Source organism: Pinus tabuliformis, chromosome 6, assembly GCF_031772625.1.
Source record: "Pinus tabuliformis cultivar Carrire ecotype Pingquan chromosome 6, CPIR1, whole genome shotgun sequence".
NCBI classification, from domain to species: Eukaryota; Viridiplantae; Streptophyta; class Pinopsida; order Pinales; family Pinaceae; genus Pinus; species Pinus tabuliformis.
The window spans coordinates 1,102,186,732-1,102,258,820 of NC_142292.1; positions in this window are offsets into that span (position 1 = coordinate 1,102,186,732).

A 72,089-nucleotide genomic window follows, 5' to 3' on the forward strand; every position below is an offset into this window, starting at 1 on the left:
AGTTTTCTGCCTAGAAAGTGCGAGCTCATAAGTTTCCAGTTCTTTCCTGTGAGCTAGATCACACTTCTAGGCCCAAAAAGTGTGATTCGACTGTGAGCAAGAGAAGGGGTCTCTCAAGGAGCTGCCAGGTGCCAAAAATCAGGAAATAAACCACTAAAATTGAAGAGATGAGTAAGACCACCTAGCTAAAAGTCACAGATATTGATTCTAACAATCAGTTTGTCCACTACGATCTCCACAAGATTTAGGGCCTTTTCCTCCTCCCCAAATTCACCACAACTCACTTAGAAAATGAATCCAAATTGGAGGGAAAATTTCCTTTCATAGAAAAATCCAAATTTTTTTTGTCACCCAGTAACCAAACCATAGCTGAGTTTGATGAACCGTCAGCACAATTGGAAATCTCTCATTGACCTCTATAATGGGTCTTCCTCATTTTATGATGATTTGACACTACAGTAGGAAGTCATTTTTCCAAGAAGGGTTACTTCGTCGCCTCTCAAAATTGAATTTCTTTATAAAGTGACACTTGTACCTTGAGGTCCACCTCCTCTTAATACTTGTCATACCATGTGTCAATTTGTGTCATTAGTAACCATCATTTACTCATGTTTTGATGGTCCCCACTGGGCCTAGTCTATGTGGTAGCATGATCAAGTCACCCTTGTTCAAAGCATATGTGATAAGTCACCCTTTCATTCATGGAGTCTATTTCACATCCTGTTGGCTTATGGGGTCCTAAACTAGGTTCAAAGTTAGTTGTGCCAACCAACAAATCCCTACACTACTAGCCCTTTCAAGAAAAACCCGCATAGCACAGGCTGTAGTCTCACCCGAAGCAGTATGGGGGGATGAAAGAACCAAGTTTTTGCATCTAGAGACGAGTGTGATGTCTTTTAATGCCTTAGATCTTCCTTCACGTAGATCGATAAGCCCCCAGGTCTCTGTACTGCAACTCTACTGAAACAGCCTCTAGACCTTTAGGAAGGTCTATGATTGGCTCCTGTGTACCTTTATCAGTTTATTTACCCACTTACATGCATTGGAGAATAGTCTTAAGTTAGGGTTCGCGTAGATAAGCTTATGTTATTAATAAACATTAGATAATTCATCATATTCTTCACGGAATTACATAAACATTCTTGCGTACATCATCTAACAGTTATTCAATAGAATTACGCATTATAGGTCAATATTTCATAAACACGACATTCATTCACAGCATATATTGTAGTGAAAATAAATAGAGATAACAAATATACACAGAATTATTCAATAGTCTTTTTATTGATCTTCAGTTCAGGTTTACATACTCGACACTACCCTGCGCACTCAACTGCAGGGATCCATGCACTCAACTGCACAGCCTTTCTCTCCTATATGATCCACTTCTCTACTAAGACTTCTCTTCTATTGACCCTTTTTAACATCATTATGCCTTGGACTCTTAAGACACACTTATTTATAACATTTTACATACAATCCCATGGTCCACAGAAAATAGGTGGGTCTCAAAGCCGACTCAAACTTTACATAAACAAGGGGCTAAACCCCTTTGACTCCTAACCATCTACGCGCTCCACATCCACAAATCGTGGATACTTTACATCATTTACAAAAATTACATCAAAACTTTGGTTATCTTAACCCCAAAACTGACCTAGGGGACTCCATCCCAATAGGCCCCCAACACAAAGGTTGTGACTTGCCCTCGAGTCACTCTACTGGCGTGGCGATCTTACTGTGAATATCCCCCAGCTCCACCTGAATCATAGCAACTTTAGCAGTGCTATTTGTAGCCGCCTTCTTTACCTCTTTGACTAATTTTTCCGTAGCTGGTCCTTCTACGACCAACCTCATTATTTTTGTATTTACTACAAGCCCTTGAGCTTATCCTAAATGGTAGTTATTATCTAATAAGTTTCTTCTAACCAAGGCTCCAGCCTGGCCTTAAGCAAGGCCTCCTTCTTCTATGCTGCTTCTACTTGTGTGAGGAGTTGCTTCCCCTCCTGTAATTTGGATAGGCGTTGCATTGGTTCAATGGAGTGTGTTGTTTCCCTAACCTCATTATACAGTCACTGCAGCTCCCTAATCTCAGTATTCAATGTTTGTAGGTTTGGATCCTCCTGCAGATTTGTTACCAACTGCATGGCCTGCTTGAATACTGTTGTGCAGTTTGCAATGTGGCATCCAAGTCCTTCCTTGATTGTGGCTCCATGCTTCTCTCAGACCTCCGACAAAGTCATAGGTTGCATCTTCAATTGTAGCTTGATGATCTTCATGTTGAGTTCAAATTGAACTCGGTTAACCTCTGCCTTTTATTCGCACACAATAGCGGCTAACTTCCAGATCTTCACTTCTAGTTGTACATCTTCAGGAATATGAAGCTCAAGTATTGTTCTGCATGCTTCTACGACTGCTGACTCCAGTCATGAAATGTGTGCCCAGAGGACCTCCTTTTCCTACAAAACCTGCATCTTCTCATTGAATAACTATTGATTATTAACCTTGATTTCCCTGAGAGCACCGAGTGCTCATTGTTCCCAGATGCAAAGTTCCTCCATGATTCCCTATAATAGTGCATGCAATGAATCCAGTTGCATCACGGAAAGGTTCAAGCCCATATTTGGGACTCTATTAAGGAGTGTGCATTGTTCCTCTGTGTCTGTGCAGACTGAACTAGCAGGCAAGGGGAAGACTCGCACATCTTGCAATGGCCATGTAATTATCTTTGTGCTTGTACTTTGACCTCGGGCCGAACTGCCTGTTGCAACTCTCACTTTCCTGAGATCTGCTTGCAGATGCAACTCTCAAAGATCCTTTTGGACTCCTCCCAATGTTTGTATGTACTGTTGTTCCAACTGATGTAGTACTTATGTGGCAGTGTCGTGGACTTTGTCACCGATCTCATCAAGGTCGGTTTCTTTGAGCACCATGGGATCGACCTATGTTTTCTAAGCTTTCTGCTTCGTCCATGATCCCCCTACTTGTTCCAGCTCACGTCTTTTTAGAATGAAGGGGGTGCGTTACCCTTCCTTGCCTCTGTTGCCTTGTCCTATTTATGTTTGTGTTTCTGGTGAAGGTGACTTTTCACCTTTCAGGGTCTCACGCTGCTCCTATTCCACTTTTTCCTTGGCACCGCATTCCTTCTCAACTTAAGCCTTCTCTACAACATCCTTCTTTTTCTGCGCAGCCAAGTTCTACATAGTTTTCTTAACTACCTCCTTCCTTTTCTTCGCAGATGCACTTTCTGCACCTCTGCTTCTCCTAGTAGCTGGATCTCAATGGGCGTGCCACTCGGCTAGCCAATGTGCCACGACCTCCTGCACATCAGTCTCCATCACCAAGTATAAAAAATAATGCCACTTATGTGTTGGATCCTTTCATGCTCGGATATATACTCTGTGAAAGTCGGCCTTGAAGGTTGGATAGGCTAACAGTTGCATGTACAAGGTTTGGGACAACCTTGGGTGTTGGTTAATAACCATGCAAAGACTTGATTCCATCAGGACCAAAAATATTTTAGTTTTTGTGGTTCACGCGGTGTCCTTTGTAGCACAAAAAGAGGCGAACTACGTTGCCTCCGGTAATCCTTCTTCTAGCAGAGGAAACTGGCTAACCTCTGGTAGTTCCCATGCAACAGATACAATCAAGAGAAGTAACCAAGTGTAATGAAATGGCTTGGCCTAATCCTGGGCCTTGAAGCAATTCGCGGGGAATTCGTGGCAAAGGTATCTAGATTAGTTGAATAGGATGCCCTTTGCGCACTAAGCAGCTAGGGACACTACAGGCGCCAGAAATCCATCTGCGTGACACTTCCTCATTACCTTCCCCGCCAATATCTTTGCATCCAATTGAACTGTGGGGTCTGAGATAGACAAAATGGAATACCTACGTGAATTTTTCACCAATTCATAATCCTTATTTATTCACTCGGAAAGCTCCTTCTCCCCTATATTTCCACCAAACTCCTTGGTCGGGTTTTCAAATCTTCACGCGGTAGGTGTGTAATCCTGTGAATAAGCATATATGTGATAGGTGTAGGCCCTCTTAGCCATAGACACTCATCATGCACCAGAGTGAGCAACAAGCGTACGAAAATTGTTTTAATGGGGGTGCGGTGGTAATGTGGCACCCAAAGCAAGTTGACCAACCTAGATTTCTCAACACTGCAAACCCATTCCTCCATTTCCAGTGTTGACACACCTGTGTATTCATAATACACTCATTTCATGAAGTTATCCATCACTAAGTGTGGGAACTTAGCGTGATTTTCTAGGTCCCACTCCTCCATCTTCAATAATGCGACTCGCGTGAGCCACGAACCTTCAAAAAGCACCTGCTCAGGTAGCATGGGTGTGGAGATGGTGAATTTCTCTTATTTGGGGTCTTTAGTGATCTTTTCCTTCCCCTTTCTCAGAGGGATATACCCAGGGAGCTTTGTTATGGGCTTTGTGCCTTCAACATTGATATCCTCCATTCCTTGGCCTTCTTCTACCTCCAAGTCTACCACCTTATTCTTATCTTTTGCTGGTTGTTTATCTTTCTTTTGGGATGGTGTCGTAGTATGCTTCCTTAGGGAAGCACGGATCTGCATCGGCTTTTCCTGCTTCTCCTTTGTCACCTATTGCTTTTCTTTCGCCATGGCTATTTTTGGCCTTGGTGACCTCGGTGCCGTGGGAACCACAACCGTAGCTTCAACACTGGACACTTCAGGTCCTGGGGCATCAGATACAATTTCTTCTCAACTCAAATCCTCAGTGGGGTTTCTAGCAGTCGTCTTTTCCATAAATAGCTCACGGGCTTCCAAGGAAATGTCCATGTGGGCAAAGAGTTCCTCCCAAAATGCTTGGCTCATAAGCAACAAATAGAAAAGCTCCACAAAAACTGTAAGGGTGCAAAGTTTTTTCTGTTGGACTGGCACGCATAATTTATAGGGGTTTTTGAATTGACATCCGACCATTCCCCCTAAATTTTGACAATTAATGTTGTTTTGGTGGCAGATCTTGAAATATTTTTACCTTAAATGTCACCAGCCTGCTCCTCTTAACCGTCTTTTGGCTGTCAACTCATGAACATTGATTCCAACGGCCACTTTTATGTTGTGTTACGTGGCACCTCCCTCCATAGCGTAGCATCTGAGATTGTATCTTCATCATCTTCCATGCAACCTGCCTTCTACGTAGTCCTCTGACCCTAGCAGTGTAGTTTATCGTCCTGCGCTCCCTTGCAACGACCTACGGCACTAAGACTGTCCTGCCGCCATATAGTCATTGAACAGGATCCCCCGTGTACAACTTCAATTACCTTCCAATCACTCTTCTTGGAAAAGGTTCTCCATTCAACTTCGCGAGATGAACTGTGCCTCTATCTATAATTTCTTTGATAATATATGGCCCCATCCAATGGAGTTGAAATTTTCCCAGAAACTTTGTGAATTTACTATCATATAACAAGACCAAGTTGTTTACCTTGAACGTTTGAAGCTTGATGTATCAATCATGCCATGCTTTCTCGCATTCCTTCTACACTTGCTGATGGAATCTTGCCAAGAATCGGTCCTCTTCAATATCCATTAGCTACGTGAATTGTTCCTCCAGGGCTTTGCGATTTGCCATACTTGTGAGAGTTGTTATGCGCAGACTAGGCGCAATATATTCCATAGGCATTATAGCCTCTACACCATATACCAATCTAAATGGTGTTTGTCCTATCATCTTCCTGCATGTAGTCCTATACACCCATAGTACTGCAGGTATGCGCACATCCCAATCATTTCACTACGCAATGCAGATATTCATCAATGCATTCTCCAAAATCTTGTTGAAGGCCTCAATAGTTCCATTCACCTGAGGGTGATACGGTGTAGTCTACTGATGGTAGACATGGAATTCCTCTGTTAACGTGCTGATTGTTTCATTCAGAAATTGTGTTTCTCAGATGTTCATCAATACTTTCAAGCAGTCAAATCTGGTTAAGACATACTCAAACAAAAACTTTTCTTTTGTAGCCCTTGTACAATCCTTAACTGGTTGTGCCTCTGCCCATCTGGTTAGATACTTCGTCGCGATGATGATGTAGCACACACCTTTTCTTCTTTCCTGGGGGCTGAATTGGTGCAACAAAATCAATCGCCCATTTTTCAAATGCTTGTAATGAAACTTGAGATTATAATGGAAATTCATCCCTTCGCAATGGTCAACCCATTCTTTGACATGCATCACATGCCTTACAATACACTTTAGAATCCTTATGCATCATTGGCCACCATAGATCTACACACAAAATATTTTGTGCAGTCACCTTTCCTCCATAATGTCCTCCCGCAGCCCCTCCATGAGCTTCAGTGAGAATTTTATTTCTCTCAAAATTATCTCCACAATATCTCATTTGTGCCCATCTTATATAGATATCCTGCAATTACTAAAAGTTTTGTCACGCGCACTACTGGCTCTTTCTTTTGCTGACTTGTATACCCTTCTGGTGCCATCCCTGTAGTCAAGAAAGTAATGATATCTGCAAAATATTTATCCGCTACATGCACAACAAAGAGCTGCACATCCTGCAACCCTCCCTCCAAATTATTAGGCTCCTCTCCTGTTTTGATCCATGATAGATGGTCAGGTCCTTCATTCAACCTCCCTGGCTTCACAATGACCTCAAAGTCATACTCCTAGAATAACAACAACCTTCAGCAAATATTCCCCCCCAACACAAGCTTATTGACCAGGTATTTCAAGCCAGAATGATCCGTGTACATATTGGAATGCCCTCCTAACTGATAGTGCCTAAAATTTTGCAGCACGTACACCATGGCCAATCCTTCGTGCTCTGTTGTTGAGTAATCCTTCTCAGCCTTCGATAAATTCCTACTTGAGAAGGATATAGGGTGGTCCATTTCTCCTTCACCATCTTGCATTAACACCGCACCTAACGAAATGCAAGAGGCATCAATGTACATGTGAAATTCCTTCTTCCAATCTGGGAATACCAAGATCGGCGTAGTGACCATATTTTCTTTCAAAACATCTAAGTTGCGCTAGCATTCCTTGTCAGAATAGAATGTTGTGTCCTTCTTCAGCAGCTTTTCCATAGGCATGGTAATTTGAGCATATCCCTTTATAAATTTTCTGTAATATCTTGTATGTCCCAACGTTGCATGCAATTGCTTTATGTTCCTCGGGGCCCCTAGATTCACTATCACTACAATCTTGGCAGGGTCCACCACCATCCCTTGCTTTCACACCACATGACCCAGCAGGATTCCAAAGGGAACACAGAATATGCATTTCTTTAGATTCAATGCAATCTGGTATCTATGACATGTAGCCAACATTAAGTGCAGGCTTGCTACATTGCGCTTTACTAGTCCGAACACTGTCCAATCATCAAAGTACACTTCCAAGAACTTATGAATAAACTCCTTGAACGTCACGATGACTACACGGGAAAATATCGCAGGAACATTCTTGAGTCAAAATGGCATCACAATGTATTGAAAACAACCCCATTCTGTTGTGAAGGTCTCTTTCCTCCTACCCTCACGCACCATCTTAATCTAATGATACCCCGAAAACCCATAAGTGAATGAGTAGGCCTCCTTCCCTCCAACATTGTCTAATACTTCATCAGTGAACGATGTTGGGAATGGATCATGGAAACACACATCGTTAAGCTTTTGCAGATCCACGTAAATCCTTATTTTTCCCTTCTTCTCTTCTCCTGGACCACCATGGGGCTAACCCAATCATATTCTTCCATTGGTTTTATGATACCTACTTCCAACTCTTATCCAACTCCAAGAAAACTTTTTCCTATACTTAGGATTCAGGTGATATGACCTCTGCTTAACAAGCTTCATGTCCAGTTTCAAAGTGATTTTCATAATGCCTAAGATCTCCTATTGTGCCCTTCAAGTCCGGAACTTAGTAGGGAACAGATCTTGATATTTGCAAAGTAACTCAGAACCCTTATCCATAGTAGCAATGACCCTATAATCTCCAATATTTATAAACTCTGGTTCTTCTTTAGTCCTAAAGTTTACTTGCCTTGTTTTCAATGGCGGTGATGTCCAGGTTGTCTATTTGTGGGTCCTTGACTTCGTGATGCCCTTCCTCCTATGGAATGTTTATATTTCTTCGATCATCATCCTCCTCCTCAGTAGTTACATTATAGCATTCCAACGCATGGCACATCTAGGTGCCCCAATCTGGCTAGACCCATTCCAAAGGTTCTTGCAGCATTTTGAAGATCACTACCTTAATCTCCTATAAGGCTTCATTGATGCTTGTGAAGCCATATTCAAAACCGAATGTTAATAGGAATCCTTCCCTCAATATATCCCACTCTGCGATACCATGGCAGAGCTCTATTTCTAGATACTAGTTCATGGGAATTGTATCTATAGTATGGCAAAATAAGTGTACCCATTTCGGCTGCAACTCTGTTCCATAAGCTTTAGTCCATTTCGCTAGGTGATTGTGCAGATCATCCCTCCCATCATATTTCTCAGTCAAACGAGTGTTAGGTCGACCAAACCACAACCTCATCATCCTTCTATAATCCTTCCATCCATCAAAGCTATCCTTGTGCATACCCCACCATCATGTGAGCATAGCACGTAATGCAAAATCTAATGCTTGGAAGTGGTGATGCTTGAGGGCTTCATGCTCAAATGCATCCAAAAACTTTTCCACGTTAGTTAAACCATCATAATAAGGTAAATCCCTTACCTTCGATGAAACACAGCACATCGATTTAGTCATCATATTGTAGCACAGTGTAGATACTTCATGTAGTCGATTTTTCCAATGCTCCAATTCTTCATCTGAATCAGATGTGTAGGAACTCTCCTGATCCCATGAAATCCATCCATTTGTTGTCAGATTGATCCAATCTTGGTCTTGTGCTATTATTTTGTAGATCTGATCTAGCTCATCCTCACTTTCCTCATAATCGTGGATTGGTTTAGTGTAGTGTGCCCCTTATGTCGGGTCCAATGACACTACAACTCGAAGTGATTTAGTTTCAAACGACATCGTTCTCTTCTTCAAATCAATCACCCCGTTCATGTCAATGGCCCAGTCAATTATGAGGAGCACATGGTATGGATTATTGTCATCAACAATATATATCACTTGAAAATCACCCATCTCACTTGCACCTTCTATATCAACTCCACAAATTCATCCCATAGGAATGATCTTCTATTGGTTTGTCATTCTGACTTGGATCAGAGAGCACTGCAGCACTGGTCTCCCCATTCTTTCCCATGTTTGTTTAGGAAACACGTTCACATTGGACCCCAGATCCAAGAGGACCTGGTCCATATCATAATCTCCTATCTGCGCGATGAACCTCATCTTGCACCCTGTGTCTTTCCTTGAGTTTGCCAATTTTTCTAACTAGGTGGTGTCCATCAAGGACATTCTCTTCGCCAACGCATTTGTTTATTAACTCCTACAAGACTTTCACAGCTTTTCTATTGCGCAGAAGTTTCCAAGAACATGGTAAGCACACTGGAATCAACCTCTGTAGGCACACTGGTTTCTTTCACTTTGTTCTAGCTTCCTAAGGTGTAGGCCTCAATGAAGCTTTTCTCGGCTTCCATAAAAGTTTCCTTAGTGTGTGCCAAATCAAAACCAGCTTCCTTTTCTGGGGTCTTGCGGACCCATCCATCCTCTTTAAGTTGTTTTCCTTTATCATTGCCAGTGGTTATCCCACTTCTCGACACTATATTCACGCTCTGGTCCTCCTCGCAAGGCTCAACTCTCATGATCTGTAAGTTTTGCATAGGTTGCTAAGGCTGCGCCTTTTTCTCCTATATCTTAGCTATCAGCATTGGGCATTATTCTATAGTGTGATCAAACTGGCTGCAGTACTGACATGACGGGTGTGTCTGATTCTGACACTCTCATGTGTAGTGCCCTGGTGTTCCACAGTTGTAATAGATAACCTGTCCATGGCCTCTACCATGCCCTCCTGCTTAGCCTCATCCTCATCCTTGATAACCTTTGCGCGCTCCTCTGGCATCCTACTATGGAGGTCGAGTCTCTGCTTGAATTCAGTATGTAGGAATTCTTTCCATCATCTACTCATAGTTGCGACAATAGTGCTCATCGTGGATGACTGATTTGTAGAAGTTACAAAACAACTAGTGAGGTGTTTGGATGAAATTTTGAAGCAAATGGAAGTTATCTATCACATTTTGTCCACCAAAATGACAAATAGCGCACCATATTGCGGCCCTATGCTTGGCCCTGCTGGAGCTTCTGGCCTCAAGGGAATCAGTCCCCCTCCTGTGATATAATCTACAAGTACAGGGCAGTGGTCTTTATCGTGCCCCTGGCCCTTACACTTTAGACACCATACTTCCACATGCACCTTTAGTTTAGTCTCCTTGTCTTTCTTCAAACTCTACAATTCCATGCACAGACTCTGTAACTAAGAGTGAATTTGTTGTACACCGAAGGTCACATCCGGAATAGGAATCACATGCAACCTCATCGTGATTTCTAGGGCTTCTGCCTAAGTTCCTATCTTCTGTTGTGACAGATCAACCATTAGGTGGGGCAGAAGCAAAGCTATAAACCACTCACGGTGCTGACCATTTGTGAGCTGCATGTTAGCTTCACAGATCACACATTTCAACATTTATTCTAATTCCCAAGCTGTCTCATCAACCCTCATCGTTATTTCCTTAAATCCAACTATTAACTGTGAGCCAGAATTAGGCTTACTAAACTCTTTGTTTAAGGCAGTGTTAGTCTCTGCTAGTGTTGCTAGAGGATTAACAAAGTAGTAATTAATATACCAAGTCAGTGCGCAATCCCGTAGAGCAATGACCAAATGTTCCTTCTTTATATTATCATCAGTAATCTTTTGCGTTTTCCACACAACATTTGTAACAAACCAAGACTACTATGTGTCCTCACTCCCTATGCCATTGAAAATTGGCAACTTCATTGTGTTTGACATGTTGAACTGTGGTGGTGGTGGTGGAGGTGTGGGCGAAGGTGTATGCAGTAGAGGTGGAGGTGGAGGTGGAGTGGATGGATGATGTGCCCATGGGAAACCTTGTCTTATCAGCTAAACAACAATGTGTGGTCAGGCCTATACCACTCCCTCGTTGTCACTCGAAGGAGGTCCAATCAATGGGCTATATGAGGACCTGATCTCTCTTGATCTCTGAAGATTTTTCCACTTAGCATAGCTCTGAACAAAAAGGCAATGACATAACCCATTTTTCATATAACAACATCTTAATCCAGGTATTCAAATATCTTAGATACTTACCTCACGGTCCTTTGAAAAATCGTCACTCCGCTTCGCTCTAGCTGACTAAGGTATCAACTGCAAATTCTATAACAAATCCTCCTATAATTGATCAAGCCAGTGATCAATAGCCCGTGCGATCTTTAGAGGCTTCTAATCATCGTACCAGCTCTAGAGTCCACACTATTGGACCATCAAGCTTCCACCTCCCTTGACCATCTGCCAACTTAGCTAACCACTTGTATAATTTGATCAGAAAGGTGCAAAATAAAATTTTGTGTGTCTCCATATATAAATACTTATCCAATCACTGCTCCTTTGTCAGGCACAGATTCCTATTTTCCTACGTCACGAATTCATGAATTTTTCTATCCAGCCACTTTTCAATTTATTTCTTCATCGGGTTCCAATATGTGACATCACACATCTCCTTCAAGTAGATCCTGGTCCTGGCAACAAAACCATTTATTGGTTTAGGGGGTCCTAACCCAGGTTCAGAGTTAGTTGTACCAACCAACAAATCCATACACTAGTATCCCTTTCAGCAACAACCCACATAGCACAGGCTATAGTCTCACCCAAAAAAGTAAGGGGGGATGAAAGAACCATGTTTCTACATCTAGAGATGAGTGTGATGTCTTTTAATGCCTGAGATCTGCCTTTGTGTAGATCGATAAGCCCCTAGGAATTGGTACTACAACTCTACTGAAACAACCTCCATACCTTCACGAAGGTCTATGACTAGCTCTTGCGGACCTGTATCAGTTGATTTACCCACTTACGCGCATTGGAGAATAGTCCTAAGTTAGGGTTCATGTAGATAAGATTACGTTATTAATAAAAATTAGATAATTCTTCAGAGTCTCTGTAGAATCACATAAAGATGCTTGTGTACACCCTCTAATAGTTATTCAACAGAATCGCAATTATTTGGTCAATATTTCATAAACACAACATTCATTCACACCATATATTATAGCGGAAATAAATAGAGATAACAGGTATACAAAGATTTTTTCAATAGTCTTTTTTATTGATCTTTAGTTCAGGTTTATAGACTGGACACTACCCTGTGCACTCAGTTGCAGACTCTACCTATGCCTCCGTGCACTCAGCTGCAGAGCCTTTCTCTCCTATCTGATCCACTTCTCTACTAAGACTTCTCTTCTATCGATCCTTTTTTAACATCATTATGCCTTTGTCTATCTAAGACACACCTATTTATAGTATTTTACATACAATCGCATGGTCCGCGAACCATGGGTGGGTATCCGTTGGGATGGGATCCGCTAGGTCATTTTTGGGGTTAAAAACCCAAGTTTTTATCTAAATTTTGGTAAAATATGTAAAGTATCTGCAATTTGTGGATGCAGAGCACGTAGATAGTTAGGAGTCAAAAGGGGTTTTAACCCCTTGTTTATGTAAAGATGAATCAGTTTTGAGATCCACCCATGGTCCGCAGACCATGGGGTTGTATGTAAAAATCTATAAATAGGTGTGTTTGAGAGAGTCTAGGGTAGATGGAGATCTATGTCTACATCTGAGAAAGGGAAAGAGGGAAAGTAAGAAACAGGTAGATAGAAGGGAAAATGCTCCGTAGCTGAGTGTGCGGAGGCCTAGAGTAGAGTCCGCGGTTGAATGCGTGGACCACTGTAGCTGAGTGTGTAGGGAAGTTGGAGTCTGTAACCTCATATTGAAGACCAATAAATAAGATTGTTGAATAAATTCATGTGTTTACATGTTTACTTTTGTTATTTATGTTTGCGTATATGTTGTGATGGAATAATGTCTTTACGCAATATTGATCTATTAATGCGTGACTCTATTGGATAAGTCTTATTAACTAATGTTAAGTACTTTTGCGAAGATTGTAATAAATGTTGTTATGTTTATTAAATACTTAAGTAGATCTATGAGAACTCAAATCTAGGGTTATTTTATGGCACGCGTAACTGGCTGATTCATCTGTTAAGGGCTCGCAAAGACCTATCATAAACCTATGCGAAGGTCTAAGAGGTTTTTTAAATGAGGTTGTAGCACTGAGTGCTAGGGGCTTATAGATCTGCACAAAGGCAAATCTAGGGTAGTAAAAGACATCACATTAATCTATGGATGTAGAAACTTGGTTCCAGAATCCCCCCATACTGCTCTAAGTGAGACTTAAGTCTGTGCTACGTGGGTTGATGCCGAAAGGGCCAGTAGTGTAGGGTTTTATTTGGTGCAATTAATTCTAAACCTGGGTTAAGACCCACTAATCCAACAAATGGTTCTGTTGCTAGGACTGGGATCTTCTTAATGAGATGTGTGACGTTGCATCAATGGAATCCAACCAAGAAGGGAATTGAGAAGTGGTTGGATAGAAAGATTCACAAATTCATGGCACAAGAAAATAGGAATTCATGCCTGTCAAAGGAGAAGTGGTTGGATGGATATTTGTATACAGAAATACACAAAATTTTCTTCTGCACCTTCCCGATCGAACTATATGAGTGGATAGCTAAGTTGGCGGATAGCCAAGGAAGGTGGAGGCTTGGTAGTCCAATAGTGTGGACTGTGAAGCTAGTATGAAGGTTGGAAGCTTCTGAAGACAAGATCGTGCATGATGTTGACCACTGGCTTCATCGAATTATAGGAGGATTTGTTACAAAGTTCGTGGTTGATACCTCAGTCAGCTACAGCGAACAAGAGCAAAAATTCTTGAAGGGACCATGAGGTAAGGATCTAAGATCTTTGAATACCTGGATTAAGATGCCCTTGTGAGAGAAATGGGTTATGTCAATATCTTGATGTTCAGATCTACGCAAAGTAGATGGATCTTCAAAAATCGAGAAAAAACAAGCCTTGAATATAGCCCGTTGATTAGACCTCCTTCGAACGATGACAAGGGAACGACACAGGCCTCACTGCAGAGTGTTGTCTAGCTGATAAGATAGGGTTTTCTGTGAATACATCATCCATTCACTCCACCTCCACCCTCACCTCCACCACATACACCTTCACCCACACCGTCGCCACCACCACTGCCATTCAACATGTCGAACTCAATAAAGCTTCCAATTTTCAAGGGTATAGGGAGTGAAGATACAGATCAGTTCTGGTTTGTTATGAATGCTATGTGGATCACGTAGCAGATCACTAAGGACAACGTAAAGAAGGCGTAGTTAGTTACTTCTCTGTAGGATCGCACGCTGATGTGGTATATTAAATATTGTTCTGATCACTCTGTAGAAATGCTAGTAGAAAATAAGGATACTTTAAACAAATATTTTAGTAAGCCTAAATTTAACTCATAGTCAGTGGTTGGATTTAAGGAAATCTCGATGAGGGCTGGTGAGATGCCTTGGGAGTTAGATCAAAGACTGAAATGTGTGATCTGCGAAGCTAATATGCAGCTCATAGATGGTTAGCACTGCGAGTGGCTTATAGCATAGCTTCTACCCCAACTGAGGATTGCTTTATCACATAAAAATATAGGAACTTAGCCAAAATCCCTGGAAATCATGATGATATAGTAGGAGATGCCTATTCAGGACACAACTTTGGGAGTTCAACAAATTTACTCATAGTTGCAGAACCTCTACTTGGAATTGCAGAGCTTGAAAAAAGAGGAGGCTAGGCTAGAGGTGCGTGAGGAAGTCTAGTGCCTCAAGTGTAAGAGCCAAAGGCATGATAAAGACCACTGCCCTATCTTTTCAAATTATATTACATGGGGGACTGATTCCCCTGAGGCAGGAAGCTCCAATAGGACCGAGTGTGGGGACCACGATATGGTGCACTATTTGTTAGGTGGCTGGAAAACACATAACAGATAATTTTCATTTGCTGCAAAAGTTCGTTCAGACACCACAACAGTTTTTATGTGATTTCTAAAAATCAGCGGGCCACGATGAGTGCCACTATCGCAGCTATGAGTTGATTATGGAAAGAATTCCCACCTACGGAATGCAAGCAGAAACTCAGCCTCTAGGTCAGGGTGCATGAGGAGCGCGTGGAGGTTATCAAGGAAGAGGATGGGACCAAGGAGGATGAGGACCTGATAGAGGTCGCAGTCAGGTTATTTTCTATAACTGTGGGACACTAGGGCACTACATGTGGGAGTGTCAAAATCAAACAGGCCTGTCCTGTCAATACTGTAGTCAGTTTGACCACCCTATAGAAGAATGCGCTGTTATGGTAGCTAAGATGTGGGAGAAGAAGGTGTAGCCTCAAAAACCTACGCATAACTTACAAATTATGAGAGTTGAGCCGTGCAAGGAAGATCCAAATGTGAATATCGTGCTGAGAAGTGGCATAACAACTAGGGATGACAAGGGAAAACAACCTAAAGAGGATAGATGGGTCTACAAGGCTCTGAAGAAGGAATTTGGGTTCGAATTGGAGCACGTGAAGCAAACATTTATGGAATCCAAGAAAATCTTTATTGAGGCATCTACCTCAGCAAGCCAGAGCAAAGTATCAGAAACTAGCACACCTACAGAGGTTGACCCCTCTATACTTACCACGTTCCTCGAAACCTGCATGAAACTTCTGCGCGATACCAAGGCTGTGAAAGGCCTGTAGGAATTGATAAAAAAAATGTGTTGGTAAAGAAAATGCTCCTGATGGACACCACGTACTAACAAAGATTTGTTGGCATTATGATTATGGTATGGCTCTATGTTACAGATGTTGTACTTGATGGCAACACCCGTGGCAATGCTCTAATCAGGCTCTCAAAATGTTGAAAATTAAGAAGTACGCAGGAGAACAGTTCAGAAGATGCGTACATGTAGGTACACCGTGAAGGGACTGCGGCCAGACACGTAGGTCACCCGTTCAGGAGGTGCGTACCCCTAGTTTCACTTACTTCAAGGCAGAGAAGCGCGTTCACGTGGGGTTCCCTATGTTTGGCCTGTGGTATTTAGCCCGCCGCTCTTGATTCTATGGTTTTGGCCTGTGGTATTGTTTTATATAATTATTATTATCGAGCCCCATGTTTTTGGGCCCCTCGTATTGGTTATCTATGGTATTGATCCATGACTTTAGGAGGAGCTTGCCTATATAAAGCAAAGGAGATCACTTGGCTAAGTATATTTTTCAATTGAATATCTTAAGATCTGAAATATTGGGTTATTGTCTTAAAAGCTTGATCTATATGAAAGTGAAGTTGGAAGCGAATCTGTGAAGGGTGATCTCTCGAGCGCATGATCAAATCTGGGCATCCGACTAACTATGGCACACTGGTGATATGCCAATTCGGCCCTAATCAAAAGTACGCAGGTGATTAACGGTGCAAGTGCGTGGGTACGCAGAGCAGAAGAAGCAGAACTGCGTGGGTATGCAGAGGAGAAACAGGAGAGTTGCATGGGTACGCAGAGCAGAAGAAGCAGAACTGCGTGGGTACGCAGCGCGACAAAGGTTCAGGTGTGTACCCACAGTAAAAGTACGCGCGCGATAGTATCTATGAGTGCGTGGCTTCAGTAGCAGTATGCGGCGCGATAGTGTCTCTGGGTGCGTACCTACAGTAACAGTACGCAGCGCAATTGAAGAAGAAGTGCTTGGGTACACTGTGTAGCAGAAGGCTCTCTGCGGGTATACGCAGGGAAGCAGAAGTTGAAGTGCATAGCGACGCAGGCCAGAGAAAGAAAAACTGCGTATCTGTCTTAAGATCTTCTGTTGACTGAATTTTTCTGTTGATAAGGTGTTCTGGGTGTAGTTCTATTATTGATGATCTGGTTGCTGCATTTGACTGTGTAATTTACATGTACTTGCTGATCATTTGATACTTATGGATCTAGTTTGAAAATTTATGAAAAGTGGTCCTTGTAAGAAAAGAAGTAGGGGGTTGTAGCTCCCTTCCAGGAAAGACTAGAAAACGAGAGAGAGTTGTAGCTCTCTGCAGGTTGCAGCCTCTGTACTGGTAAAGGACTGCACCAGTACAAAATCATTGTAAAAGGAGTTTCTAATTTGAAAGAAGATAGAGACATATTGCAGTAGGTGGTTTTCACCCACATTGGGTTTCCACCTTATATCTGGTGTTCTTTGGTGTGACTATCTATTTTTCTTGTTCATGCTCATTATTTTATGGTACTGATATGCAAAAATAATTCAAAGTATAAATAAGGAAGATTTGTTAAAAGAACTTGATAATACTGATTCACCCCCCCTCTCAGTGTTATTTCCAACAAGATTGGCAAACATAAGGCAAGAACAGGGTGTGAGATGAGGCTTATCATGCAAATTGGAGATTATGAGATGGACTAGTTTATTTTGGATCTAGGGTCTGACGCAAACGTTTTTCCTAAACAGACATGGGAGAGAATGGGGAGACCTACACTGCAGTGGTCTCTGATCCAGCTAAGAATGGAAAACCAACAGAAGATCATCCCTATGGGATGACTACATGGAGTAACAATGGATATAGAAGGTGCGAGCGCACTAGCTCATTTGGAAGTAATATATATTGTTGAAGACAAAAACCCATACCTCGTGCTCCTTGGAATTGACTAGGCCGTTGACATGAATGGAGTCATCAACTTAAAGAAGAGGATGATGTCATTTGAGAGGAAATCACTACGGTTGTAGTACCATTGGACCCTACAGAAGGGTTGTGCTATAATGAACCAGTCCATGACTGAAGAGGGTGATGATGACTTGGATCAATGCGTGAGATCAAGACTCGATTAATCCAATAGCTAATGGATAGATTTCATGGGACCGGGAAAGTTCTTTTACCTCAGATTCAGATGAAGAATTGGGGCATTAGTAGAATAGGTTGCATGAAGTATCTACGCTGTGCTACAACATGATGACTAAATCATTCCCTATGTGTCATCGGAGGTAAGAAATTTACCTTGTTATGATGTTTTAACTGACATAGATAAGTTTTCAGATGTGTTTGGAGGAGAGGTCCCTGAGGATCACTGCCTCCAAGTGTTAGATTTGGTGTTGCACGCTACGCTTGCATGATGGTGGGGTATGCACAAAGATAGTTTTGATGAATGGTGAGAATATAGAAAGATGGTGAGGTTGTGATTTGGTCATCCTAAATTTCAACTGATTGATAAATACGACGAGAGAAATGATCCACATGATCATTTAGTGAAGTGGAATAAAGTTTATGGAATAGAGCCATAGCCGGAGTGGGTGCACTTATTCTATCATAATTTGGATACAATCCCTATGAATTGGTATCTACAAAACAGAGCTCTGACATGGCACCGCGAAGTGGGATATATTAAGGGAAGGATTATTAATGATCTTCAGTGTTGAAGGTGGGTTTGAATGCATTGATAAAGCTCTATAGGAGATTAAGGTAGTGATCTTCAAAATTCCATAGGATCCTTTGGAGTTTGTTCAACCGGACTAGAGCACCCAGCTACGCCATGCGCTGGAATGTGATAATGTCACCACTAAGGGGGAGGATGAAGATCCAAGAAATATTAATATTCTAGAGGGAGAAGGCCATCGCAAGGTTGAAGATCCACAAATAGAAAACTTGGACATCACTGCGTCATTGAAAACCAAGCAAGTAAACATTGGTACTGAAGTAGAGCCAAGATTTGTGAGGATTGGAGACTACTGGGATGATGTTGTTATTGGGAAGACTAGTGCCCATTCAGAGCTACTAGTCCCACTAAGACGGGTAGCTATCTTAGAAACAAACTAAATAAATTTACTTGTGTTTTCCTTTATGACAGATAGATGAGAGAGAAGCAGAGAGTACCAACCTCAGCCTTTCTCTAGTTTCCTTGCTTGTTTCCTCTCTCTCTTGATAGAGCTTTCGCCACTCCTTTCTCACTTGTCTTGCTTCAAAGAACACCTGTAGAGTCAAAGCAACAAAATACCATCAAAGCATAGAGATCTATAACCATAAAAATGTAGGATCAGATATACATTAACCATATAAATGCATATACAAATACAAGATTCAGAGATATACAAGCATATGGAGGAAAATCTAATAGCTTTATTGATAGAAGTAGTAGAAGAGAGGATTACAACCAAGCTGTTTGATCCAACATCATCCTCCCAGCATGAAATCCCTCTTCACCTCATATAAAGCAAGATCATCCAGCAATGTCTTCAAAGAGAAACCAATAACACTTCCTTGCAAATTACAAAATTCTAGCCTTTGGATATCTAGAATGAGGGATCCATATATAGATGTTTACAAGAGAGTGAGTCAGCTTCTGGTATTTTGATTAGTGTCATTTCACTGATAGTTCTTGGTTCCACTTGGAGATTTCATGATCTCTTGCTCATCCCTAGGCGAATTCAGAGAGTCAAGTGTCATATGAGTAGTTTCTAGAAGATTCTTTGAGTTTCCACCTAGCAAACTGCTTCTGCCATTTGTCTGCTCTTGCTCATCGCACCCTATAGAAGGGATTTTCAGTATGCATCGCACCCCCCATGTGTAACAGGTGAGATTCATCGCACCCTTAGCATGGAGCAATCTGTATGGTCTAGTTTTGACCAGTTCTGAGTAGCTTTTCAGGGAGAACTTCTGAGAAATGATGTAATCAGTTGACCTTGTTCCTTTAGGGTGTGAAACAACACTTTTAGGGGTTTAGAAGCCCTTGGTTTATGGACATATGTTATTGGGGTTGCAGTGCCCAAATATGTCTATAACAGTTTCCCCCTAAAGCATGAGGTCGTAAATCTTCTGATGTCGAGTGAAATGCTTTGTAAGAAGGATCTGAGGTTTTTCAAACTGGAAGGTGACCTGTAATAAGATAAAATAAAATACATTATCTTCATAATACTTTCATGATCTAGCTGAGGCAGGCATTCCCATGCTCAGCTTTATAAATTCATTTTCATGTACATAGGACAGACAATCATCTGTGTGGCAGACTGATGATTCTGGTAGAGCCATCATCCCTTAGTTTGGGTGATTATCTGTGCAGCTGTGATGTACATTTGATGTCTTTATTTTGCTAAATATATCACAGCTTGGATGGATGAAACTAGATCTAGGGTCTTCAAACTCGTTCAATCTTTGCCTGAAGTACAAGTCAATCCGTGTGAAAAGATGTTCTGATGTTGAACATGGAAAGACATCGCCTGATTACCAGCCAATGATGTAAGATGTTAACACGCATGAGAGGAATCACCGATAATGATAATGATCCTCAAGGTACTGCAGTACAATTCACGTGGTGTGAATACATGAGTTGACGTCGAACACCACGCAAAATCTTTCGGTCGAAGGCCATTGATGTAAACCTGTCACTAGAAGTGAGAAACTTTCCATTGAGGCATGCAAGCTTCAAAGTACTGAAAGGGTTGTTCCTAAGTCAGCTTCTTGGATAATGAGCTGATGTCGACAAGAAGTGACCCATCATTGGAGGGCCTTAATGAATCGCACATCTACGACATGGAACAGACCAAATGATTTCGTGGAGGTGAAAACGATCTGATGATACAAGGTTTAGGGTGGCAGTCATGAAAAATGGAGAGTGAAGGTATTGCAGCAGATGAGACATTAGCTAGGTTGGTGAATTATCTAAGTAACTTCTCTTGAACATATCGATGACACTAAAATCGATTGGTAGCGTTAACCCCAAAAATGGATGGTACGACGGACCAATGGTGATATGACCGGTGAACATAATAACCCAACTTGACTAAATCATGGTGACAGAGTGAAAGTGTCATGTTCAAGAGTGACCTGCTACCAATGAAGTTATTCAAGTTTTATTCCATTTTTCCCTAGTCATTACTGACCAGTACCTCTTTATTTTTGTCAAGCTTGAGGAGGATAACATATGCTTGTTCTATAATTTGCCCTTCGGGCAAACCTGTCGCTATGTTTTAACGAGCCTAGCGACAGTGAAACTCGCTCTTGTCTGCATGGACAAGTTTGTCGCTATTGTTTTAACGAGTTTAATGACAAAGGTAACTCGGTCCTTTTCAATTTTAGAGAGTCTAAAAAGAGACATAAAGGCAACTCCAGTAGTATTTTTTCATAATATAAACACTTAAGTCCAAAAAAGTATAAAATAATATGAAAGGGATGACTTTTCGATAGTTTTAACGAGCCGAACATGAAAAGCGCTTGATCTTTTTGTGTAATGATCCCTCAGGTCCAAAATGATTAAAATCTAGAGGAGGGATGACGCTTTTGATCAGTTTAACAAGTTGGAGAGGCCAATTTCTTGGCAATATTTTCATATTTCATGAGTCAGATGCAAAGAGCTTAAAGGAGACTCGTTTTTTGAGGAATGAGCGATGTTTTTGGATAGCAATTGGTTTTAGGTAAGGTTTGGAACTTTTCAATCATGGCAATGTAAAGAAGGTGGCTAATAGAATCACTTGTCGCAGTTGTTCCTTAAAAGGGTAAACAATCAAATGGAGGCGTATGATCAGCTAACAAAGAGTGGAGGTGATGGTAAGAACATGACCAAGGTTCAAAAGTTGATAGTCATGCGATTGCAATGGTTATTTACCGAAGGTGGGTTCATTTTTTTAATGAGCTTGAACTCTGGGGGAACATGTGCTCATTTCTAGGTTTATTTTTTAACGAGCTTGAACTTCACGTAAAACTGCTTGTGGCTAGGTTTATTTTTTAACGAGCTTGAACTTCACATAAAACAGCTTGCTGCTAGGTATATTTTTTAATGAGCTTGAACTTCACGTAAAACTGCTTGTTTCAGTCGTATAATAAGTATGTCTCATCGATAGGTTCATTTTTTAGGGAGATTGCACCATTTGAAACTTTGCTCTGAAGCCTTTTGTTATGCAAGCTAGGAACAACCAACCTACGAGTTTAAAGAATTGAGAGCCTAAAAACTAAGAAAATAAATGGTCGCTTTTCACTTGCATGAAAAAAGGCTTGCATGCCCCAAGGTATAACGAAATAGAGCTTCCAGGTAATCATACAGAAGTTCTTGCATTAGAAAAATTGTTCCATCTGTGTAGCGGATAAAATGCTCCCTCGGCTTTGTCCATCAAAATGGATGAAGGTGATTCAAGTTCCAATCACCTAACCTTCGACGGGGTAATCCTTTTCTAGTTTGTTCCATTTTCCTAATTGGACAGGATAGTCATACTAGTCATATTCCTACATGAAAACCTACCTTATATATGGGGTTTTCCTGCCGAAGCAGACCAAGGCGCATGCCTCCTAGGTTTCAGTCAAAATCACCGAATCACTCACGCTCATCAGGTGGATGGACTGGAGATTGATGAGACATTCCTTGTGCAAAAAGACCAGTTAGGGATGGAATTTGACTAATAGTCGTGTTTGAACCAGGGAATGAAAGATGGTCAACTAGGTGGACCACTCTGCCTTCATGCGAAAAACACATCACTTGAAAGAGTGAGGAAACAATAGCTCCCATGTTATAAATGTAGTCACGCCCAAGGAGTAGATTGTAATATAGAGGCCCTTGGACTACCAACACATTTAGATGAACGGTTTTCCTTCTCAAAGTTATAGGAAAATTTGGAAGGATCCCTAACGGTCGACTGGTTCCTTTGTTGAAGCCTGTAATATTTCGAATCTCAGGCAGAAGCGATGGCGAACCAAGTGCTTTCCAAGCATTTGAGGAAAGGATACTCACAGAAGCCCCTTCATCTATGATAGTACCAACCATGATCATTCTGTAAGCTTGTACTATGATTCGGAATGGTACATTAGATGGTAGGCGAGGTCTCCCTAGTAGATTCCAATTGAAGGAAATGACTAGATTTCTTGGAGGAGGGACCGAATAAATCGCCGGGTAAATATTTGGTGAACTTCCTTCCTGTGGTAAAGGAACGAGTAATTTTCCCCCATGTTCATCAGATTATGTGCTAACGAAAAGAATTTGAACGATGTCATTCTCATTCTCTTTGCTGATAGTATCATCTGAAGGTGGACCTTCTGAAGAAAAGGCTAGGTCGACTGCCGTCTCGACCTGTTGAATTTGTTCCAGTGTGGACTCAGAGGGTTTATCTTCAATCATAAGTGCTTCGAATGAAAACAAAGGTGTGTCAGTCGAATTTTCAACTAGCGATAGAATTAGCAAGAATTTCTTGTATCCAGGAGGAAGTCGCTGCGATGAAGTAGGATGGTTATCCAAGACTCTTTTAGCTTCGTCCAAGAAAGGACAACGGTGGAGGGCATGATCGCCTTCACATAGTCTACAAGGAAATTTAGATATTCCATTCTTTCCATTGGCTTCAATTTCACTAGTTGATGGTGTGCTCTCAACATGATCATCAAAGGTTGAAGACACTAGACTATGCAAGCGGGAAGACCAGTCCCTCAAGATCTGTGGGATGCAAGGAAAATCTCGATGATAGTGGTCTCCCTTGAAAATGACACATGGACATTTAGGTTTGGATGGTGTAGTGTGTGGATTTTTTCCAGACGATGCATGGTTGCCCCCTTTCACTGTTGGTTTCTTCTTCTTGTTCTCCTTCCCATTCTTCTTCTTCTCAGTTACTTGGTTTTTAGTATTACTAGCTTCACCAAGCGAAGAGGAAGAAGGAGATGGAGAAATAAACGAAGTAGAAGGTGGTGGAGAGATTCCAGGATTATATGGTAGCTGATTTGATTGCTGAGGAATTATGGTGTTTTAAATTACATAGGTTGAGAAAAGCCATACTGGCAGGCCAATTGTGAGTCCCAGAAGGGACAATGTAGCCATGTGTGGAGCACCAACATCCCCCCAAGAGGAGAAGGGACTAGGATTTCCCCCAAGAGGAGAAGGGACTAGGATTTCCCCCAAGGGGAAATCCTTGATTGGTAGACTCCATTTTCTCAACCTAAGACCAATGAGGGAATAGTGACGTTATTCCGATTAAAATAAATTATATGACGCTTTGACACAACTTGCTTTTTCAATTTTTAAGAGTCGAGAAAAAGTTAAAGATGACTCTAGTTGCCTTCGATTTTTAATAAGCCTGAAGGGACAAGTGCTCAGATGGACCTTTTCTTTTAAGGAGTCTGAAAAGGAACGAAAATGACTACTCTGGAAATCTAGATAGAGGGATTACCAACCCAATCGCAAAACTGTAGAATACTTTTTACGGTATGGCAGTCAATCTTCCCGAATGTTGTGTTCAACGCATTGTGATCGATAGGGCGTCAGACACGGCTTCCTAAGGATAAAGGATGTAGCCTATTGTGGTCTCGCAATATATACTCGACGGTAAGTGGGAGCACAAGTCTGTACTAGCACTTGTCGCCTCAAAGAGGAGGAATCACCCAACCTATGATGAAAGCGATAGTTACCAGGGTTTACGACGCCGGAATATGTCTATAGCCTAGACTTCTAGATGTTGTGCGTTAGGTTCCAAAGCATTTTTATGTTCATTGGGGTTTATTTTATAGTTGATCTTTCTTAAGAAGTTTGCCTTTAAGGTTCACCGCTTGATGTAGATATACAATTCCTAAATGTGCAATCTAATATGATAAAAAATCATTTACTTTCTTTTTTGCAATGAAAATCCTAACTATTAAAGAAAGAGAGATGAAATTCTTTCAACATAGATGCACTTTTCCTAAATCAATTTCAGCATGCAGTCTAAATAAAAATGCACATGCATATATTGTTTTTCAGTTTCCTTAATGTGAGAATGACAAAAAGAAAACTAAGTATAGATCTGAATTATTTTTTTCAAAGCGACACTACTAACAATTTTCTCTTCAAAAAACGAAAGGAAGACTAAGACAACACTTTGCGATTTCGCACTTAAAATTGCTTTCAACACTTGAAATACTGTTAATTCAAATCAAATACAATGGCAAAAGCGTAATCGACTATCTAAAAGAGGAATGCTTTACGACACTCTTTTTCTTGACTGAAAACGACACTTGCGACACTTTCAAATCAAAAGACGAAAGTTCGATTAAGCTACTATTTGTAGAGGAGAACTGTAAATGATGAAAAATACATAAAGAACATTCAAAATTCCTTCTGCTGGAGGCTGAAATAATGCAAATGAATATGGTTTCAACAGTGATGTACTGATCATAGACTGTAAAACTACTGAATAAAGCTGAAGACAATGAAGAAAAAACCAAAATCTGAAGGCATAAAAAATCTTATTCAATCATCACACCTGTAACACAGGGAAACAACATTGCATCTTACCTACAACACATGAGAGGTGCGATGCATCCAGATTGCCAATGAGAGATAGTGCGATGATCCAAGGATGAGACTAAGCTTGGTTTTCACTCACAATTTGCAGCTAAGTTCAGGGATTTAGGCTGAACTAATGATTGTCAGTAAACACAAAGTATAGGGGCTGATCTAATGAGGTTATTTGAGCTACCGCCAGGGCACTTAGGATGTTTGCAAGCTAGATGTTCAGTTCATAAAACAACCCCGAGATTGACTGAAGAAGCATTGATATAATTTGCAATTGCATAGCAAATACAGTTCGAAGGCCATCTGCTTAACTTCAAGCTTCGTCTGTGGTTTATAAAGCAAACAACAGTAACAAAACAAACAAACTATTCGCTCCCCAGTGGAGTCGCCATTTTTTTATCGGGAAAACTAGTGTCCATTCAGAGCTGCTAGTCCCACTAAGATGGGTAGCTATCTTAGAAACAAACAAACTAAAGTTACTTGTGTTTTCCTTTATGAGAGATAGATGAGAGAGAAGCAGAGAGTACCAACCTCAGTCTTTCGCTAGTCTCCTTACTCGTTTCATCTCTCCCTTGATAGAGCTTTCACCACTCCTTTCTCACTTGTCCAACTTCAAAGAACACCTGTAGAGTCAAAGAAGAAAAATATCGTCAAAGCATAGAGATCTATAACCATAAACAATGTAGGATCAGATATACATTAACTATATAAATGCATATACAAATACAAGATTCAGAGATATACAAGCATATGGAGGAAAACTCAAATAGCTTTATTGATAGAAGTAGTAGAAGAGAGGATTACAACCAAGTTGTCTGATCCAGCATCATCCTCCTAGCATGAAAGCCCTCTTCACTTCATACAAAGCAAGATCACCCAACAATGTCTTCAAAGAGAAACCAACAACACTTCCTTGCAAATTACAAAATTCTAACCTTTGGATCTCTAGGATGAGGGATCCATATACAAATGTTTACAGGAGAGTGAGTTAGCTTCTGGGATTTTGATTAGTGTCATTTCACTGATAGTTCTTAGTTCCACTTGTATATTTCATGATCTCTTGCTCATCCCTAGGCGAATTCAGAGAGGCAATTGTCATATGAGCAGTTTCTAGAAGATTCTTTGAGTTTCCACCTAGCAAACTACTTCTGCCATTTGTCTGCTCTCGCTCATCACACCCTATAGTAGGAATTTCAGTATGCATCACACCCCCCGTGTGTAATAGGTGAGATGCATCGCACCCTTAGCATGGAGCAATCTGTATGGTCCGGTTTAGACCAGTTCTGAGCAGTTTTTCAGGGAGAACTTCTGGGAAATGATGTAATCAGTTGACCTTGTTCCTTTAGGGTATGAAAAAACACTTTTAGGGTTTAAAAGCCCTTGGTTTATGGACATATTTGATTAGGGTTGCAGTGCCCAAATATTTCTATAAGAGATGCCACAATGGATAAAGTTGTTGAGTTACTCTGCGAGTACCAAGATCTTTTTCCTACCATATTTTCATACTTGAAGGGCATCATAGGTGACTTAAGTGTGATGAAAATAACTTTGATACCAAACATGGAGCCTATTAAGCAAAGGTTGTATTGCTGTAATCCCAAATACAAGGAAAAGGTCTGCTTGGAGTTGGATAAGATGCTAGAAGCAAGCATCATCGAACCTGTGGAAGAATCTGATTGGGTGAGCTCAATGGTGGTTCAAGAGAAGAAACAGAAGGGAGAAATAAGGATTTGCATAGATCTAAGGAAGATTAATGATGCCCGTGTCCATGATCCTTTTTCGACATCATTTATTGAAGAGGTATTTGATAATGTTGGAGGGCAGGAGGCCTACTCATTCACTGATGGGTTTTCAACGTAACATCAGATTAAGATTGCGCCAAAGGATAGGAGCAAAACAACCTTCATGACTGAATGAGGTTTTTTTCAGTATACAATCATGCCGTTTGGACTTAAGAATGCACGTGCAATATTCTCTTTCGTAGTTATAGTAACATTTAAGGAGTTTATTCATAAGTTCTTGCACGTGTATTTTGATTACTGGATAGTGTTCGGTTTAGTAAAGTACCATGTAGCAATCCCGTGCCTGATGTTGGATACGTGTCACAGATACCAGATCAAATTGAACCTAAAGAAGTGTCTATTATGTGTCCCCTTTGGGATCTTGCTAGGTCATGTGGTGTGCAAGCAAGGGTTTATGGTGGACCCTACCAAGATTGCAGTGATAGAAAATTTAGACGTCCCAAGAAGTGTCAAATAGCTATGCACAATGCTCAGACATATAGGATATTACAGAAAGTTCATCAAGGCTTATGCTCATATTACTATGCCCATGGAGAAACTACTGAAGAAGGACACTACATTTTATTGGGATGAATAATGTCAACGTATTTTGGATGTATTGAAGGAGAAGATGGTAACCGCATCGATTTTGGGCTTCTCAGATTGGAAAAAGGAATTCCATGTACATGTCAATGCCTCTTGCATTGCATTGGGAGCAATGCTAACACAAGCCAATGATGGAGAGATGAAGCAGCCTATAGCCTTCGCGAGAAAGAAATTATCAAAGGCCGAGAATAATTACTCAACAACAGAATGTGAAGGATTGGATATGGTAAAAGCAACTTCAAAAGTTCAAGCACTGCTTTTTGGGCAGACATTTCAAAATGTCTAGAGATCATTCTACCTTGAAATACCTAATCAATAAGCATGTGTTGGGGGGGAAGATCGTTTGATGGTTGCTGCTATTCTAGGAGTATCACTTTGAGGTGACTGTGATGCCAGGGAGGTTGAATGCAAGACCTGACCATCTATCGCGGATCAAAACAGGAGAGGAGCCTACTAATTTGGAGGAAGGACTACTCGATGCACATCTCTTCACGTTGCACATAGTAGATAACCACTTTGTAGATATTATCCACTTTTTTACTACAGGGACAATGTTGGAAGGATATAATAGTCAGCAAATGAAGGAACTATTAGTGCGCGTGATGGATTTCTCAGTGGTTGTAGGAAATTTGTATAATATGGATGTAGACGAGATATTGTGATGATATGTGCCAGATTTTGAATGGAATAACATCCTCGTTGAAGATCATGGAGGGGCTATGGGAGGACATTATGCAGGAAAGGAAACAACAAAAAATATTTTGTGCACAGGGTTATGGTGGCCTACACTGCATAAATATTCCAAAGCATATCATAGGGCATGCGATGCATGTCAGCAAATGGGAAAACCAATGTGAAGGGATGAGTTTCCACTAAATCCTCGAGTATAGTTGCAGCCATTTGAAAAATGGGTAATTGATTTTATTGGGCCACTTCAGCCCCAAAGAAAGAAGATAGGTGTATGCTATATCGTCACTACAACGAAGTATCTAACCAGATGGGTGGAGGCACATTCGGTGAAGGACTGTACATGGGCTACAACAGTGAATTTCTTGTTTGAGTATGTGTTAACTAGATTTGGCTGCCCAAAAGTGTTGATGAGTGATCGGGGTACACACTTCCTAAATGAAACGATCATTGCGTTGATTGAAGAGTTCCAGGTTTATCATCAAAAGAGCACACCGTATAATCCTGAGGCTAATGGAACAATTGAGGCCTTTAATAAGATTCTACAGAACATGCTGACGAAGATTTGTAACGTGTAGCGGAATTATTGGGATGTGCACGTGCCTGTAGTGCTATGGGCGTACAATACTACTTGCAAAAATATAATAGGCTAGACACCTTTTAAATTGGTCTATGGCATAGAAGCTATGATTCCAATGGAATATATCATGCCTAGTCTATGTGTAGTAGCTTTCATAGGTATGGCAGATCATGAAGCCTTGGAAGAATGGCTCGCGCAACTGATGGAGCTTAAAGAAGACAACTTCTTAGCTGGATTCCATCAGCAAGTACAGAAAGAGTGTGAAAAATCATGGCACGATTGACACATCAAGCCACACAAATTTAAAGTAAATGATTTGGTTTTATTATATAATAGCAAGTTCACTAAGTTTCCCAGGGAAATTTCGGATGCACTATATTGGGCCATATGTTATCAAAGAGATTACGGATGGAGGTATGGTTTAGCTCATGAAACTGAATGGAGAAACATTTCTAGGAAAGGTGAATGGAAGCCGAATGAAACCATATATGGGGGATCTATCCCAATGACTACATGACGGCTGGACAGTCTTATTGCTCCAGAAAGTTGTAAGGGAGCGCAAGACTATAAACTACACTGCCATGATTGGAGGACTCTGTAGCAAGGGGGCTGAGTGGAAAATAGTGAAGTTGTAGTATAAGAAGCTGTGCAAAAGGAGTTGCGCTATGAAGGGAAGTGACACACAATAGAGCAGGAAAGTGACTGTTGGAGTCATTGTTCATGATTTGACAGCCAGAAGATGGTTAAGAGGAGCAGATTGGTGGCATTTAAGGCCAATATCTTTGAAGATCTACTGAAAAAACAACATTAATGATCGAATTTTGGGAGGAACAGTTGAATTTGAATTCAAAAACCCTTATAAATTATGCGTGATGGTCCAACAGAGAACACTTTGCACACTTAGAGTTTTTGAGTTGTTTTGTCTGTTGCTTATGAGCTGCTCCTTCTTTGAGGATTTGGTCGCAAGCCCTACATTTCCCAATTTACCAGAGTTGAATTAGAAGTTCATCCTTGACACCATGTTAGGACCAAGCCCTAATGAGACTATGAGCATTAGGGGAGATATCACATCTAAAGGATATGCTTTAGAGGTGGTAAGTATGGAAGCTCTGGTTGTTATGCCTATGGTGTCAAGGTCACCTAGGCCGAAGCCTACCCCTGTTACAGAAACCCAAAAGCCGAAGAAGAATGGTGCTAGTCCACGAATCACCCAAGAAACATTTTCCAACTCAAAAGCAAAATAAAGACAAGCAGCCCAAGAAGATTATTGATTTGGAAGCCGAGGAAGGACAGGGCACCAAGGATATATATGATGAGGGAGTGGAGCCCCTTACCAAGTTGCCTGACTATATCCCTCTCCGCAAGGGGAAGGTGAAGCTCACCAAGGACCCAGACTTAGATAAGTTTGTCATCTATATACCCCTACTGTCGAAGCAAGTCCCCTCTGAAGGTCTGCACCTTGCGCAGATCCCCCTGCTGAAGATGGAAGATTGGGACCTACCAGACCATGAATGGTTCCCTCACCTTGTGATAGAAAATTATATGAAGTGTCTCTATTACCTAGACTCAGGTTTCATTGAGTTAGAAATAGTGGAATGGATCCATGGAGTGAAGAATTTGGGGTTGTTGAACCTATTGTGGGTGCCCCAATACCACCGCACTCATCACTGACATGCTCATCCATAGGATCATGCACCTACCACATGCGGGCTTGAATATGACCAAGGAGTTTGGTGGAAAGGCTGGTAAGAAATATTTGGAAGATAAGATGAAGAAGGAGTTTTCACTTGCGAAAAAGTCGCACGAATATTTAATCACATCTACCAATGATCCCATGATGCAGATTTCCACACAGATCCTAGAAGGAAAAGTAATGAGGAAGTTTCATGCAGATGAAGTTTCGGAATCATGGTATTTGTAGCTGCATAATGCGCAAAGGGTGTATAGTTTAATTGGTCAAGGTACCTATGCAGCAAATTTTCGCAAGGTCTAGGATGAGACCAAGCAATTCCACTATGTGTGGTTGCTACTCTCCATCATGTTGGTCACATGGGAGATGCCATATGACAGCTAGTTTCCTCCGTTGAAGGAAGGATTGACTAAGGCTGTGCAATTTTCCTCCCTCTGGGCCACGAAGGACCCCACGCGGGTCACAGAAATAAAGATATTCTGGGTTCCGGTGGAGTCTAGCCTCCACATGGCCATCAACTAGCACCCAAGGTTGTCCCCAACCTTGTATGAGTTGTTGTCAATGTATGTCATGTTCGAAGCTGACTTCCACTACGTCTACATTTAGGTATGAAAGGACCTGCAACAAAAATGGTATGATTTACCATACTTGGTCACAGAGCATGACATAAAGGAGGTCATCAATAGATGTCTAGCAAAATGGTGAGCCCCATCAGATTTGGATGCCAGAACCAGTAAGGGAGCGGGCAGCTCGGCTGAAAAGAAAAGGAAGGATGTAGAAATGCAGGTTGCATAGAATTTGGTCGCACAACTGAAGAAGGAATCGACAGAGAAGGCTCAGATGGAAAAGGAGTGTGATTCTAAGGAGTAGGCTGAGCAAGAGTAGCACAAATCACAGAGAAGCAATAAATCCCCCTCTCCTATAACCGAGGAAGAAGAATAGTCTAAATAGGGTGGTGGAGGAGATGAGGGGTAGAGCACCCTGTTTCGGCTAAGGAAGCATGGACAGGAATAGCGGGAAGGTCCTCATAAGAAGCAAAAGTGGGATAAATCATAAGTTGATCCCATGGTGTTAACGGAGGGCGATCTTAATGAGATCAGCAACAAAGTCTGGGACACCACTGTTGAGCACTGGAGAAGGCATGTTATTATCATTTATTTTGTCATCTTTTCTTTAAAACTCATAACCTCTTTACATCATGAACTAGGTAGATAATAAGAAATTATGATAAAATCTAGAAGATTTGTATGTAATGCGAAATAACTAATACTTACCCTTTTCTTATGCAAAAAAAAGGAGAAAACAGAAGATTGTTGTCCCAAGGGAAAAGACAAGACAAAGTTAACTGTTGTCCCTTTGACAGGGAACCACATGCAAACAAGGTGATCCAAATTGGAGCGTATCAGCGAGGGAAAGGAAAAGGAGATACCAAATCAGCGCAAGGGAACAAGAGGATAACTGAGAACTAATAGTTTGGCGAATCCCTCAGGATCCTTTGATCCCGAGGGATCATTATCTTAGCGATTTTTTGTATCGTTGATATCTCCACTCGGCTATTATAAAAAGGGGTAGCACTGCTAGCCTGGGGGACGAACTTTTGTTGTTTTTATGAAATTCTCCTTTGTATTTGAAACTTTGATCATCGACTCTCTTTGAAGAGCGATTCATTGTAACTCCGTTTTGATTCTTTAATATATAAATCTGGTTGTCGTTCCATCTTTGATTCTGGAGTAATCTCAAGAAGTGTGTCCCTGGAGGCTAAGGGCTTGGCCTTGGTGGAAAACTTGCTCCTGTGCCATTATTTCCAATTCGTGTGTGGTTTGATCTTCTCTATTAGCTCTGCTCAGTAATCTGATGTGCTTTGCTATTTTACATAACGGTTATGTTATGTTTCATTTATACTTGACTAAGTAATGTTATTCTCTATAACATGAATGTTGTGTTGGTCATTCTGACTTTATATCGAATTGTTGTTCCTTTAACCATTGATATAACATTTTTGTTCCTTACAGATTACCATTTTTGTTTGATTACAGAGTAACCGTGCTATACATTCATAATTCGGTATTACTGTATTTATCTATGGTTCACATTTGAATGTGATTGTTATTCATTTGGGATTGTTGTTCGATCGCGAATCACAATTGCTTCTCTTTATAACTGTGATTTATATTTGTTGTATTGAAACCAAATTATTGTTCCTTTCAATATTAAGCGTGCCGTGTGTAATAATTGACCTGGTTTGTTGTGCATTTATTCAAGTTTCTATTCCATATTTCATTTCTGTTAGTTTGCCGTTCTATTTCCGTTTGTTGTCCAATTCATTTTTAAAGTAAGGATTGTTACTTAATTCTTGTAGGATATAATTACTGTTGCATTCATTTCTATAGGTTAAGGTTTTGTTGTTCAATCCTTTTCATAAGAGTAGTTGTTGTTCCATTTCCTGTCATTTGAATTATCATTGCTTTGGTCTGCGGAACGATCTGAGACTGTAGTGAACATTGACATATGTTGTCTAGTTCCTAGAATGATGATCTTTTCCTTGATTTCCTTTTAGTTGCATCAGTTTACAAAGGGAGGAGTTACCATTACTGTACCCTTCACTGATAAATTGCTATAGCTTTTTGAATGCATGATTTGAGTTTTAAGTTGCTTTTTATAAGTAGATCTTATTCCAAGCATCTGTTTACTCTTGTATTTAGAGAACTATACTACTAGCATTACTCTGACAAATGACTACCTCAAACTGAGTACACTCTTTGAGATAACAAATCGTTCCTGGATTGATAGTTAATGTAGGGTAAATAGAAGTGAAAAAGACCCTTTTTACTCCTTGACATTTTGGTGTCATTGTCGGGGAAGAGTGTAGCCATTTGTTTCTTTTCCATAGTAATGTAAGAACCTGCTATGAGAGAATTGGGTTTTAAAAACGGAAGGTAAGAACCTGCGTACAGAGCATGTAATAGCCCTGCTCCCTTGCCCACTTTCCTGCAGATTTGTTGTTGTTTTTTGGGTAGAAATTAGCATTTGATTTGTGTGCATGACTAAGTAGAAAAAGCTTGAAAATAATCCTAAACCACTACCCAAGTCTGATAAAACTAAGGGGTCGGTGACCCTTGGCCAATCGACCTTTACAGAAGAAATCATTAAGAAAGCAGAATCTCAGCCTTTAGTAGGACCTAGAAAAGTTGCTTCTAGACAACCTACTAGTTCCCTTCAAGCCACAAGGTCACCATCTGTAGCCTTTGCTAAGGTGCATATTCAAACTGAGGAGTAATATTTTCAAGAAATTGAGAATTCTAGCCCAAAATCATTACAAGAAGGGAACCTTAGTAACTTTTGTGAAGGGAGAGGAGAAACAGGTGAAACTTGAAGAACCAAGATCTTCTCTTAGGAAAATTCAGCCATTAAGCAGCCCTGATAAGGGAAGTGCTGCAAAAATCATTTATAACGAAGTTTAAGAACCTCAAGAATCAGAATCTCCCAAAACATTAGGCACTATCATCATCCCAGATAAAGGAAGTGATGTTAAGGCCATTCCTGTTGAAGCCATTCCCCCTCGTCAACCTAGCAATACCCTCCTAGACATCCCAGAAGATTATTGGCATATATTTGACCAAATGGCTCAGAACCAGCCAAACACCCAAACCTCTACACTGCAACATCCCATTGTGGATACTGCAGCTAATACACCTATGAAAGCAATTCCTCTCCAGCATATCCCTACATTCCATGGCCTTACACCAGAAGATCCGAATGCATTCTTGTTTGAATTTGTTGTGCTGTGTAGAGGATATGACTATACCACCAATCCCCAAAAACTTAAATTATTTCCCTCTACATTAAAAGGGGCTGCTTTAATATGGTTTATGGGATTGGGTGGTGGTGTTATAAATAACTAGGATCAAATGAAAGATGCTTTTCTAAAAAAATATCAGGACTATTGCAGGTCTAGAGAATTAAAAGATGAAATATTTCAGATGGTAGCTAGATCGAATGAAACATTAGAAGAGTATGTTGAACGTTTTCAGTATAATCTTCAAAGATCTCCTTATGCATCATTACCCTTACCTGATAATGTATTAAAAATAGCATAAATTAAAGGAATGAAGGAACAATGGATTGAAACACTAAATATTATGGGAAAAGGAGATATTTATCGGGAAAAATTTTCTGACATTATTGATTTATGTATCAGGAGTTCGAGAGGCAGCACAAGACTAAAACCAGCGGAACATGACAGGTTTATAAGAGGCAACAAGATCTCTGCAAAAGGAGTAACTCGCGTAGAAATTGGAAATTTATTAGAAAATTTTAAAACTGACATATTGGGGACTCTAAGAACGCAACTTGATATTATGCAGGCCAAGTAGAAGAAAGTATAGGTAGAAAAGAATTTGGCAATCTTCTATCCTAGATGCAAAAAGAAACATAGCCACAAAGAGTGTCCATTAGATGTGGTTCATGTTTGCACCATTTTTACAAAAGACCATTCTATAGAGAGCTGTCCCTCACTTCCTAGATTGAAAGCAGTATACAAGGAAGCAGAAGAAGAGCCAAAACCGGTGTACCTACTCAATCAGCACCGTCAATGGCAGCTGCGAAAGTCAGGTATGTTCCCCGATCCATCTTCTTCTTTTCAACCTCCACAATATCATGCTCAGCGATATAATACAATGTGGAAAAATCAACCTCCCCTCTCGAATTGGTCACATCAACCATTTCCTTCACAATCACCATGGCTGAATCAAGCAAGTCAACCCAATTGGCCAAATTTTCCCTATGCCCCACCATATTGGCAAAACAATGTATACCCGGCACAATGGTCCCCTCCTACTTCACAAAGTCAAGCCTAGTAGACAAACTGGTAAAGACCGATGAATCAACCAGCAGGAACCATTCCGCTCCCTCAACCTACACTGCCAACATTACAACAAATCCCCCAGTCTAACTTAAGACCGCAACTCCCGTCCCAACCCAACCCTAATCCAAATAATCGACCAGTTCAATCTATCCAAATAATTGAAACATCAGAACCAGAAACTGATCTAAAGGAGTGTAATGACCTTCAATTAAGATCTGGGCGCATTATAGAAATAGAGGGAGATAGAACTGCTCAAGCTGAAAATCAGTTACCTATATAACAACCACCACAAGAAGAGGATGTGATTAGATAGCAAACTCATGATCAAGCAACCACATCTTCTCCCCCATTCCTAGAACGATTAATTATAACTCGACCTATACAACATCCTGATTTTCACATTCTGGGAGAACTTAAAAACCTGTACATAAAAATCCCACTCCAAGCCATCCAAGACATCCCAATATATGAAAAGACCTTCAAAGAACTATGTATAAAAAAACCAAGGAGGAGAATAACAAATAGCCCAACAATCCAAGTAGTTGGCACCTTATCCGATCTATTATCAGGAAAAGAAACACCCATTAAATATGAAGACCATGAAATCCAATAGTAATAGTACAAATCAATGGATAAACCTTTTCAAATGCCTTAGTCAATCTAGGAGCTGTAATCAATATCCTAACAACCACCACTTGTCGAAAACTGGGCATTACATCAGTAGAACAAACTTCCACTTTATTAGAACTAGCTGACCAATCTGTGGTTAGGCCAGAAGGCACACTACATGATGTCATGGTATCCGTTGATTCCTGGGAGTATCCTGTCGACTTTCTGATAATAAACTCCAAAAACTGACTTGATGGACATCCATTGATTTTAGGCAGACCTTGGCTTGCAACTGCTGATTCTTATATTGGCTACCAACAAGGCAGTATGACCATAACTAGAGGTGCTAGTATCAAGAATCTAGCCTTATACCCTCTAGCCCAGCCAAGTGTCACAATAATAACAACTAACAAACATCCTGTATCATACCTCACCGAAAATATTAGATCCCCATTAACCATAGAAGATGTCCTCAATTTCAAAGATCAAATGGAGGATGATGTCATTAACAACTTTATTAGCCAAGCTGAATCTACATCCCACAGACAATGTCACATGATAGAAGCAGCATTTGATAATGAATTAGAAGAAGATCCTCTCAAAGACACTCATGATCAAACAATACCTACTACCTCTGTCTCAAATAGAAAAACTGTAGAAATTGAGCCAGGAAAAACTTTAAACATTAATGGCAACCTGACTCCCAAACAAGAAGAGAAGCTAATCCAACTACTGAGAAAATACAAAGAAGCATTTGCATGGGATTACCCTGACATGAAAGGAATTGATCCCCAGTTATGTACACACCACATTACATAGAAAAGGATGCAAGACCTGTTCATCAACCACAAAGGAGACTTAACCCTCATCTAAAAGACATTGTAAAAGCTGAATGTCAAAAACCTTTAGATGTGAAATTCATTTACCCTATCTCCGATAGCAAATGGGTCTCTCCACTTGTTGTGGTGCCAAAAAAGAATGGAAAGTGGAGGATTTGTGTAGATTACAGGGAGCTAAATAAAGGAACACAAAAAGACCACTTTCCCCTTCCATTCATTGACCAGGTATTAGATACTTTAGCAGGAAAGAAATTCTTTTCTTTCTTAGATGGCTTTAGTGGATCCAATCAGATTCAGATTGCCCCTAAAGACTAAGACAAAACTACTTTTACCTGTCCTTGGGGAACATTTGCCTACAGAGTTTTACCTTTTGGCCTATGCAATGCCCCTGCCACATTTCTAAGGGTTATCCTTAGCATCTTTTTAGATTTAATAAATGAAGGGATCGAAGTATACATGGATGATTTTACACCATATGGAGATGATTTCGACCCAACATTGGACACACTGGAAAAAGTGTTGCAGGAATGCATTGCCACTAGGCTCTATATCAGCCATGAAAAATGTTATATGATGATGACTTAAGGACTTATTTTAGGCCATTATATCTCAACAGCTGGAATACAGGTAGATCCGGCGAAAATTCAAATAATTTTGTTAATACCTACTCCTACCACTCAGACAGAAATACACAGTTTTCTTGGATTTTCTGGTTATATCAAAGATCTATAGAACATTTTTCTCATATTGTTGCACCTTTATATGCACTAACAAGCAAGGTTGACTTTATTTGGATAGATAAATGTGACCATGCTTTTAAGGATCTGGAAAAGCTTGTGTCAATAGCGCCTGTACTTAGAGGTCCAAATTGGGACCTACCCTTTCAAACTTCATCAAATGCTTCAGACACAACTATTAGAGCAGTCCTTAGGTAGGAAGAAGATAAAAAACCATATGCAATTTATTATATTAGCAAGAATTTATCTCTTGCTGAATTGAACTATATTGTTACTGAAAAGGAATTTTTAGTTGTAATACATGTTGTCAATGAATTTATGCATTATATCACTGGATATCCTGTTATCTTATATACAAATCACTCTACCATAAAATATTTAGCAAATAAACCAATCACAAATGGTAGAGTAACTAGATGGCTGATTTTATTGTAGGAATTCGATATCACAATAAAGGACCAACCTGGAGAAGAAAATCCTGTAGCTGACTTTCTCTCACGAATGCCAAAACTAGTGGACACAACAGTGGTCAAAGATCAATTTCCAGATGAACATTTGTTCGTTGTCACTGTTAAAACACCTTGGTATGCTGACGTTGCGAATTATTTATTAATAGTCAAATTACCGAAACATCTAACCCCCAATGAACGAAAGCAAATTGTCTAGCATAGTACTCGATTTTCTTGGATTGGGGGCTACCTGTTTCATATAGGGGCAGATATGCACATCAGGAGATGCGTTCGTGAAGATTAAATTTTTGACATTTTGAAAGCTTGTCACGATGAACCATGTGGCAGACATTTTGTAGATAGGAGAACTGGTCACAAGGTGCTACAAACAGGGTATTATTGGCCCACGATCTTCAAAGATGCAAAGAAGTTCATTCAAGCTTGTGACAACTGCCAAAGAGCAAGACACCCTGGACAATCCGACAAAATGCCCCTGAACCCACAGCTAGTCATTGAACCATTCGAACGATGGGCCATCGATTTTGTTGGTCCAATTAACCCATCATCAAACCAGAAAGCATATATTTTGGTAGCAACATAATATGTCACCAAATGGGTTGAAGTAGAGGCATTGCTGAGAGCTACAGAGTATTCTGTCATACAGTTCATGTTCCACATATTTGTGCGATATGGCCTCCGAAGAGATATAATTACAGATGCAGGACCATAGTTTGCTAGTAATAAAATTGCTGCAACACTAAAAAACTATCATATCCAGCATAAAATTACTACTTCATACCACCCACAGGCAAATGGCCAAGTAGAAAGCACAAATAAAATAATAGAAGAAATCCTGACAAAAACCATTGTGTCACATAGACGCAATTGGGCTACAAGATTGCTAAAAGCCTTGTGGGCTTACAGAACAACATGGAGAAGTACTATCGATTATTCACCGTACCAGCTAGTATTTGGAAAGGAACCCATCTTTCCAATAGAATTCGAAATACAGACACTGCGAACAGCACAAGAAGTCGGTCTAGATTTAAACGAGGCCTAGATTAATAGAGTACAGTAGATCAATGAGCTAGATGAAATCAGGCTCTCTGCCCTTCAACATACTGTGTTGACCCAACAACAGAGAGCCAAATGGCATGACACCCTCATTAAAAAGAAAGTCTTCCACGAAGGAGATTGGGCGCTCCTATATGATTCCAGGTTTCAGGATTTTCCGAGGAAACTTCAAACTCGCTGGCTGGGACCACACGAAATCCAGAAGGTACATGATAATGGCACCATTACTCTAACCACCATTGATGGATCCAGACATACCTTTAAGGTAAACAGCCACTGAGTTCGATTATACCGCAAACCACTTACTCGGGAATCCTTTTACCAGCAACTACGCGAAGACTCCGACATGCAGATTCTGTTTGAGGAAGAGAAATCTTCCTCACCTTTGGTTCATTAAGTGATTTGATTGCTCTTACATTCTATACATAATTCCTTTGTTTTGTACATATTTTTTCATTTATGTAATGTTTTCACTTTGCTGTTCCTTTTGGAAAGGAACAACATGTTCACCACCTTGCTATTCCTTTTTGAGGAAATAGCACCTTGGCATTTTGTTGTTCCTTTTCCAAAGAAATAGTAGTTCCGCCATTTTGTTGTTCCTTTTTTTTCGAAGGAACAACACTTTTGCATTCTGCTATTCCTTTCAGAAGGAACAACATTTTCACCATTTTGTTGTTCCTTTTCAGAAGGAACATCACTTGCATTGTCTACTATTCCTTTTTCCGAAGGAACAACGCTTTCGTTTTTGCTGTTCCTTTTTCGAAGGAACAACACTTTCGCTTTCTACTGTTCCTTTTTCCGAAGGAACAACACTTTCACTTTCTATTGTTCCTTTTCCGAAGGAACAACATTTGCATTTTCTTTTGCTATTCCTTTTTCTAAAGGAACAACATTTTCGTTTTTGTTGTTCCTTTTTCAAAGGAACAACACTTTTGTTTTTTGCTATTCCTTTTTTTGAAGGAACAACACTTGCATTTTCTGTTGTTCCTTTTCCGAAGGAACAACACTTGCATTCTTTGTTGTTCCTTTCTGAAGGAACAACACTTTCATTTTTCTGCTGTTCCTTTTTGAAAGGACAATATTTTTACATTTTTTTTCTTGTGCTTGTTTTCTTTGTTGTTCCAATTAAGGACAACTACTATTCCTCTTAATAGACAACAGTTTCGAGTATTTTTCTTCCTTTTGCTTTCGTATTTGTGCACAGTACCTATTTCATCTTTTTTTTGTGTGTGTTTTATCATTTTTGAAGCACAACTATACATCTATGCAATGAATACAAAAACTAGAGGATACTAAAATTAGTAAATTACATAAAATCGTTATCTTTACAAGGAATTGCTTTGAATTGATAAGAGAAAAGAGGAAAGGACACAACTATTGATCACCTTGCTGTTATTATTCTACTAATACCGATATGATTGGTTATCTTTATCATGATGGTTCTTTTCTAAATCCCCATAATCCTCTTTGATAATTATTAAGGAATAAGAACAAAGCGTATATTTTTCTATTGAGATGTTAAGACTTCTTCCACCATTCCTACTCTTAAGGAGTGCCGAACCACCCTTTGTGTATAAATAGGAAAACTACTTTATAAAGAGAAAAAAGAGAGAAAAATATTTATATGATTTGCTATCATGGTTTGTCAAATGAAAGATAGGGGGTCTCATCAAGAGCCAGCCTACCATGATCATAAGGAAGAAAGTGAAGTGGCGTTCCCACTATGGCCACCACACCAGGGATATGATCCAAAAGGCACATCAGAAAAAATAAAAGAGTCCTTGGAACAGGAGGTCTCATCACGAGCCAGCCTGCCCACCTTTCACTCCTTCCTGGTGAATGGCATTATGATTTATCTGGTTACCAAGCCAACATAATGGCCTCCATTTTGACATTGCACAACACTTTCCTAAGCATACACAAAGGATCATGGTTCCACGGGTGAAATAAACAACTCTGTCAAGGTTATGGACACCTGTGGGCAACAGAGCTCTGTTGATGGTATTGAAGTCACATTCCTTATACACCAATAGCAATTATAAAACCCTTCTTCTTCTTATATCTTTGTAATCGGTCAAAATGAGATTATGTACATAATCCCTTTGAACCTTTAATACATGAAAATCTATTACAATCAATTATGATGGAAAAAGTTGATAATGACCGCATCAGACTTTTTGTGCATGTCAACTGTCCTATCCTCCCAATCTCGCATCATATCACGACATTCTCTTATTTATTAAGTGATTCTATTATATACGTCGATTTTGGCAATCTGCTCATTCTTGTAAACATGGCATCTTGGTATACACTGTTCCTTTATGACTCTGTACCATGGCACTTCAGCATGTCGCTCCCTCATTTGACGGCCGAGGATGGCCTATCACATTGCAGGGGGGAGCAGGTGACCTCATAATTTGCTGGCATACGTGTCAAACTATCATTCGAAGAATTCTCACTCAGGAATAGCAAGGCTTAACAGTATATTGTTTTCCAATTTGCATGGCTTACTGTTCCAAAGCTATGTCCGTGTTATGCTCTGCAACAATTAGAAGTAATGCGAAATTTGAACAAGCTTGTTGTTTCATCATTTTCTCTGTGTTTCCTAACAGATTGAATAGCCTACTGTTCCATTGCCATCTATGCATTTTTTTACAGTGTGCTAAGCATGGAAGGAAGATTAATTCGTAGATAACCACAAGTATCGACAATCTTTGATGCTGCATGAGAAATACTAACAAGGGCAGGATGGATATTTTGTCTCAATCATTTACAACAATCCAACGAGACCGTAGCAATTGAATTCTTGCAGAACTTGCAAGAACATCACTACATGGTAACAGGGAGACGGATAGCAGTCACCGATGACATAATTGCAGAGGTCTCGGGACTACCAGCCACTGGACCTATGTGGACTCTAAAGAAGAAGAGACTGTGAAACGTCATAAAAATATTCCAAGATGAAGGCCAGAACCTGACTGTAAGAGGAAATGGAGTTCTACCAGCAGCATTGGGAGAGTCATGGGCAGAATTGGCAAGAATCATCCAGAGTTACATCACCTGTGAAGGCAGGAAAGACGTGGAAAGACCACGCCACCTTAAACTTTTAGCTGTATTAAAACAGAAATGCACTGTGAATTTTCCTACGTTTTTAAATTCTTTATTTCAAGATGTTGCCCAAAGCATGAAGAAATATCGCCACATTGAATCGGTAGTAAGTCACCATGGGTTGATATGATTGATAGTTAGCTATAGTCTTGCTCAACAACAAAGCAGTTGGGAAGAACTGGTCTTCATAATAGAAGGGGGACTGGCTTTGCCAGTCCCAAAATGAAAACATGCTGCTAGCACATTGAATAGACAGCTGAAACGAAGGAAATCCATTAGATTGGCATGGACCAGAGGGAGGCTGGAAAATTCCCAAGGGAACACCAGTTAGCCGGTGGAGATAGATGATTCAGGGGATGAGCAACCCCTGCAATTGGAAGGAGAGGAGAATGAAAAAGAGTTGGAGAAAAATGATGAAGGAGAAACAGAGGAAGAGACCGGGAAGTCTGGGTAGGTGGAGGAAGAAACAGAGCAACATGAAGAAAGCCCATCGCAAAATCCATCACAAGAGGATGAATTGGTCCAAATTGTGGCCAATATGGACAAATATGCTTAACCTATCAGCCCACTAAACCTCCACACCAAATAAGAACCAAAGGAGAATTCTTCTCATGACAAAAATGCATCCGAGGGACTATGCGATGAGGAAGAAGGACTGCAGGAGCACTCTGTTCATGATAAGAGTGCATCTGAAGAATTGTGTGACGAGGAAGAAGAAGAAGAGAATCACTCCACCCATGATGAAAGTATATCCAGAGAGAAAAGTGATGAAGATAAAGAAGAGGAACAATTCCTAGTCAGACTACACCGGAAGAATTTCATGAAGGAGATGGGGTGGAAGAAGAAGTTACCTAGGAAATAATAGAACAAGCTAGGGTTTATACTCCTGAACAACCCAATTAGAACAATGAGGAAGCACCCCAAGAAGAAAACTAGGAAATTGGTCAAGGCGAAAGTCTAGGTCTGAGTAAACGAACAACTGTTCCTTCCAAGAAAATAGAAGAAATCAAAAGATTATGAAAAGAACAGCAAAGACTACTTAACATGATAGCACGACTTCGACAACAAATCAGGGTTTTGAAAATGTGGAAGAAAGAAAAAAGGACCTCGGTGGTAAAGCATGCAACCACTCCGGTGAAACCCCTGAAGAAAAAAATTAGGAGGACTCAAGTCTAGCCTATCGTTCAAAACCAAAAGGAATATCATTCGGCTGTCACCCATGTCGAAGTATAAATAGATAATATATTGGCATGTGACAAAGAAGTTCAGACAAAGGCACAGTCCTCTGAGGAAATTCGAATCATGAATACACGATGATGCAATAAGAAGATTCAAGTAAACCTCCTACTTACAACTACTATGTAGGATAATGATCTGAGGATAGTAACTCTACGAAAGGATTTGGTGCAAGCCTAGCACATAGTAGAGAAACTTACAGAATAGACTGTCTCTCGAGAAAAGTATGAAAAATTACAACAGCAACTGAGGAACGTCAAATTATCCGAAAGCTTGAAGGATGGCGAAAGGAAGAACAAAGGGTCAAAAGGGTAACTCATAGACTAGATGTAGTCATCAAAAAAATGGATACCTTATGCTCTTTATATATTGACATCCTAACGTGTAGACCACATGCTAGGAACTATGCCTTTTTTTTAATGGAAAGATATTTGCAATTGAAAATTAAAGCTGTCAAAGCAGGAGCCCCTATAGAAATAAACACTATTGATGACTTCATAAATTGATGTAAGCACTATGGGGTGAAGGTCCAGAGACTATTATGTGAATTCTATTTGCACAACCTTGTGTTAGATCAAGAAACAAATCAGAATCCCAGCCCTTTCGTTGGGGATGTCCAACTGTAGGCATTCATTTCTTTTGGTGTTAATAAAATAAAATGGCTTAAAGCCTACAATGCCTTTCAAAGACAAGAAAATGGATTAGACTTATGGGTGCGAGCTGAGCCTAGAGACCCATTACAATTGTGGAATAAACATAGGAACCTAATGAGGACTCTGGGCATGATTGAGGCATTAGGACCTATTCATACAACAATCATTCGGCAAGGGATAGAAAAATTCTTTACCATCAAGGACCTTGCCATTGCAGCTACCAAATTCCAATATCAGACTTCTAATCCGAACATCCAACTCAGGGAACCATTTAACTATGAGAACTTTAAGCTAGTTGTTGATCGCTTGGGTCTCTATGGTGACCTTATTTTGAGAGAAGGTCCATCTTGGTTAGGTTGTAGGTTCCGAAGTCCAGTTATTTGGCACCCTGCACCAGGATACCAAGCCTTGTATGAAATGCCTGAGGATTAGATAGGACATCTTTTTTAGCACCTAGCTAGGCATCATGGTTGTAGACCACCTCATGAGATCTCGTCTCCAGCCTACTCCCTCACTACCTTGCATGTCAACTATAATGTTTTCATGAGGGCATGAAAAAGGGTAAGCAAGGGGGTGTGTTGAGCACTGAAGAAGGTATGCTATTATCATTTATTTTGTCATCTTTTCTTTAAAACTCATGACCTCTTTACATCATGAACTAGGTAGATAATATGAAATTATGATAAAATCTAAAAGATTTGTATGTAAAGCAAAATAACTAATAATTACCCTTTTCTTATGCAGAAAAAAGAGAAAACGGAAGAGTTCCATCCCAAGGGAAAAGACAAGGACAAAGTTAATTATTGTCCCTTTGACAAGTAACCTCATGCAAACAAGGCAATCCAAATTGGAGCATATCAGCCAGGGAAAGGAAAAGGAGATACCAAATCGGCGCAAGAGAAAAAGAGGATAACTAAGAACTAATAGTTTGGTGAATCCCTCGAGATCTTTTGATCCTGAGGGATCACTATCTTAATGATTTTTTGTATCGTTGATATCTCCGCTCGGCTATTATAAGAAGGGCAGCACTGCTAGCCCGAGGGGCAAACTGTTGTTGTTTTTATGAAATTCTCCTTTGTATTTGAAACTTTGATCATCAACTCTCTTTGAAGAGCGATTCGCTGTAACTATGTTTTGATGCTTTAACATATAAATCTGGTTTCCGTTCCATCTTTGATTCTGGAGTAATCTCAAGCAGTTTGTCCCTAGAGGCTAAGGGCCTAGCCCTCGTGGAACACTTGCTCCTGCACCATTATTTCCAATTCGTGTGTGGTTTGATCTTCTCTATTAGCTCTACTCAGTAATCTGACATGCTTTGCTGTTTTACATAACAGTTCTGTTATATTTCATTTATACTTGACTAAGTAATGTTATTCTTTGTAACAGGAATGTTGTGTTGTTCATTCTGACTTTATATCGCATTGTTGTTCCTTTAACCATTGATATAAAATTGTTGTTCCTTACAGATTGCCATTTCTGTTCGATTCTAGAGTAACCATGTTGTACATTCATAAATCAATATTACTTTATTTATCTATGGTTCACATTTGAATGTGATTTTTGTTCATTTGGGATTGTTCTTCCATCGCGAATCAAAATTGTTTCACTTTATAACGGTGATTTATATTTGTTGTATCGAAGCCAGATTAGTATTCCTTTCAATATTAAGCATGCCGTGTGTAATAATTGACCTGGTTTGTTGTGCATTTATTCAAGTTGTTGTTCCATATTTCATTTCTGTTAGTTTTCCGTTCTATTTCCGTTTGTTGTCCAATTCATCTTTAAAGTAAGGATTGTTACTTAATTCCTGTAGGATATAATTACTGTTGTATTCATTTCTGCAGGTTAAGGTTTTGCTATTCAATCCTGTTCATAAGTGTAGTTGTTGTTCCATTTCCTGTCACTTGAAGTATCATTTCTTTGGTGTGCGGAACAATCTGAGATTGTAGTGAAAATTGACATATGTTGTCTAGTTCCCAGAATGATGATCTTTTCCTTGATTGCCTTTCAGTTTCATCAGTTTACAGAGGGAGGAGTTACCATTACTGTACCCTTGACTGATAAATTGCTATAGCTTTTTGAATGCATGATTTGAGTTTTAAGTTGCTTTTTATAAGTAGATATTATTCCAAGCATCTGTTTACTCTTATATTTAGAGCACTATACTACTAGCATTATTCTGACAAATGACCGCCTCAAACTGAGTACACTTTTTCGTTCCTAGATTAACAGTTAATGTAGGGTAAATAGAGGTGAAAAAGACCCTTTTTACTGCTCGACAACCACAAATGAACTGCTGAAAGATTTTGAGCACAAGTATATGCAGACACTGGGGAGTGTCTTAAAGGATTTTTGTGAGCTGCAGATCCAATCTAGAAGGATACAGGTGGGTGCAGGTCAAGCGAGCGTAGCACAAGTGAGCCTAGCACCAAGAACGAGTTAGGTTTCCGAATTGGTCAAGAAATTGGACCTTCGCATGGTTTCTCTACTGGAAGGGTCCCTATGCGTAGAATCAGCCAATGAATGAATCATATTAAGTACCCTTAAGGACATCACGCTAAACATTGCAGTGCTCCCCAATTAAGTTCTTCATGTGCTGCATGCAGGGGTGACTCAGGAATTCAGAGCTCGGGAGTAGCGCGATCTCAATTTCATAAGCGAATACATGGTGAACAATGAACAGATGTTCACCAAGAAATGCAGGCCTTGAAGGAAAAAGATACAACATAGGTAAATAGTTCCAAGTTGGAGGCCGCAATAGCATAGGTGTGCAGAATAGTATCGGAGTTGCACATCCCAAAGGACGCACAGCCAAAAGTCAAGATCCGTAAATTAGGAGCATGCATACACGAGGTGAAGGCAGAAGTTGGGCAAGTTCAATTTGAACTCAATATGAAGATCAAGGAGCTGTATCTCAAATTACATCCTACAACTCTGCCCGAGGTTAGGGAGCAGTGTGGAGCCACCATCAAGGAAGGGATGGCCACTTTGGATGCTGCAGTCACAGACTAGACGGGCTTGTTTGAAGAAGCGATTAGGCACAACTCTGTAGGAAGACCCAAACCTACAAATATTGAATACAGAGATTCACGAGCTCTAGAAGCAGTACGATGAGGTCACGGTGACAGAGCACTCAATTGCCACAACGCAGTGCCTCGCTAAGTCACAGAAGGGGAATCAGATCCTCGCACATGTAGAAGCATCTCAGAAAAAGGAGGGCGTGCTTAAGGCTAGGTTGGGACCTTGTTTAGAAGAAGCTTACAAAGTATCAACCAACATTCAGGAGAAGTTGACAAGCTTACATCAAGAAAAACAAATGATGAAGTTGGTCATGGAAGGACCAGCTACAGAGAAGCTCATAGAATAATTCAAGAAGGCAGCTACACAGAGTGTTGTCAAGGTGGCAGTTGTGAAGGGGAAGATGGGGGATCTTCATGGCAAGATCACTACACCATCCGAGTGACTTGAGGAAAAGTCACGACCTTTGTGTTGGGGGCCTGTTGGGTTGGGATCCCCTAGCCCAGCTTTGGAGTTAAAAACCCAAGTTTTAATGTAAATTTTGGTAAAAGATGTAAAGTCTCCACAATTTATGGTTGCAGAGCATGTAGATAGTTAGGAGTCAAAATGGGTTTTAGCCCCTTTTTTATGTAAATATGAGTCAGTTTTGAGATCCAAAATTAGGTGTGTCTTAGAGAGTCTAAGGAAGATGGAGATATGTTTCTACATCTGAGAAAGGGAAAGAGTGAAGGTAAGTAGCACGTAGATAGAAGGGAAAAGGCTCCGCAGCTGAGTGCATGGAGGCCTAGAGTAGAGTCTACAATTGAGTGCGCAAATCCCTGCAGCTGAGTGTGAAGAGCAGTTGGAGTATGTAACCTCATATTGAAGATCAATAAAGAAGATTGTTGAAGAAAATCATGTGTTTACCTGTCTACTTCTGTTATTTATGTTTGTGATATATGTTGTGATGGAATAATGTCTTTATGAAATATTGATCTATTAATGTGCGACTCTATTGGATAAGTCTTATTAACTATGCGCAATGCATGTTAAGCACTTTCGTGAAGATTGCAATACATTATGTTATGTTTATTGAGCACTTAAGTAGATCTGCGAGAACTCAGATCTAGGGTTATTTTATGGTACGAGAAAGTGGTTGATTCATCTGTTAATGGCCTGCAAAGGCCTATCATATAACTATGTGAAGGTCCAAGAGGCCATTTAAAGGAAGTTGCGGCACTGAGACCTAGGGGCTTATAGATTTGCGCGAAGGTAGATCTAGGGTAGTAAAAGGCATCACACTGATCTCTGGATGTAGAAACTTGGTTCCAACATCCCCCAATATTGCTTCAGGTGAGACTTCAGTCTGCGCTACACGGGCTAATGCCGAAAGGGCCAATAGTGTAGGGTTTTGTTTGGCACAATTAACTCTAAACCTGGGTCATGACCCACTAAGAAAAAAATGTCAAAGCCGACTCAAAGTTTACATAAAAAAGGGGCTAAACCCCTTTGAATCTTAACCATCTACATGCTCCACATCCACGAATCACAAATACTTTACAACATTTACAAAAATTACATCAAAAATTGGATTGTCTTAACCCAAAAAATGACCTAGGGGACCCCATCCCAACATGTCCCATTTTATCATATCACAATATTCCATCCATATTTTCCAACATTTCATCCTGTGTTTCTCATTTTGACCTCCAGTCATACTATCCCCATCCCCTTCGGAGTTGAGTTAGTCGCTACCAGGTCAACCATGCACTTTATGCTTTGACAAGGGAAGTCGTCTGTTTGTCCCTTAGTCCCACTTTCTCCATTATCCCTAGTGTTAGTCCATAAGTCACATTACTATTTTCCCTCATGCCTTAGCTGAGGATCCTCATTGTCTCATCTACTGTGGGTCCTATTCTGTTGACATCAGCTCATTTATTCTAGAAGAATGGCCTAGAGGGTGGTGCATCTTGGTTCCAGCTTCCATTTTTGTTCAGTGCCTCAGATCGAGCAGAGGTACTCATTATTTCCCTTTGACTTGGTTGTTTCATGTTCGTGATTCATACACTTGATGGTCTAGTGATGCAATAGATTGTACCAGTGATTCCCGGGTGTGTGTGAGATGTTTTAGACCTCATGAGGGGGCGGCTCTTCAGGTAGTCCCCCACATGCCCAGATACATTCTTACTATGCTATAGCCTCAGATGTAGTTCCATAAATTCGATGGGTTTGGTTCCTACCAATCGCGGTGTTCATAGCATGAACGTCTCCTTCAAATGATCAATTTGGTTTTGTAGAGCCCTTCCGTGTTCAACAGGGATTCTTCAGTTGTTCTACCCTCCCTCCCACCCATTTTTTAGGGAAGGATGATTATATCTCATGTACTCAGATATTATTGTATTCAGTCCTAGCTCATATTTTTCCAGGTGCATTATGTATATGGGACACATTGTATTATTTTCCGGCTCTGTTATGCCATCATGTCATGTACCATTCAACATGTACTTCATTGCTCAATTATGTTTCTAGGCACATCATTATTTTTGTACTAAGTTATCTCGGTGGGTATGGGTATGCCTCCCCCACCTCATTGAGGTCCAAAACCTCAACATAAAAGGAGACTTTCATTAGTCTCACCCCCTTTGTCCCCATCCTCTTTCACTTCAACTTTATTGGTCTCTCTCTCTCTCTCTCTCTCTCTCTCTCTCTCTCTCTCTCTCTCATGTGTCTTTACAACGTACTTCAGTCATACATTTTTCTCCTAACACTCATACGTTGGGGGGAAATCTGTTATCACCAAAAAATTGATCATCTAGCCTAACTTACTAGATGGATCGAAGTACACCATGTAAAGCCAATTTTACCATAGTAAAATTTCTTTCGCTGTGAGAAATTACTTAATAAACCATTTTGTTAAGTAATTTATAATTAAACCCATGAAGAATAATTACATAAATCACTATTTGTTTGATTTTATTCTAGGAATAATTAATTAAACCATTGTTCAATTATTATTCCTTCTCATATTTGACCTAATCATGAAAAATTAACAGAAAAATCATTAATTATCTTAATTTTCTCTAAGAATAATTAATTATTATTATTTGTCAAATTTGACTAAAGCCCTTAGGAATAATTAAATAAATCATTATTTGTTTATTATTCCATACATAATTTCTTGAGATGAAAAAAAAAATATTTATTTATTTATTATTTCTAAATAAAAGTTTAAATACCTTTTCCCTCCTAAACAAATATAATAAAATATTCCAAATGGTTATTCCAAGAATGGGGTTAATAATATTTTATTATTGCTCATTATTCGAGGATAACTCAATATTTTGTTATAAATAGAAGGGTTCTCCATTCATTATTCACTTTTGATTATTTTCATTGTTGCACTCACTGTTGTAACTCTGATTATTTTCATTATCGCACACCATATGTTTGTTGGGTTTACACATTATAGAGGAGAGAGACTCTACACAAGCTAAAGATGTTTCAGGATAGCTAAGAACCCATCCAATAGAGGGAGACTGGTAACATTTATTTGGTCCCTTCAAAGGTGTTATTATAAAACGTTTCTTTGTATATATGGTTTCCATTGGATGATTGGATTTATTACTGTTTCTTTTTGTTGTTTAACTATGATTGTGGCATAGATCGGGGCTTTGGTAGGTTTTCTTTCTATTAGTTGCTGTAGATCTACAATGTTTAGTAGCCATTTATATTGTTGAGATTATTTGTCATCCACAATCTTAAGTGGGTTCTTTTCGTACATCTTTGAGAATAAAACACTACAACAACTTGTAATTCTGAATCAAGCACAGAGTTGTAAAAAGTTATTCTGGAATATTCTGTTAGCTTAAAGAACCCTCATATAGTTAGCAGCATCAATAATCTTCTCAACCAATCAGCATGTAACCAAATTCAACTTGATCATTTCTACTTCAGACATTATCACTCAACCCAGATCAAAATGAGGACATCATTAACAGACAATAGAGATACAATAGCATTAATCATGATGATCAATCATTTATGAATAGAAACCCTTCCTTTATGTATGCGAATTTGAAGAAGTGAACCCGCATGTATATTGCAGGTTTTAACCACATACAGAAATTACCTGCATATTAATTCTAAAAATAGAAAATAAACAAAGGAAACACATAAAAAATATATACACAAATATTTTCCCCTAGATCCCAAAATCGGGCTACCAAATTGATTTTTAATTATGTTCCTTTCAATGTTACAATACATATATATACATGTCAAAGAATCCATAAACCCCAATCCGTTAACCGTGGATTAGAACATAACCATAGTTCCCTTAACCGGATCTACAGAATACCATGGACTGAAAACCATCGTGCCCAAAACCATGTGCGAAATCCATGCACAAAACCATAGGTAGGTCCGCCCACCTAATATAACACAACGCAACATTCTCCCACTTGTTGTTTTCTTTCCACAGGGGGCCACAGGAGAGCTTAGCCATTGATCCAGCCCTGCAACTCCCATTGTTTCTCTACATCAAGATAACTTCTCGGTGCTCACGGAATTTGTCAATGCATCTTCAATATTCTTCAAAGTGTACACCTTTATTAGAAACACCTTTTTGTCTTCTGCAATATCCCTCACAAAGTGATATTGAACATCAATGTGCTTTGTCTTTGAATGATAAGCAGGGTTCTTTGCAAAGAAAATTGCACTTTTCCTGTCACAGTCTATCCTTATAGATCAATGTACTAACCCCATACTTGAACACAATCTCTGAAACCAAACTGCTTCACTTCTTGCATGAGTGGCTACCATGTATTCTTCCTCTATAGTTGGCAATGCCACTACAAATTGTCTCTTACTCATCCAACTGATTTCACCTCTAATTAGGTAAAACACATAATCACTTGTAGATCTTCTTTGATCCAAATCTCTAGCTCGGTCTACATCAACAAAGCCATAAATGTCCAAAACTCTATCCAATCTTGGTCTTCCTTGGTAGCACAAACCATAATCACTAGTGCCATGCAAATACTTGAAAACCCACTTCAATATTGTCCAATGCTCCTTCCCTGGTTTTGGCATAAACCTGCACAATACTCCCACTGCATGTGCAATGTCTGGTCTAGTACAGAACATCGCATACATCAGGCTACCGACTGCACTTGCATATGGAACATGAACATGTCCTATCCCTCTTCCTGTGTCTTGGGACATTGTTCAACAGATAACTTTACACCTACAGGAATAGGAACCTTCATCGATTTACTATCCTTCATATTAAACCTCTGCAGTATTGTCTTGACATACTTCCTCTGGTTTAAACAAAGCTTCCTCTTTTCTCGATCTTATTTAATTTCCATGCCCAAAATATAGTTTGTAGCACCAAGATCTTTCATGTCGAATTTGGAGGACAATTGGGTCTTCAAATCTTATATAATTTCTTTGTCATTTCCAACCAACAACATTTTATCCACATACAAGACCAGATAAATAACACGGTCACCAATTAGTTTAAAATATACGCAGTGATACAATTTTCTTCTAGTGAAGCCAAGTCCCATATAAATGTATCAAATTTCTGATACCACATCCTTGGTGACTGCTTTAACCCATATAAAGAATTTTTTAACTTGCATACCAATTCTTTCTTACTCTTCACTGCAAAGCCTCCTGGTTGCTTCATGTAGATCTCTTCTTCTAGATCCCCATGAAGAAATGTTGTCTTCACATCCATTTGTTCTACCTCAAAATCAAAAGCAACAAAAACATATAAAAGTAATTAAATAGAAGCTACCTTGGCAACAGGAGAAACAATATAACCAAAATCAATTCCTGACACCTGGGAATGACCTTTTGCTACCAACTGAGATTTTTATTTCTCCACCTTTCTTTCTGCATTCATCTTCTTCTTGAACATGCATTTGCTTCCAATGGGTTTCCTTCCAAGTAGAAACTCCACAAAATCCCAGCCTCATTTTTGTGCAAAGATGGCATTTCATCCACCATGGCCTCTTTCCAGAGTTTGCAATCCTCTGAATCGAATTCTTCCTTCACAGTTCTATGATCATCATCAATAATAGATAAAGAAAAATTTGAACTGAAAGAATATGGACTCTACCTTTATGGCTTCCTTCTTTCTCTAACTGATCTTCTCACAACCAGATTTTGTGGCTCTTCATCTTTTGATTCCTCTTCTGTTATAGAGTCTAATTCTCCCTCCTTTAGCTCCTAGTAGGACTTCATGTTTAATAACATCTTTCACCTCTCTAAACACCACATCTCGGCTATACACAACCTTCCTTGTTACTGGGTTCCAAATCTTATAACCTTTTAAACCATCCTTATATCCAATAAAGATGCACTTTTCAGATTTTCTATCCAACTTTGTTCTTTTCTCTTTTGGAACATGTACATATGCATCACATCCAAATACCCTCAGATGTGAAAGAGAAGGTTTCTTACCAGTCCATACCTCTTGTGGAGTCTTATCCTCCAATGTTGATGAAGGTCATCTATTGACCAAGTAACATGAAGTCTCCACTTCCTCTGCCCAGAATTCCTCTCATAACCTGGCACCACTGAGCATGCTTCTTGCCCTTTCCATCAACATCTCATTCATTCTTTCTAAAAATCAATTTTTCTCGGGTGTGTATGGAGTAGTATTATGTTGTGCTATACCACAGTTCGTATAGAAATCTTCAAATTCCTTCTTGCAAAACTCTCCATCGTTATCTATCCTCATCACCTTTATCTTCTTCGCTATCTAGTTTTCCACTAGAGCCTTAAATTCTTTAAACCTATCAAAGACTTCATATTTATTCTTGAGGAAATATATCCATGTATTTCTTGAGAATTCATCTATAAATGATACATATTACACAGACTTACCCACTAATGGAACCGACACAGGTCCAAACACATCATTGTGCACAAGCTCTAATATATGTTTCACCCTCTTACCACCAGAGGGGAAACGCACCCGATTCTTCTTCCCATATACACAATTTTCATAGAAATCAAAATCCATAGAGATATTAGACATAACTTCTACCATACCTTCACCATGAAGTATTCAAAGGCCCTTCTCTCCAATGTGTCCAAGCCCTTGATGCCATAGCATGGTCTTTTCAACAGAGACCACTAGATTTTCTGCTCCACTTTTAGGAACCATAGAACTGTTGCACCCATCAATAACAGTGTTACCTTGTAGCTGGTACAGAGTTCCAATCCGAACTCCCCACATCAATACCAGTGCTCCTTGAACCATCTTGCAGGTATCTTTCTCAAACATTGTTTTTACACCTTCATCATCTAGCTTGCTACAGAAATCTGATTTCTGGCTAATGTAGGAATATGCAGAACACCCGAAAGTGTTCTAATCCTTCCACCTTGCAACTTCAACCTAACATTTCCATGACCAAGTATTCTAGCCTTCCTGTCATCCCCTAAGAAGGCATCACCGCCATCATATTTCTCATACTCGCAAAACCACTCTCTATGGGGAGTGAAGTGAAAGGATGCACCTGAGTCAATCAACCATGCCTCATGATCTACATGTGTACTTGAAGAATGAGCCAAGTACACATCCCCACCTTCATCTGAGGTGGTTTTCACCTCTACAAAAGGAGCATCATCAGATCTCTTTCCTTTCTTAGGAGCTTTAGATTTACAGTCCCTTTTGTATTGCCCTTCCTTTCCACATTTCTAGCACACCTTTACAGGTTTTCCTAGAGATTTAGATCTCCCAGTCGTGGACTTATTTTTTTGTCTGTTTTGGGGTCGTCCTCATACAGATAAGGCATCACCATTCTGGCTCTCCGTACCTTTTCCATCTCATCTCCTCCATCAGCAAGGATGAGACTATTTCATCAAACTACAAGGTACTTGAATTGCTACCTATTGCAACAACGAGACTATCCCATGAATCTGGTAGAGAACACAACAAACTGATGCACTTATCTTCATCTGAAATTTTAATATCAACAGATAATAATTGGATTACTACAGTATTAAATGCGTTTCAATGCTCTGTCACCGAGTCTCCATATTTCATCCTCACGTTATACATATTTTTCTGTAGGAACAATTTGTTCACCATAGACTTAGATTGGTATAAAGTCCCTAACTTGTCCCACAAAGCCTTAGACGTAGCTTCCCCTGATACATTCAACAATATTGAATCTAAGACACACAATTGTATTGTGCTATTTTCCTTCTGATCCAACTTCTCCCATTCTTCATCGGACACTGTCATTGGTTTAGTACTTGGATCTACCGTTATTTACTGATCTTTATCCACCAGCAAATCCTCCATCTTGAGTTTCCACACTCAAAACTCTGACTATTAAAATTCTCAATCTCTATCTTTCCACTGCTCGCCATCTTATTTCACCAAAAGAATAGATCCTGCAGATCTCCCACTGAATAGGGTCTACCACTGGCCCGAGAAAAACCCCTCAGCAGCAAAGGCGTCCCCTTGAAACCAAAATAACTTTGATAACAAATGTAGTTTTTAACCCTGTATAGAAATTACCTGCATACAAATTCTAAAAATAGAAAATAAACAAAGGTGAGAGCTTAACACATAAAACAAATATACATAGAGATTTTCCCCTAGATCCCAAAATCGAGACTACCAAATTGATTTTTCATTATGTTCCTTTTAATGTTACATACATATATATACATTCTGAAGCATCTATAAACCCAAATCCATTAACCCTAGATTATAACATAACCATAGTTCCCTTGACTAGATCTACAAAATACCATGGACCAAAAACCATCACACCCAAAACCATGTGCGAAATGCATGCACAAAACCATAGGTAGGTCCACCCATTTAATATAGGCTCCAAAAAAAATTGCCCGGGGCACTGCCTTGGACCACGTAGAGGGGGCTACTGCCCCCCTCAAGCCCCCCAATAGGGGGGGCTACTACCCCCCCACACTTCACTCGGTGCAATGAAGGGGGCACTTTTCCCCCCCTCTAACCCCCTGATTTAACTACTAGGGCTAGTCGTGGAAAGAATATAACACAACCCAACATATATGTGACTTAACCGAGACCAACCTTCGTATAGATCTGCAAATTTTTACCTAAAATTGTGTAGCTCTTCAGAAATACCCAGATCATAATATTTAGAGATAAAAACATGAGTCAAAACATAGATCTAGTCCATCCATGAGTAGATCATACAATGGAAAGTAATTTCAAGCTTCATGATCCTGATCCATCATTGTATTCACCAGTGCATAATTATTTCATATCATTGTGTCAACTATGGCCCTTACAGTAAAAATATACTTCAAATTGAAGCATTCATCAAAAACCCTTTCACATGCACACTTAGCACTTTAATATTCACCTCATTATATAGTTAGAGTGTTAGACAATACCATGGATCAAAACTACACTAATGCCAGTGGTAATCTTGGATGGGATGAAGTAACTATTATTGTGCTCAATATTATGGGCTAATACCATGGTAAGGACCCTTGGTATTCTTAAATTAGTGCGCCAACATGTATGCATATTTTCTTCTTTATACTTGCGTGTATACGTGACTTGGCCTTAACGAAACCGTGTATAGATCTTCAAATATTCACCTTTATCAAACTTTTGGTTATGATTTGTAAACCTTTGTCCCATCTTTCTGTTATTTTGTTCCATCACTCTATCACCTCTGAACTGACTTGTGGATTCATCTTGTTAACAAATACTTGTTTTGTTACAAGTGAGTTTCCATCGAGGACAACACCTGCATCATAATGCCAACAAATCTCACTTAGTGGGTCGCCTCACCAAGCTCAGGAAAACTGGTTTTGTAGTGTTTTCTTCTCAACGATGTATGAAACGAACACACTTAAGATTGTGGATGACAAACAATCTCAACAATATAAATGGTTGCTAAACATTGTAGATCTACAACAACTGATAGAAACAAAATCTGCCGAAGTCCAGATCTATGCCATAATCATATCTAAACAACAAAAAGAAAGAGTAATAACTACAATCATCCAATGGAAACCAGATATGTAAAGAATAATGTTATTATAACACTTGTGAAGGGAACAAATAGATGTTACCAGCCCCCCTCTATGGGATGGGTTCTTGGCTATCTTCAAACATCTTCATCTTGTGTAGAGTCTCTCTCCTCTATAATGTGTAAACCCAACAAAAGTATGGTGTGCGACAATGAAAATAATCAGAGTTACAACAGTGAGTGCAACAATGAAAATAATCAAAAGTGAATAATCAATGGAAAACCCTTCTATTTATAACAAAATATTGATTTATGCTTAAATAATGAACAATAATAAAATATTGTTGCTCCCATTCTTAATAACCACCTGGAATATTTTATTATATTTGTTTAGGAGGGAAAAGGTATTTAAACTTTTATTTAGAAATAATAAATAAATAAATGATTTATTTATCATCTCAAAGAATTAGTTAAGGAATAATAAACAAATAAGGATTTATTTAATTATTCCTAAGGAATTTAGTCAAATTTTACAAGGGATAAAAATTAATTAGTGATTAATTAATTATTCTTAGAGAAAAATAAAATAAGTAATGATTTATCTGTTTATTTTTCATGATTGGGTCAAATTTGATAACGAATAATAATAAAAAAATGGTTTAATTAATTATTCCTAGAAGAGAATCAAATAAATAGTGATTTATTTAATTATCCTTCATGGGTTTAACTATAAATTACTTAACAAAGGTGGTTTATTAGGTAATTTCTCACAGTGAAAGCAATTTTACTATGGTAAAATTGCCTTTACATGGTGTACTTCAATCCATTTAGTAGATTAGGCTAATTGATAAATTTTATGGTGATAGCAGATTTCCCCCCAAAGTACGAGTGTTAGGAGTGAAACGTATGACCGAAGTATGTTGTAAAGACACAATCACTTAGACAACACAGGGGAGTCAGAGAGAGATAGAGAGAGAGAGACCAATGAAGCTAAATTGAAAGAGGATAGGGATAGAGGGGGCGAGACTAATGCAAGTCTCCTTTTATGTTGTGGTCCAAGACCTCAATGAGGAGAGAGAGGCATACTCATACCATCCTAGATAACTTAGTACAAAAATAATGGTTTTCCCATAAATATAAAACTTAGCAATGAAGTACATGTTGAATGGTACATGACATTCTAGCATAACAGAGCCAAAAACTAATACAATGTGTCCCATATACATAATGCACCTGGAAAAAACATGAGTTAGGACTGAATACAATAATATCTGAGTACATGAGATACAAATCCCCTTCCCTAAAAAATTGGGTGGGAAGGAGGGTAGAACAACCCAAGAAGCCTTGTAGAACAATGAAGGGCTCTCCAAAACTGAATGGATCATCTGGAGGAGACGTGAATGCTATGAACACTACGATCAGTAGGAACCAAACCCATCAATTCTATGGAACTACATCTAAGGCTGTAGAATAATAGGTATGCATCAGAGCATGTGGGGGGCTACTTGAAGGGCCACCCCCTCATGAGGTTTGAAACATCTCACACACACCAGGGACTCACTGGTACAGTCTGTTGCACCATTGGACCATGAAGTGTATGGATCACGAACATGAAATGAACAAGTCAAAATGCAGTAATGAGACCCTCTACTCAACCCAAGGTGTTGAACAAGAATGGAAGCTGTAACCGAGATACACCGCGATCTAGGCCTTTCTTCGGGATTAAATGAGTTGATGTCGACAGAATAGGACCTGTGATAGATGAGGCAATGAGGATCCTCAACTAAAGCACGAGGGAAAATAGTAATTTGATGGATGGAATGACACCAAGGATAATGGGAAAAGTGGTACTAAGGGACAAATAGACGACTTCCCTTGTCAGAGCATAAAGCGCATGGTTGACCTGGTAGCAACTAACTCAACTCTAGATGGGATGGGGACAGTATGTTTGGAGGCCAAAATTGGCAACACAAGATGAACGGTATGCAAGTAATGATGGAACACTGTGACATGATATGATGGGACATGAAATAGACTCCAAGAATGCAAGAGTGACTCATCGTGGATGCTCTGATCAAGGGTTACTCGATGACACTGCCACACATACTAGGCCCGGTGTCGACCATAAACACATGAGTAAATGATGGTTACTCATGACGAAGATCGAAATATGGTATGACAAGTTTTAAGAGGAGGTGGGCCTCAAAGTACAAGTTTCTATTTATGATGAAATTCTATTTTGAGAGGCGACGAAGTGACCTTTTATGGAAAAATGGTTTCCTGGAGAAGTGTCAAATCATCAAAAACTGAGGAAGACCCATTGTAGAGCTCGGTGAGAGATTTCCAATGGTGCTAATAGTCCATCAAATTGTGCTATGATCTATTTCTAATAGGCGAAACAAAAATTGGGGATATTCTATGAAATGACGTTTTCCCTCCAATTTGGATTCATTTGATAAGTGAGATGTGGTGAATTTGGAGAGGAGGAAAAGGCCCTAAATCTTATGGAGATCGTAGTAGAAAAACCAACCATCGGAATGAGGAACTGGTACTTTCAGGAAAGTGGCCTTACTTGTCTAAAGATGGCCTTAATTCTTCTTGCAGCAATAGTTCTTGGTGAAGAATTAAGGGAAGAGGAAAATGAGAATGAACTACTAGAGGAGGTCTAGAATCATCATCATCCATGAAGCAAACATGGGGATTACGTGGACATAGAGTAGAATATTTGAAGATATGGTATCAAACATCTACGATATGCGATGTGCATATGGCTTGCTGGAGAGGCCAGTAGGACAAACTATCCAAGGAATGGGAGGATACTCGACCATACCTAGATTCGGTGGGATCTAGGGCAAGTCTTAATTGAGAAGATGGCTAGGGGAAAAACATCATGCCCCCAAGCATGGGATACTGAAATGATATGCAATGGTGGGAAAGATACCCCCTAGCAGGAGGAGTTTATGGAGCTCTATTATGTTCTGAGTGCTCGAAAAAGGGATTCAAGCATCTTGGCCCAACTTGACACAAGATCCTCCAAAGGATGATAATGAGATGTAGGGGCCTATGTGCGCCCCCATTATGTTATGGGTATACTGGATGTATTTAGAGCTATGGGCTCCAAAAACTTATATGATACATAATATGATTATGCATTTTAAATGATGATGATGGTTCACCATTTATTTTGTTTATGGTTATCTTCTGTGGTATACATGTGATAAATGCCAATCTAGAATGTTATTTGCAATGGTATCCACATATTGATTTTGGGCTCTAAGCACATGAATGAACATAATTGTTTCAAATTCACGTATAAACAGCTTAACTCATAGATATTTCTAAATAGGATTTGGTTATGTACATGATACACACCATTCAATTGCATGACAAGTAGTGTTATGGTCCTATAATAAGAAGATTCATAATTTTGAATTGGCTATAATTAGTCTTGTAATATTGTACATACTTTTGCTTTCTGCAAAATGTTTTCCATATTAAAAATTAAAAAATGTAAAGAGGGTATGTCCTAAAAGAAAAATCAAAGGACAAAAAGAATAAGAAAAGATCAAAAAAGTCAAAAAATATGAACCCCAAACAAAAACAGATCATGAAAGTGTGAAAGTCTAAGTGCCGCTACTTTTTACTGTATTGTGAAAAATAATGGTTGTGTGCAACTTGTAGATGCCACAACCCATGATAGTCAAACTGTTTAATCTTGACTAGTTCATGCTTTAAATTTCATGTTTATAAATAGAGAATAAATATCTAGCCAAACTGTTTAACCTTGGTAGATTAGTAGTTCGGTAGAGAAATAAAATGTGCTCATAATATTACTCTGAGCCATTGAAAGTTATAAGGTTAGAATTAGATAGTTTATTTGAAGAAACAAAGGGTCTGCTAGCTTAAATTCACCCAATAAAGTGAGAAAAAAAATGTTAGGGTAAGTAGAAGAAAGGTTGCAGAAGTACAAAGTTGATTGAAGCATAAGCACATTTATCATGCTTAATCCTATGTTTCAGTATGTGGGAGAAGTAATGAAGTGAAAATATGTTCCCCCCATTTTATTTCACCCCCCATTACATACTTGCTAATTTCCCCATCATCCCATCATTTCTTAAGAATATACCCTTTTCCCTTCATTTTGACCCTTACCCCTTGGTTTCACACATTTCCCTAGAAAATTACCCTCCAAAACTAATTCCCCTATATAAAACCCCTTTTCGCTAGTGTGGAACCCATTCCCCTTTGAAAAAATCATTTTCCTCTCATTAATTTCCCTATTTTTTCTAAAAAACCCACAAAACCCCCCTTGTCCTAAGTTTAAATGCCCCCCCCCAGTATTTAACATTAACTCCGCCATTCATGTTTTTCTTGACAAAACACTTTTAACCAATAAAACCCTTTATCCTAAGTTTTGGTTCCACCCCCCAGCCCCCACGTTATTTTAATTAACTCTGTGAATTCACTTTTTCCCAATATAAATCCTTTTAACCCACCACCCTTGGTGTGGTTAATAAACCTCCACTATATTTTAATCCTAGACCCACTGTGTTAAACTCGCTTATTATATTTTCAAACTGCACTTTATTCATTAAATAAATTACAAATCATTTATAATTATCCCCCGGGGCCCGCTAATCTCCACCTGATTGCCCTCCGTGCAGCGTCACTGCGTGATAACTGTTAGTTCTTGCACCCATAGATCTGACGGTGTGCATCAATGTCGCGTTGATTTCTTTTCCAAGCTTTACCCACCCAAGAGCATGCGAGATTCATGGTTTTTCTCAGGACCCTTTTGGTTACGTGGAAACTCCACGCTAAATCACCTGCTCTCATGAAAATACCACCCAATGGCGAAAAGCGATGCGATGAACCTTAATTCCGCCTCCTTGTGTAGGCCGAAACCATCCACTGTTCACATTATGAAATTCCACGCCAATTCTAGTCATTACCTGTCAAAATGCTAAAGACCCTCGTTTTCACTCTTTTTGCTCGTTATTTCACTGAAAGCTACCTTAGCCATTTACGCCACCCTGAGCCTCTGCAATCGAATTTTACCATGGATTACCTCCTAAACACGTTCCAGACTCCACCCACAGTTCTTCCCAATTCAAATACAACCTTCATTCACCTCCTCGCAAACCTGGATTTTATTAATAATTATTGTATTTTTCTGGTAATTAGAAGACTGGGAGCTTGGATAAATAGTTTTGATACTAGTTCCAAAACCTATTTATTCCAATATTCGCAAGGAAAATGTATTCAAAAGCCTTTATCCAGAAGGAAAATACAATTATCACATAGCAGAAGGAAACAATTTACAATGTAAATGTTAAAACAGAGATGAAATCATTTTCACCAGCACAACAAAAGATTCTTACAAACTACTCTCCAAGCAACAGTTTGTATTCGACTTAGTAAAAATATTTTTTTACTAAAAACAAAGAAGCATGAAAGAGTGAGTAAGACTTATAGTAAAAGGTAAAAATGAAAGTAGGTCACAGAACATACAGTTAAAAGACTAAATAGAGGAGACAGATAAAAAAGAAACAGATGAAAGTGTATCAGATGAAAGGTCATAAGTAAATATAACATCCAACGTGAATACCAAACAACCAAGCAGCTTAAAGGGCAAAAGATCAGAGACTAAAAGCCATCAAAACCTAAATAACAAGGACAACAAACAACAGTTCAATAACTATCTCTATCTTCTTGCATGAAGACATTTCCTTTTCCTAGATTAGTTCTCAATGCAGTTTGATATATTTTGTAATTTTTTTTTTTATAAACACTTCATAATTCGAAGTATTGAGGGTGGATTGCTATACATTTGTAGAGTTACTTTGATCTTAAACCTAAGGGTTATTGTACCAATTTTCAAGTCAATACACTAGAGCAAGTAATAAAAGGATTGCACTAGACAATTCATGAGATGAGCTATTGTAGTGAAGTATCTCCTTTGTTTGATTTTGTTACTTTCTTATGTGTTTCATAAACTTAATTGTTATCTAAATTTGAATTAATTAACTGGAAATTTAACTCAGAATTTATTTAAGTACACTCTGTTTTGCATAGTTAATCATTTATATGTTTTCCTCTGATATCCGGATTTGAGAACCCTTAATTTCTCTCCCATCCTGGTTGACCTCTTTCATTGCTCTTCGTGATCTAGCCTAGAGAACCCTTAGTTGCTCCCTAGATCCGATTGGAAACCATTTCACCATCAAGCCTTTGATATATGTAGTAACTCTTCTATCTTGCCCTGTAGACACTATTTTTAGAACTTAATATAGTCTTGTTTGTCTGACATTTGACCCCATAGCCCAATGGTAAAAGGCAACCCTTTTCATCTAAGTAAGTGATCCCACAACCCAAATTCAAATCAAAAACACAAGCACAATCATAACTAGCCTAAAATCAATTAACTAAAAAAAAGTTAAATAAAAAAGGGAGAGCCCTCTCTGAGATTAGGAAGGCTAGATCCTGATCTCCAAATTTTCTTTGTGGTTACCTCTATCATTTCTTTTTCTGACAACTTAGAAGAAATTTTGAAGTGATAACAAGTAGCAAGGAATATAAATGAACATGAAGATGAATGATGCAGTGAGCGAGGGCATAGAATAAAAAACCTATCACTACATCATATTCAGCTTGATTATTTGTGGCAGATATAATGCACACACCATTTGAAAGGACCAATGTATGCAATGGGGTAAAAATGGCCCAGGCTGCCAAGGCTAGATTCTCGGAGAAGTGACTCGCACAGTTGGCATGACCAATATATGGTGTGGATGATGGATCCATCTGAAAGGTGAAAAAGAGAATGGATGGCATGATGTAATCTACCTAACTTCATGGCAGAAATAAAGACATGCAAATCAAAGGGATTTGCTATGAGCGAAATTTCTTGAGGTAGAGCGCATTAGGAGAATTAGGAAGGAAATGGCCTTCAAATTCCTCTAAAGAAATGCCCCCTTGCTTAAGTGTAGGGGTAATTAGGGGTATACATAGCTTCCATGGTGTCTTCATCAGGCTGGAAAATGGGAGGACAGGAGGAAGACTGACTACATAATATGGCGGCATTACTTGGTGCATCAACCTAAGAAATAAGGTTCACATATGCATCATCTAGAATGGTAGATTACAAGCTAGTATATGGATAATCTACGGATGTTGAGACATGGGATTCTATCAAAAGAGGTTCGATAGAAGTGTGCACAGAAACCTCAAAAAGGTTTGACTACAAGGAACTCAAGGGTGAAGACAGGTAAAGGATGTGGCCTGTGGTGTCCATCATCTCGACATCAGGGGAAGGGATCACAATAGTGGGGCTAGAGTCTCCTTGTTTTGGTTTACTGTTGGTGCCAAAATTCACGGGTAGAGGATTAGATGACCATTACGAGTGGCCTCATATTTGCGAATCACCCCAACTTGATCGCAAAATTCATCGAGATGAGGGAAACAATGGGAATAGTGACCATGATGATCACACAGGGCATAAGGATGGTTTGTGCGCATTGTTTTAAGTTGCTTAGGTGGGACTAGTAAGTTAACATTGACTTCTAGGATATTTGACTCAAGGAATGCTTTAAGAACTAAAGGTTTAAGTTGAGGAAGTTTAGGACAATTGTTGGTGGCGTGCTCAAAATTTTTACACAAAGCGCACGAGGGTGTTGGATTTGGGGCCTTAGGGGTTGGAGAAGCTTGGGGAGCCTTGTCCTTAGGTTCTTTCCTCTTAGATTTTCCCCCTATCTAGATGCTTTCACTACAGGAGCTAGTTCCTGTTGAGGTTGTGATGGAACTGAAGCAGCAGTAGGGGTCATAGGGACCGTTTGAACCAGGGTCAAAGCATGATAAGGTCGTAGATGACTAGGCAGAGTGTTCATGGGGGGGATCAATGTACCATACTAGTATCCCCAAAGTCATGTTAGGAAGGACCAACAAAGCCATGACAGGGACAAAAAATACTCATGGAGGGGGGAATAAGAAAGGTATCTGGTCTACAGGGTAATGTCTAGGCAGAATAGCTCCTAGACGGTTAAGACCTGGAGGAGATGTTCCTGGTGGGAACATAGGAGAGGAACCCACAAACGGAGGAGGTCCTGGGTGGGTGGATCGAGATGAATCGACTGATATGGTGACAACATAGTGCTGAGGAGCTAGTTGTTGATCAGAGTTATTGACCTCGTTAGAATCCATCAAGAGGATCTGGTAGTCACCAAGACTAGAAGGTTGGGGTGATTGGGCTGCTTGACCTAGCTTAGGTTGAGCAACCAAAAATCCTTGCTGAGGGAAAGGATTTGTGAGCACTACCTGTTGAGATGTCGCAGGATTCTGTGGTGATTGTTGACCTTTTGAAGTTGCTTGTGCTTCCCACATTTGGCGCATCTGGGGTAAGAGAGGACACTCATGTGTATAATGGCCATGTACACGAAAACATGCACAAGGCTTGTTCGTATGAATAGCCCTATTCTACTTGGGTTGGCTTCCTTGTTTCAATTTGTTGGTTTTAGTCTGGTTCCCATGGGATTCACTAGGTTGGTTACCTTGATTACCCTGGTTACCCTTGTTACTCTTCCCATTATTCTTTTTCTCGAAATTTGGGGGATTGGTAACACTCTGCTATGCAAACACCTGACCCTGAGGGGGCGGTGACTGTTGGGGCTAAGGAGGCATGGGAGGCTGCAGAACTAATGCTTGAGGGGTTGGAGCGCTCGACTGTGCATAAGGGTGAGAAAAATTTTAGTAGATGGATTGGGGTCCTGGAAACGTGTTTCTAGCAAGAAGGGTATAAATGTTGGAGGAACTATTCCCCCCCACGGGTAGCCATAACTTTGCTGAGTATATGGTGAAGAATGTGAAAGGGATCCAATGATACTGTTATCACAAAATCGTGTACTAAGGGCTGCTACTTAGCAAGATCTCATGCAACTATTTCAAACCAGGCTTTAGACTAAGGCTTAGCCTCCTTAGTCAGAGAGGGCTCTCTCACAGATTTTTGATAGGAATCAATAACTAGAAAAGATGGCTAACTCTTCAAACAGTACATGAAAATAAGCTGGTTGGAACAACAAAATAACACTTCTTCCATTGGGCTCATGGAGTCAAACACTTCTGCAGTAAACTAATAACTACTCAATCATGGAAGCCAAGGCATATAATGTTTAAACACTCAGAACATTTCTCAAGAAGAACCTCAACTCATAAATATACACAGGAAGTCTGAGCACTAGGTGAATTCAGAGTGATTGCATATTTAGTGAGCTGTAAAACATAAAGGATAATGACAAAATCACATATATTCTGAGCATTGAACACAAGATGAATCTTGGGAAGAAAAAGTAATCTTTCTATTACTGTCAAAAGTCTTTTTACATAAGCTGATATAAGAACTTTGTTTTTTCATAAATCTCCAACCCTACTTACATCAGAGTTTTCACTATATATAGGAAAAACCAAAACTAAAACTACCTTGAGTCTCCTCCTCAAGCATGAGGGGAGAGCTCGATGGTCTATCATTAACTAACCTTATCTATTTTTAAACAAACTTATTAAATACATAAGGTACTGTGCTGTAAATGCATAGAGTCCTAATTACATTGAAAGTCCAACTCTATCTCCTCGTATGCATGATTCTTCTTGGATCCTTGACAGCTGTACATTTTCTGTTGTGGCTGAGATATGTTGGAGGAACATTCACTGAACGAGCTGGCCTCGGGTGCTAGCTGTGCAGATGGCTCATTAATTAGTAAAGATGAGTACCCTATCTTCACGGTCCCTGTCTTCCATTCTTCTTCACTTATTTAAAGACCAAGCTCCAAGCTCTTTAATCCTTCAATAACAACGCATAACACCATATGCCTCATGATCTAGATGCCTTGTGGACTGAACAGGTGTACAAACCAAAAATCCCGGTAACCCTACCAGAACCCTAGTAATTCGGTCATAAAGTGCCTTTAAGAAAACTTTAGCAAAAAGCAAAATATTTCACTTTTTCTTCAAAACTTACACCTGTCACTGTTTGAATTGCTATGATAGCCTTGTATGATCTCCCTCCTGTCCTCGAGGCATTCCTTTCAAAATTCGCTGACCTCATCATCAAATTCATTGTTTTCTTATAAAACAACATCTACAGTAGTTTCGTAGCGCGCTACGGAACTACTGTTTTTGTCAAAACAAAACATATTTATCTTGAAGCGCTTTCTGCTTAAACTCATGATTTCTTCATACATTTTATACAGGTGTTGGGGACCTAAATAATTTCAAAATGATGGAAGTTGAACCAAAATTTATCAAAACTTGAAAAGCACCTTTCCTCTTAAGTCAGTGAGCTAGTTTACCTAGCTTCTTCTTCAAACTGCTAACCTCTTTCTTCAAAGCCTTATTTTCTGATCTCAGGCTCATGTTCAGCTTTCTTATGAGTTTTGCTTGCTTAAGTGCTGGTACCATCCATGAAAATACATCAGACCTTGAGTCAGCTTGCCCCAGTAGACTTGTGTTGCCTTTTAATACAGCCCTTCTATAACTAGCATATCTCACTGCACGTTCTCTAGAAAAACTCTTTATCTGAGCCACTTTTTCCTGGGTTGTTCCTGCCTGGTTCTTGATAGCTATGACATTTCCCCCTTGGCTAATAATAACCTTTTTACTCTTATCTTTACTCTTGGCTGCATGCACTGTTTTAGTCAAAACTTCAAGAAACTCTGTACTAGGCATTTTTACAGCTGCCTCCTCTTTATGCACTTTCTCGGCCTCTTTCATTTGTCTTCTTGTAATTGGCCTTCGTGGCTTGAACACATATTCTTCACTAGGCTCCTCAAACCGTAACCTTTTCAAAGCCTTTGATTTCTTCATGCTCTCTGGTGAGGATTGGGTTAAGTCAATGTGCATTGGTTGCACTGGCTGGTCCTGCTCAAACTCCATTGGCTCAATCTGCACTGATTGATCTTGTTCAAGTTCAATTGCTTCAAGTAAATCAGTTAAACTAGCTTTTGACATAGGACTTTCTTCAACAGCAATTGACTTACCCTTCTCCTTACTTAACTGACCTCTGGTTTTTACTCTTGATACCTTTTCAACTTCACTTGATGCAGGTGCATCCTTCTTCTGTTTGACCTTCTCTTTTGATGATGATTGAGGTGTCTCCTTGATCACCAAAGGCTTCACTGGTTTCTTCAACTTGGTTTTGGACTTCTTCTGATCTTTCACCTCCTTTCTGAGTTCAGCAAGAGTAGGTTCTTCAATTGCTTTTTCTCTTTCCCTAACAGGCAATGGAGTAAGGCATGTCTTGCTCTGAAAGCCAGCCATAAAAATAAAGGAGTCCCAATCTTTACCAATCTTCTGCAAACCATCTAACACTAACAACTTCACCAAACCATGATGAAACAGTGATGTTTCACAGTCATCTTTTTTCAGCTGAATTTTATCACACATTTTACTTAGGCTTCTGAACAAGTAGAAAGGGATATCTATTGATGCTTTGCCTGTGAAATGTAACAAAAGTTTAAAATGTTATGAATAAACTTTGTTATACCTCCCTTCGCATGTTAAATATTTTTGGATGCATGTGAGGAGCAGGGCAAAATGTTCCTTCACGTAACTCCTTGGCACAGCTTTTGTGAGATCCTCATTTACATAAGGCTCCTTCAAAAATTCCTTACAGGGGCTCATGTCGAATTTAAAATTTTTGAACCATTCATGTCCACCTCTAGGAATCTCAGTCACATTAGAAATGGCTTCTGGGGATACAGGGAATTCTAGCATTGACACCTTAGAGTTTAAACCAGTAAAATTCAATGCAAAAGCTTTTGTTACCTCTGCGTGCCCTCCTTGCAACTTCTCACAAAACCTCCAGCAACCACCACTTTTAAAAGCTCTTGCTACACCTTCATCCTTTAACGTAATATCAAGCCCCTCCAGTTCTGTTCTTTGGCACCTACCGGATCGATGTTCCCTTTTCTCCATTTTACTTTGAAAACTTTCGGACAGAGAACTAACAGCAACTTCAACTCAGAATGCGACTTCAAACTTTGGAATGCAGGCTCGCTTGCAATCAGGTCCTTTTAAATGAAAACTCGGGCTCCCTTTGCGCTTCAACAGTCTTGTCATACAAGCAAGTCAGTTTACGCACTAATAACAAAGATCATGACACTACCATACATCATAAAATCACTTTGAATGATGTTTATGTGCGTGGTTCTGAAACTCATGGCGGAATGATGACCCATAATGACCTGGAGAGGACATCAACTGACAATATATGGACAGACCTAATGACTCATCCCCCCAGACTTGACATTTCAAGAAAACGCGCTGCAAAATCCCTGAATCCCCGATTTAGTAGCGCAGACAGTTAAAAATTAACGAAATGCGCTACGAAATGGCTGATTATTGACACGCTACGAAAAGGCGGAAACATTATTGCGCTGCCAAATTGGCCAATCAGACTGCGCTGCGAAACTGCGCAAAGGACCAATGACGCAAACAAGACAAGACACGCCTTAAAAAATTATGATGGAGGATGATAAACGGTTTTTGAAAATGACTCACATCAATACCTTTTTAAAACATGATCCCTAAGTAACACACATAGGAACATAACCACTAGACAACTCTTTTTTGACTATGAAATTTTTTGGACAACATTACATACATTGACTGCAATTTACATTGACTGCAATTCTAAGTGATAACAGATACCATTGGCGGTGTGAGATGCCCCCAGTGCATTGGCACTTCTAGGACGAGGGAGGTCTGCAATGACGGTATAGACATAACCAGTTTGTGCATAAATCAAATCATATCTCAAAGTGGTTTTGAGAGCTTCTTCCTTGGTCTAAGGAATATGGGATACGACATCTTTCCCAATGGGGGATGAAAGGCTCCTAAGGAACCAATCTAGATAGAAACTGTCTTGGGAAGGTGGGGCACAACATGTGCTCCTCCTTCAATGCCACTCTTGAACATGGTCAGAAAGGTAAGTGCTAGAGGATTGACAAATTTGGTGAATAGCTCAGTACCAGTGTCATACCAGAGAGGTAACTGGAAATATGAAAGGAACGCATTAGCAAGTGTCGCGAAAATGGAATGAGATGCAGAGGGGTGGTCTACATACCATTTTTCAGCGTCTCCAATGAGTGTGCATTGGAAGAGCTGAAGAGGAATGTAGTCATCGGTTATGGAGCTAGATGAACACCACATGTGGAAGGATCGAACATGGCTGGTAGGATCTGTTAGCTCTGCCATGCAGCACTGACTTTCTAAGGTGACAAAGGAGCACAGTCTACTTGGTTATGTCTAAAGGGGTGGGATCACATTGGTCACTTTTCCCTTTCCTCCTTCACCCCGCTCACCTCTAAACCCTTCTCATTCCTTGAATAAGCCTTCTAAAACTCGACAAAGCCCCTTTTGACCCCAACTCTAAGTGCAAAGCCAAACCAACCATAAAACCTTGCCCATATGCCCTCACGCACTCATAAACCCCTCATCGCTTTCCCGCCATTGATCATTCCCCGATAATCTAATGGCCCACATCGCACCTGATAAAGGTGACTTGCTCAACTAATTTTCAACTTCAGATGCATCCCGGCTCGACCTGATGGTCTTTGCATACATCACGCCATCAACTTAATCAAGCGATAGTGTGCGATGAGAGTGGTTTTTCTCTCTCATCCGCTGCTACATGTTGATCATTGAGTGGAATCTCTCAGCCTCGGGCATTTACCACTTAGTACCTGAAAGTGGTGCGATGGAGACCGTTACTGCCCGACCAAACCACCCTCGCCTATTAAACGCCCGTGCAACTCCGTCACTCAATGACCATCCGATCTATCCGCTGAAGATCTAATGGCCCTAACACACCCCACTCCCATCTCGGCTGATAGCCTCTGCCGAACCATTTCCGCCGTCCATTTTCCCGATCCAACGATCATCCTTCTCTCTCATCCCAACTGTCCGTGTACCCATGCATCCCATGTCCTTGACCATTCTGTTGCCCAAATAAGGAGATGACCAGCTCTATTAGCTTTAGTTACAGTAATATCCCTAACAACCATATTTAGCATAAAGCATGGCCAAAGGAGAAAAGGACACAGCACGACTCGGTAACTAAATTTATCAGTCATGGACTCCACTAGTACGAGCACTCCAACCACCTAAAGGACAACACAACACCTAAACGGATCAGATTCACTAAGTGAAACAAGCAACCTCGTTCAAAGACTCCATCAGGCAGTTAAATGCAGTTGGTGGTCAATTATGACCACTCCATACTTAAATGGCCTGGTACCATAGTAATCTAAACTTATAAATATCCAAAAGAAAGATGTAATCAAGGTTGGCATCTGATGTAAGGTTCAACTACTGGAGACTGTAGACATTTTGTCACTTGCATCATCTCATCTTCATTTTCAGCAAATACAAGCTTCTTTTGATATTAACTACTCATTGTCCATTTTTCCTCTGCTCTAAGCTTGTACCTGATATGTTGTGTTCTTGATCTCTTAATGTTTAGCACTAGATAACTGTCATCTTATCTCTGTGTTAAAAGCTTGAATGCATCATTGAATAGGTTGCTCATGTTTCTCTCTATCTAAAGCAAGAGAGCTGTCATCCTATCATTGCATTAATAGATTAGATTGTAGGTTTTTGTATTAGTTGCAGCCGGCCATCACATGGTCTTGTGTATCTACTGGTGTGGTTCGTATTATCCGTATTCACCTAATATCTAAAACAATAACCATTGGTGGTCTAAAGCCTTGTAGTCTGAGGGTGTTCATGCATGTCTGGAGTAAAACAAAGTAGAAGTGGTTATATGGCTTAAACCAAACCATCATTCCTTCCATT